Source organism: Eptesicus fuscus, chromosome 1, assembly GCF_027574615.1.
Source record: "Eptesicus fuscus isolate TK198812 chromosome 1, DD_ASM_mEF_20220401, whole genome shotgun sequence".
Classification (NCBI taxonomy): domain Eukaryota; kingdom Metazoa; phylum Chordata; class Mammalia; order Chiroptera; family Vespertilionidae; genus Eptesicus; species Eptesicus fuscus.
Window position 1 is genome coordinate 38,115,245 of NC_072473.1, and position 72,089 is coordinate 38,187,333.

The 72,089-nt window shown below is 40.2% G+C and overlaps 1 protein-coding gene across 1 annotated transcript; it reads left to right on the plus strand.

Moving 5' to 3' along the window:
- The first annotated feature begins 25,566 nt into the window (after positions 1–25,566).
- CYSLTR1 (cysteinyl leukotriene receptor 1) lies at positions 25,567–30,765 on the plus strand. Its single transcript, XM_054721073.1, has 2 exons — positions 25,567–25,592; positions 28,836–30,765. Exon 2 carries the CDS (start codon positions 28,863–28,865, stop codon positions 29,877–29,879), a length of 1,017 nt encoding a protein of 338 aa, XP_054577048.1. The 5' UTR covers positions 25,567–25,592; positions 28,836–28,862; the 3' UTR covers positions 29,880–30,765.
- Positions 30,766–72,089: the final 41,324 nt, after the last annotated feature.

Here is a 72,089-nt window from a genome sequence, read left to right on the forward strand (position 1 = left end):
AAAGAAAAATCAATAAATATTTGGAAAAAATTAAGGAAGGACCCTGCTAGAAAATAGGGGGAAAGAGGCAAAACAGAAAAATAAACATAGACCCTTGAACACTTAAACAGAGTTAGATTTCCTTTTGATGAATAAAATGTAATTATCTTATTTATTTAGAGTTTTTATTGAATCAATATATCCCAGACTTTTGAGCGCCTACTGAAATGTGGCTGATGGAAAAAGAAAAAGGAGCTGAGATCTAAACTTGGCATATTCAGGCTTTCTTTAATTTTCCATCAACCACTTTTCCCTAAAAAGGAAAAAATCCAGTTTGGAATCACATTTTGAGATGTCTAACATATAGAACTTAAGATTTTTCATCTATTTCATATTAACAGCTTCTGTTTTTACATAGTGTTGTCTTTCTATTGTCATGGATTCAACATGATTCATGGAATAAAGTTAACAGTAACAGCATTCAAACATCTTTGACACATCTTAGGTACTTATTCCGAAATTCCTATGAAGTTCAGGCCTCAGAAGATATCAAAAGCTTATTTTTATTCAAAATTTGTTGCCCTTTATGTTTAACCTAAATTTTAATTCTTGTTTAAGACAAAAGCCTTCAATAAAAGCAATCTCTTAGAGAATAATTATTTTGCTTCCAAGATCCAGGCATCTAAATACCAAGAAGTTAGGGACAGGCCTCAGAGTCAGCTATGAGCAATGGCCTCAGAACTTACAAGGATTCCAGGTTTCTAGTATTTAACTAGAGACTTATTCAGGTATCCATGGAAGAGGGTAGGCCCTCTAGTTAGTGCTCTACCACAATTGCAGACATATATAAGCTATATATCTATAACATATTTATATCACTCGGACTAAGGATAGACCTCTTCTTCCACTGTGCATTCCCACCCACACTCATACACTCCTCAAGATACCTATTGCTGTTTTGTGATTTGCATTGCCCTTCAAGTTTCTTCTTATACATCACTTTATTCTGATGATCAACAATAAACATTTCTGTCACAGTACTATATATTGGGCACACTGTGTTATTAGCTCTGAATGCCATAGTCCAAGTCTTTTTTGGACTTGGCATTGTCCTGTGTTTTGAATCCAACTGACAACAGAGTAGCCCAATTTGATGAGTGTGATGTTCTCCCCTTAAGGAGGAATAAGCTACTAGAGAGGAAGCATCTTGGAACTGTCAGCAGTGCACTATCAACTCCCCTGTAGTTTTTAGTACCAATGAGGATGCTGCTAAGCATATCCTTGAAAAAGCCAAGTGAAAAAAAACTACTTATTATGATAATAAGGCTACAGTGAGGGTCTTTCTACTCCTTTTCCCTCAATTTTTTAAATATATTTTATTGATTTTTTACAGAGAGGAAGGAAGAGGGGTAGAGAGTTAGAAACATCGATCAGCTGCCTCCTGCACACCCCCCACCGGGGATGTGCCCGCAACCAAGGTACATACCCTTGACCAGAACCGAACCCAGGACCCTTTAGTCAGCAGGCCGATGCTCTATCCACTGAACCAAACCGATAAGGGCTCCCTCAATCTTTTATTACATGGAGGAAAGCCATCGGGATCATTAGTACAAGCCTGGTTGTTTATAGATTCAAACCCCATAGAAGATGTATAGCTCTGCTGCAGTCATTCAATAACCAATCACTCAATTAACATTTATTGCACATTTTTCTATGTGTGAAACATTATAATAGGCTAGGCTTTGGATCCACAGAGCTAAAGAAAAAAAAAGCTGGACTGTTTCTTTTTGTCCTGGGGTAGTTCACAGTCTACTTAGGGAGACAAGATTCCTACACGTGGGAAGATATAATACAAGGTATTAGAATGCTGACTGCCATATTATTGGTACAAACTATAAACACAATACAAGTTCAAAAATAGAGATAGAAATGTAGAATGGGGTGATCAAAGTTGGTGTCAGGAAGTGAAACCTGAGCTCAGCCCAGTATGAGCAGGAAAGAGAAACAAAACAATTTGCATTTTTATAGTGCTTTGTTTGCAAAATACTCTTCTTTGGTGAGTCTCCATGCATGTATCCATCCAACAAATACCTGCGTATCAAAAAATTAATAAAATATTGTCCCAGTTAATCAACTTGGATATAACCCCTTCATAATGTAGATATCTGTCAAATCATTATATTGTACACTTTAAATATCTTACAATTTTATTCATCAATTATACCTCAATAAATCTAGGGGCAAGGGGTATCGTCCCTCACCTTCCTGAGCTTAGCCTTTTGGGCTGAACAGCACAACTTTTTCATTTGACAATAATAGGATACATAAAGAATAGGAAAAGGAGGCACTGGGGAGTTGACCAAATAAAAGTAGGGCCCCATGAGCTGTACCCTCATGATAACCAAGTTTCCTACATCTTGCCACTGCTCAGCAAAAGTGGAAGAAGTATCTGCCTTAGAAAGCTGAGCCTTGAGTTGCAACCTCCCCCACTTCCTCTTCTGCTTTGGCCCTGCCTTCATCACCCCCCTCCTGTTGGCAGTCCTCCAATACATGCAGACCATCCGGTGCATGCTAACATTTACTAGAAAAGTAAAGGAAGTCTTGGGGAGTCATTCAATTTAATAGCATCATAAAAATACATCTGAATACTGATTTAATCTTTCAGTCTCTCCTGATGACTGAATTAAAAAACACCCATCATTAGTTTTACCCAGAACTTATTGTCACGGTCTTCAGATTCTCATCAATCTCTGGCTTAGGCTACTTTTGAACTCTCTTTCAGCCCCACTAGAACACTTTTGCCTTTCTTTGTTTTAAGCTCTTTGCCTTCTATTTCTTTCTAAATGTGTGGATTCATCTGCCTACCCCCATTCCTTTCTTCTCCAGTGATTTATAAAATGTCCATTCACAAGTCATGGTCTCCTATACTCTTTTAGATTTTACAGGGTTTTTTAAATAGACTCTACCCTCTTAGAGGTGTCCACATTTCGCTTCTACTTTAAACCATTATCTAGATTCTTGCACAATAACATCTGCATTTCCACACACAAAAACATACTTCTCTCTAGACCTCGTAGATCCCACCATGGGGAGTTAAATACTCTATTACTCAAAAGCACTTAATACCAGGGAGTTACTTTTCCAAAGTTGCTCAATTAGGAGAGGAAGAGAGCAAAAATTAATAAAGCAGACTCACTATCATTAATGAGCTTACCATCTAAATGGGTATGACAGATTTGTAAGCAAAACGATTAATTGGTAAGCACTGTAAAAAGATAATAGAACCATGAACAATGGAGCATTTATAGAGAATGATAACTTCAACTTGAATCTTGAATTATAAGTAGAAAATTGCCAAGTTCACCTCTTTGACCTTTCATGTAAGGGTGAAAAAAGATGCATAGTTCAAGTATCTTCACTTAGCCAAGGGATCATATAATAAGAATCCTGAACTGATTTGGTGGAAGAGCGAGAATCAGTTGATACTACAATAAAGGAATGAACAGAACTTGGAATTTGCATGTGAGAGATGATATCAGGTTGGAGTGGCATCAAATATGACTACCAGGTTCTGTGCCTGAGTGACTGGAAGACTATTCATGTCCATGAAAAAAGAAAGGAAAAATCAGTGGGAGAAGTTGATTTTGGGGGAAAAAACATATACTTGTCTATAAACATTTGAAAAGGAGAACAAGGCATGTGATACAAGAAAAGCAATCTAATAGGCAGTTGAAAATGAGAGACTAATGTTAGAGTATTTTGTAGCTGAGACAGATTTTTAAAAAAATATTTTTTATTGGTTTTGAGAGAGACAGAGAGAGAGAGAGAGATCGCTGTGAAAGTGAAACATCAGGTGGGTGCCTCCTGCACGGCCCCTACTGGGGATTGAGACCACAACCCAGGTATGTGCCCTGACCAGGAATCAAACCAGATACTTCTTGATGTACAGGACAACATTCAACCAACTGAGCCACACTGGCGAGGGTGGGAGATTTTGAGTTATCCACATGAAAGCAATCATTTTATGCCATGGAAGTTGATAAATTCTTAAAGGGAAAGAGAAGCAAAACCTAACACCATACATTTGCATGTCACAGATTTTGCTTGCACTCTGACAACCTCAATTGACTATATAGGAAGTCTGACATTGATGAAGGGAAATAAAAAGGAAGAGCTGGTATTGGGGCAGCAGACTGATGACTGTAATGCCTGGATTCTAGTTCCTGCCCTGTTACTAGCTATGTGCTCTTGAGCAAGTCATGACCATTCTACTATCATCCTCAGGATTCAGTTTTTCACATGTAAAAAATCATTGGAACAGGATCACAAAGACTACTTCTGGCTCAAACTGACACCTATTCTTGGAATAAGAAGGAGCATATTTTACTGACATGGTTCAATAATATTTTCTTAAAAGAGAGTAGCATAGAACTTCACTAGCCGTCCATTATGTTCCTGCTAGTCAAAGCACTATGCTAACCACTCTAGAAGAAACATGGAGAAGTATAAGGGGAAGTAAAATAGGAAAAAGAAAACATGAATATATAACCACTCAAGGAACTTGAAATATAGTTGAACCTACTGGACCTACTTTTATCTGACCCACAGTAAATCATAATTCTGCTGTCAGACTTGCATGTCACTTTAGTTGGATGAGGAACAAGCAGCTTAAATTTAGTTTCATACAACGTTGTACTTGTTTGCTTTGGTAATATGTTCTGGGGGGGGGAGGGGAATTACTGTTTTTAAAGTTACACCAAAGGGCCCAACTGGCATGGCTCAGTGTTTGAGTGTGACCTATGAAGCAGGAGGTCATGGTTTGGTTCCTGGTCAGGGCATATGCCAGGTTGGGGGTTCGATCCTCAGTAGCAGGCGTGCAGGAGGTGGCTTCTCATCATTATTGATGTTTCTATCTCTCCCCCCCCCTCTTTCTCTCTGAAATCAATAAAAATATATTTTTTAAAAGTTACACCAAAACAATAAGAAATTAATATAACAATAGATCGAATGTGCCTCAATAAAGCAATTTTGAAATGAGTTAGTCTGATTTAACATATTCATTGGGCACCAACTGTAATGCTCCTTGATAGATTCTACAGAAAGTATTCATATTAATTATACCCAGTTTTTGTCCTCAAAAACTCTATAATCTAGTAGTAGAGATTAGACAAAGAAATGAGCTAACAAAAAGTAAAAAGAAGTAGAAACATGAAGTAACTAAAAACAGAAAACTGAATCTTGTAGTTGAACCATCGACTTCTGTGGTCCACTGCTTTCTAAGGTTCTAACATCCTGAGAATAACCTGTACTTCCTCCCTCCTAATTCTTCCTTCCACATCTAACATTTCTACTAACCCTTTTCCCACTTTGCCCTCTGGAACTCCATTATAAGTGCTCCTACATCCTAAATCTCTTCAAACAATTCTCCCTACCCCAAGAGAAACTTTGTCCTCACCATCAAAAGTAAACCGTTTACAACAAACTGATGGTTGCCAGGTGGGAGGGGTTTTGGGGTTAGTAAAAAAGGTGAGAGATTAAGAAATACAAATTGGCAGTTACAAAATTCACAGCCCTGGTCAGTGTGACTCAGTTGGTTGAGCATGGTCCCATGCACTGAAAGTAGAGTGGTTTGTTTTCTGGTCAGGGCAAATGTCCAGGTTGGAGATTCAGTCCCTGGTCCAGGTGAATATGGGAGGCAAATGATTGATTTTTCTCTCTCACATCAATGTTTATTTCTCTCTCTCCCTTTCCCTTTCTCTTTCTCTAAAAAAATAAATAAAAACATATTTTTTTAAAAGTAGTCACAGGATGCCCTAACCGGTTTGGCTCAGTGGATAGAGCGTCGACCTGCAGACTGCAAGGTCCCAGGTTCAATTCCAGTCAAGGGAATGTACCTTGGTTGCAGGCACATCCTCAGTAGGGGGTGTGCAGGAGGCAGCTGATCGATGTTTCTCTCTCATCGATGTTTCTAACTCTCTATCCCTCTCCCTTCCTCTCTGTAAAAAATCAATTATATATATATATATATATATATATATATATATATATATATATTTAAAAAGTAGTCACAGGAACATAAAGTATAGCAAAGGAAATATAGAAAATAATACTGTAATAAATATATATGGTATCAAGGGGGTTCTAGATTTTTGGGAAGATCACTTCATAAGTTATATAAATGTCTAACCACTATGCTGTGCACCTAAAACTAATGTAATATCGAATGTCAATTGTAACTGAAAAAAATGTTTGTTAACACAGCCAAAATAGTAAGCTGCTTATTTTTCTATATCCCATGTACTATGAGACCTAGAGCATCCATTATATATCTCCTGGCTCCCTGGTGCCACTTTATATAATTTGTTATTTGTTTTTTAACCATTTTATATTTTTCAATTACAGTTGGCATACAATATTATATTAGTTTCAGTCATAAACCCCAGTTATTAAACATTATATAATTTACTAAGTGGTCATCCTGATAAATCTCACACCCATCTGACACCATACTTCGTTATTAGAATACTAGAGGCCTGGTGCATGAAAATTCATGCACTGGAGGGGGGGTCCCTCAGCCTGGCCTGCCCCCTCTCACAGTCCGGGAGCCCTCAGGGGCAGGAGGTGACCTGGTGATCAGGGGAAGGCAATGCCCCATCACACCTCTGTTACTGCCACTGATGGCAGCGCAAGCCTCAGCCGGCCCTGGTTACCTGAGCCTCAGGTGGCCCTGGGAGGCTGGACAGCTGCCATCTAAGGCTTGCCTGCACCTTGGGCCAGCCCTGGGCAGCTGGGAAGCTGACATCTGAGGCTTGCCTGCGCCTTGGGCGTCAATTGGGCAGCCACCATCCAAAGCTTGCCTGCGCCTTGGGCCAGCCCTGGGTGGCTGGGGGGCTGAGGGAACTGGGGGACTCCAGAGGCAGGCATGCCTGCTGCCCCAGCGGGGCTGAGGGGACTGGGAACCACCATCTTGTGGCTGTGGGCACCGCCATCTTTGAGGGCGGGGTGGTCAATTAACATACCCCCTTCTTATTGACTGTGGGCGCCATCATCTTTGCAATGGCGTGAGGATCAATTAGCATATTCCCTCTTTATTAGATAGGATTATAGACTATATTCCCTATGCTATACTTTACATGTCCATAACTATTCTGTAACAACCAATTTTTACTTCATAATTCCTTCACCTTTTTCACTTATGTCCCCAAACCTCCTCCTACCTAGCAACCATCAAAAATGTTCTCTGCGCCAAAACCGGTTTGGCTCAGTGGATAGAGCGTCGGCCTGCGGACTGAAAGGTCCCAGGTTCGATTCCGGTCAAGGGCATGTACCTTGGTTGCGGGCACATCCCCAGTAGGGGGTGTGCAAGAGGCAGCTGATCGATGTTTCTCTCTCATCGATGTTTCTAACTCTCTATCCCTCTCTCTTCCTCTCTGTAAAAAATCAATAAAATATATTTAAAAAAAAAAAAAAAAAAATGTTCTCTGTATCTATGAGTCTGTTTCTGTTCTGCTTGTTCATCTATTTTGTTTTTAGATTCATTTCTTGATAGATATGTACTTATTGCTATTTTATTTTTCATATTTTTTTCTTTTCTTTTTTTCTTCTTCTTCTTAAAGAAGACCCTTTAACATTTCATGTAATACCAATTTGGTGATAATGAACTCCTTTAGCTTTTTCTTATCTGGGAAGCTCTTTATATGTTCTTTGATTCTAAATGATAGCTTTTCTGGATAGAGTAATCTTGGTTGTAGGTCCTTGCTTTTCATCACTTTGAATATTTCTTGCTAATCCCTTCTGGTCTGCAAAGTTTCTGTTGAGAAATCAACTGACAGTCATATGGGTGCTGCCTTGTAGGTAACTAACTGCTTTTCTCTTGCACTTTTAAGATTCTCTGTTTGTCTTTAACCTTTGGCATTTTAATTATGATGTTTCTTGATGTGGGCCTCTTTGGGTTTATCTTGTTTGGGACTCTCTGCACTTCCTGGACTTGTATGTCTATTTCCTTCACCAAGTTAAGGAAGTTTTTGGTCATTATTTTTTCAGATAGGTTTTAATTTCTTACTCTCTCTCTTCTTCTGGCACCCCCATGATACAAATGCTGGTATGCTTGAAGTTGTTGTCCCAGAAGCTCCTTAAACTATGTTTATTTTTTATTTTTGCTGTTCTGATTGGGTGTTTTCTGCTTCCTTATATTCCAAATCATTGATTTGATTCTCTGCTTCATTTATTCTACGCTTAATTTCCCCTAATGTATTATTCATTTCAGTTAGTGTATCCTTCATTTCTGAATGTTTCTTTTTTATGATTTCTAGGTCCTTTTTTCATGCTGTTGAAGTTTACACTAAGTTCCTTGAGCATCCTTATAACTATTGTTTTGAACTCTGTATCTAGTAGTTTGTTTGCCTCTGTTTCATTTAGTTTTTTTTCTGGAGATTTCACCTTTCATTCATTTGTTACCTCTTTCTTTGTCTCCACATTTTGGCTGCTTCCCTATGTATATTTGTATGTATTTGGTAGAGCTGATATGTCTCCCAGACTTGATAGAGTGGCCTTATGTAGTAGGTGTCCTGTAGGGTCCAGTGGTACAGCCTTCCCAGTCACATGAACTGAGTGCTCCAGGTGCACCCCTATATGACATGTGTGTACTGTCCTGATATAGTTGAGCCCTGATTGGTGTGGGGATCACTGAGAGGGATTGACCCCTAGGTCAATCAGTTGCTAGGACCAGCTGTGACTACAGTGAAGGATCTGCTGTTCAGGAGTCAACCCTATGGAACAGAACTTCCTTCAGTGGGGCTTTGGTGCTCACCAAGTTCACCCCTTGACTGTGTTGCTCATGGAGATGGTAGGGTTGCAATCTGGCATGGTCTGAAGCTGTCCACTGGGTACACTGGCTCTGGGGCCTCATAGAAGGTTCAGATATAGCCAATGTTTGTGCCCTGCCTGGAGTCACCTGGCATGAGTTACAGAGAAATCTGCAGATTTCTGCTACTTGTGTTGGGCCTAAAGGTGCCCAGGAGAGGCCACGCTGTGAATCAAGGCCAGCTGCCAATAGTGCCAGGCCTGGGGCCACTTAGCAAGAGGTACACAAATGCAGTGGCCAGATGTTGCTTGCTTGATAGAAAAGTCCAAAGCATGAGGCAAGAGAGGTCATTTTTATGGAAAAGCCACTGGAAATGGCTTGGGTGGGCCTGCAAGTTGTGGGGTTGGGTTTCAGGGAATCACCAAGGTAGGGCAAACAGTATGGAGACTCAGATATGGCACCTGCCTGCTGGCTCTGTGGTGGTGGTGGTGGTGGTGCGGGTCTCAGAAAAGGAACAATGGCCTCTGCCAGCACTTTTATCTGGCAGAAAACTTTCCCCATCCAAGCTCTTGCCCTGATGCTAGACAATTCAGTTCCTCCCTGTATTTCTCCAGTTCCTTTCAAGCTGCTGAGGCAGAAACTGAAACTCAAAAAGAATGAGTCCAAATAAGTCCATGTGCAGGCCCTTTAAGAGGAATTCCTGAGGCTCCAGCATCCTCACACAGTGCACAAGCCATTCATCTATGCTACCCTCTAATCCTCCTTATTAATGTCATCATCGATTGACTTCAGACTTCTTTTTCTATAATTCACTGAATATTTTGGTATTTGGCTTGCAATCTTCCTTTCTACCCTAAATCCTGGTAACTTCATCTTTCATGTAAACAACCAACCCAGCAAATTGAATTAAAATTTTCTTGATCACCTCTTGTGGAAAAACATTCATTCACATTCCACCTTGGTTATTCATTCCATGATCATACTTAGGGCCTTATTTATTAGCACACAACTGAAATCTTAAACTTCAGTGTACATTCTCTGACTATAATCTCCAATATTTTCAGTTGTTTCATTCCTTATTGCTACTACACCAGTTATTAAAGCTCAATGAATCTTCCAGTCTCCTGGTCCATCCATCTTTCCCAAATCTCCTAAACTTCTTCATGGTTTTACTTTTAACCATTCTTTAGGTAGCATTCTTAACTTCCTTTACCCCATTTTCCTTCCATAACATTTGTTCTAGGAGCCCTCTAATATTACATCAATTTAAGCATTTGCATTTTTTATCTTTTACACCCAGGCTGCTGAACACTATTTTAATAAATCATAAACCATAGAAAGTCACTCTGTAAGGTTATGATAAAATATTATTGTAGTCTTGAATGATGCTTTGAGTTCAACTTAATAGGTCACTGGAGTCCTTTGAAAGGAAAGTGATAGGATCACAACTGCTTTAACATTAATAATTTGGCATAAATTATAAGGACTCAAAAGATTAGAAACAATAAAATTAAAAAGAAAGCTGTGCCCTTGCCTGTGTGGCTCAAATGGTTGGAACATTGTGCCACGCACCAAAGGGTCATGAGTTCAATCCCCATCTGGGGCACGTACAGGAGGCAACTGTTTGATGTTTCTCTCTCCCTCTTTCTTCCTCTCTCTCTCTAAAATCAATGAAAACATATCCTCAGGTGAGGATAAAAATTTTTTAAAGACATCTGTAATTTCTAATAGTCAATAAACAGTATCCCCATATTATAACCAAAGAAAGAACAAAGAAGTGCACCAACCCTTGGCTTATTGTGTAGTCCTTTACATAACAGTTTTTTCAAATGCCATGATTTGTACCAGTATATGAGTATGTCTTATGTCAGTGTTTAGTGACAGGTCTTGTAGAATCTGAAACTTAATAGTGTGGTGTAATGAAAATAGCACTGGACTGTGAGTCAGGCATCCCGACTCTGTCACTAATTCTGTTTGTATCTTTCTGGGTCATGAAGAAAGTTTGGTTGGATTTGATGTTTTCTAAATTCTCTTCTGGCGCTAACATTCTATAAAACTAAGTCATTCAATCCCAAACAGAGATTTTACAGCCACTTTTTTTTAAATATATTTTATTGATTTTTTACAGAGAGGAAGGGAGAGGGACAGAGAGCTAGAAACATCGATGAGAGAGAAACAAAGACCAGCTGCCTCCTGCACACCCCCCACCGGGGATGTGCCCGCAACCAAGGTACATGCCCTTCACCGGAATCGAACCCGGGACCCTTCAGTCCACAGGCTGACGCTCTATCCACTGAGCCAAACCGGCTTCGGCTACAGCCACTTCTTAAAGCTTCCTTCAACAGAGTACCACTATTTAAGAACTGTTTTCAGTATCCTGACACATACTTCCTTTTAACTGACTTCTTCACCTAACAGTTGTGTAAGAACATAACTCTCTCCCTTCTCATATGACTCACTCAGTGATCATATCTGGTCTCAAATTCTCATGAAAACCTGAAAACCAGGACACTGCTAAATTACTTTTTGTCCTACCAATTTATGTTGTAAAGAGTGCCCAGATTATCACTGGTATAATTTGTAAAATTGAATATGCCTCAGAGAATCAAGTTTGATATTATGCCAATAATTTACAGTAATAGAAGGGACTCAAAGAAGTAATTTAGTACAGTCTAGTGTGATGAAATTTACATTTTCTCCTATAGGTATGATCAAGGCAGTGTTCAGTCAGGACTACCTCTTCACTGCTGATTTATAAACAAGTTGAAACTTGTTTCTATGCTTAGACCTAGTTTATTTGTTCTTTATTTCCTTCCTTTCTCCCTTTGCCTCTCTCTCTCTCTCTCTCTCTCTCTCTCTCTCTCTCTCTCTCTCTTTCTCTCATCTTTTTTCCTTTCTCTTTAGCTCTACTTACAACAAAAGAGTACATTTCTTGACTGGTATTTAACAAACTTGCTGAGCGTTCATCTTAGTTACATCTCCCAATTCATTAAATTTCTCAAAGTTATTCAGAATTGTAACCCCCACCCACCTGATTTGGTAACATCTGCATAAAATAATGATTCTGTTTTCTTACCTATTATCAATGACATTAATAAGAGTGGTAGACCCAGGCCAACCCAGTGAAATACAGCTATATCAGTAGAAGACCAACACAGATCAGTTATCATTCTCAAGTATAAGCTTATCCAATTCAATGTCAGTCAGTAACACCTTTGAGGGCTTACCATGTCTCAAGCTCCTAGCTAAGCTTGCTGAGAACACAAAAGTTAGTGAAACAGTCTGCCTGTCCTAAGGAGCTTCACATAAGAAGAGTTAAGCCCAATAGATAAATAGAAATAATAGAGGCCTAGAAAATATTTTTAATAAATGACTATAATATAATATTAGGCATAAAATATTAAGTTCTATAGTTATACCATCTTTTTTGCTTTATTTTTGAGTATGTTATGAAATGTAGATTTAAAGTTTTAAATAAGGCTGATGGCCTCTTCTCCCAACAAAACTAACTTAATTTCTTCTTATAATTCTTAGTATTTAATATAAACTGATATTGCAATTTTACCAATATCTTTCTAGATATAGATGTTAAACTTAGCAATTAGGTTTTTCAGCCTTATCCTTTAAAATTATCAGTTTTAACCTCAGTAAGTTTAGCTCATCATTTAATACATTGAGGTAATTTAGACAAGACAGCAGACATTTCATTTTATTCTATTTGTGACAAAATAATAAGCCATTAATCATGTAATAAAAACCAGAAGAGATTTGTTCAATTAAATTAATTTTTAAATATATATATTTTATTTCAGAGAAGAAGGAAGAGTAAGAGAGAGATAGAAACATCAATGATGAGAGAGAATCATTGATGGACTGCCTCCTGCATGCCCCACAATGGGGATCGAGCCCACAACCCCCAAATCACGACCTCCTGGTTCATAAGTTGATGCTCAACCACTGAACCACGCCGGCCAGGCTTAAATTAACTTTTAATATGCTATTTACATGCATTGTCAAAGACTACTCCTAATTCACTACATTTATTAAGAATAGATACCTGAGGAGGTTCTTGTCAATGTCTCAAAACTGTATGTATTCCTGAGAAGAATGTCACTGCATTAATATTTTCTGAAAAACTCAAGGAAATAAGGTACCATCTACTGCTCCACACTAAAGGGCATTTGGATGGTCTTCCATTTCCCCATAGGGTCTTTCTTCAGTGGCATATGTGCCTATTTTAAGAGCCTCTTTCAACATTGCAAAACTCTGCCTTTATCTAGAAATCTTCAGCTGTATTCCCAACCTTCGTTATAATTTATCCAGGAGATTTCATCTGGACTCAAGGCAAAGATTTCTGACAAACCCTTTTTGTTGGAGCATTTATGTGCAGAATATAGTGTTTCACTCCTACCTTTCCAGGAAAAAAATAGGTGTCTCAGATGAAATGAACATCCACCTGAAGCATCTTAACCAATTATTCTTACTTTTCTATTTATAAGTCCACACTTCCATGGCTACCACATTTTTGCAGATTTTTCTAGCTTGACTTTGGACCACATTTCCTCCCTAGAAAATCCCTTCTAGACATTTCTTCTTTGGTAAGTGGAATTCAAAGATGGCTCTCAGGATTCCTACCCCTTATGTACAGCTCTGTATAATCTCCTCCCCTGGAGTGTAGGGTTGGGGCCTATGAATATAAAGGGATTTCATTCTTGTGTTAGGGTACGAATAAGTTGGTTTTCAGTTAACTGAAAAGGAGATTATCCTGGGTGGGACTATTTAATAGGGTGAACCCTTTAAAAGAAGGTATAGAAGTCAGAAATATTTGAAGAGAAAAATCTTCGTCCTGGTGTCCTGTAAGAAAGGAAACAACCATGTTGAGAGAGAAGGGGATCATGCATCAAGGGCTGAGGGTGACCTCTAGTAGCTAAGAGTGGTTATTGGCCAACAGTCATTAAGAAAATAAGAACTCATCATACAGAAACAAGTAATGAATTCTTCTAACAACCAGTGATCTTGAAATAGGATCCCTAATCTCAAATGTGATCACAGTTCTGACTAACTTGATTGCAGCCCTGTGAGACCCTAAACACAGGACTCAGCTAACTTGTACCTGAACTCCTGACCCATGGAAACTGTGAAAAAAATAAGAGGGTGCTATTTTAAGTTTGTGATAATTTGTTACGCGACAGTAGAAAATTAATATACCTTCATTCATCCTTTTTCTCTTCTTGTTTATGATAACTGTTTAATGGAGACCAAAAAGTCTGATTAAAAGTTTTAACCCTTGTATTTTTGTTTTAAACTCAATGCTTTATTGAAAATATTTTCTCCAAGGTCACCACTGGCTTCCTAATTACTAAATCAAATTGCCATTTTTTTAACTTCATTCTCTTTGGTCTTTTGGAAAATTTTGAAATCAGTGACCATATTCCTTCTCTAAACTGTCCTTTTGACTTGTACAATATTAGATATTATTTTTTGTTTTCTTCTTTTCTCTCTTTGGTATTATTTTCCTGTCTCTTATCTTTTATTACCTTCATTTTACAGATAAGAAAACGAAGTATCAGCAATGTTAAATAACACCCAAGATCAAACAGCTAGTAAGTGGAGATTAAAGTCTATTGGGTTTCTGCTGCCATGTCCACATTGACATTTTCTCAGTAGAAAATTAAGCAGAGTTTTTTTCCCTTTATTGAAGGAGGAGTGGTTTAGTATAATCAAAATGTCAGTGAGTGTTGACTACTTGCCAATACCTGCCTACATAGATCTCTTAGATTGAAAATTTCAGTAGTGCCCAGTCGACATGGCTCAGTGGTTGAGTGTCAACCTATGAACCAGGATATCAAGGTTTGATTCTGGTCAGGACACATGCCCAGGTTGTGGGCTCAATCCCCAGAGGGGAGAGTGTAAGAGGCAGCTGATCAATGATTCTCTCTCATCATTGATGTTTCTATATCTCTCTCCCTCTCCCATACTCTCTGAAATCAATACAAATACGTTAAAAATAAAATTTCAGTACTTTTCAAGAATTATGAGCAAGGGAAAGACACAGGAAACTACAAATCACTAGTCAATAAACAGGGCAAGAAACAAGCTCTCTGTCTCTTTGCAACTATTTCAGAAGCAATTTGACCTAACATACAATATGTCCTCTGTAACTTATGTGGGTCTCATTTCTATTTTAAAAATGTAAACTAAGGCCTGAGCCAGTTTGGCTCAGTTGATAGAACATCCACTGAGAGTCCCAGGTTCAATTCCAGTCAAGGGTTCGTACTTTGGTTGCAGGCTCCTCCCCGGCCAGGGCCCTGGTTAGGGCTCATGCAGGAGGCAACCGATCAATGTGTTTCTCTCACATTAATGTTTATCTCTGTCTTTCCCTCTGTCATCCACTCTCCCTAAAAATTAATGGAAAAATATCCTTAGGTGGGGATTTAAAAAAAAAAAAAAAGCTTAAATTAAGGGTTTTCTATTTGGACATTTTTTTTTTCAATTACTAAACTTTAAAATAACAAAAGTTTATAATCTCAGCCAGAAGACACGAATAGACACTTCTCCAAAGAGAGCATACAGATGGCCAATATACATATGAAAACATGCTCATAGTCACTAATCATCAGAGAAATGAAAATTAAAACCACAGTGTGGTATCACTTCACACATGCCAGAATGGCTCTCATCAATAAATTCACAAACAAGTGCTGGCGAGGATATGGAGAAAAGGAAACCCTTGTGTGTTCTTGGTAGGAATGCAGATTGGTGCAGCCACTATGGAAAACAGTATTAAGTTTCCTCAAAAAATTAAAAATGGACCTGCCTTATGACCCAGCAATTCCGCTGCAACTATACCTGAAGAAACCCAAAACACTAATGCTAAATAATATATGCACTCCTATGTTCATTGCATTACAGTAGCCAAGATATGGAAGTAACCCAAGTGGCCATCAATAGACAAGTGAATAAAAACGCTGAGGTACATCTATACAGTGGAATATTACTTATCCATGAAAAAGAATGAAATCGTATGATTTGCAACAGCATGGATGGACCTGGAGGGTATTATGCTAAGTGAAATAAGTCAGTCAGAGAAAGACAAATACCACAGGATTTTACTTACAAGTGGAATCTAAAGAACAAAATGAGTAAACAAACAAAATTGAAACAGACTCACAGATGCAGGGAGCAGACTGGTGATTACCAGAGGGGAAGAAGCTTAGGGGACTGGATGAAAGAGGTGAAGAGATTAAGAAGTACAATTGGTAGTTAACAAAGTAGTCCCAGGAATGTAAAGTACAGCATAGGAAATCTATCCAACCTAATAAAATAACCATCACTCCGCTACAGCCACGATTGGGCCGGCGGGAGACTGGGGGGCAGGACTCAGGGTGGCCTAGCTGGCTGTTGAGAGGCACAGGGGGCGGGCCTATCCGGCCATTGAGAGGCGCCGGAAGCTTTTGGCCTGGTGCACGAGCAGACACCCAGCTCCCCTGCCATTGAAAGCGGGGAGTTGGGTGTCTGCTCGTGCACCAGGCCAAAAGCCTCCAGCACCTCTCAATGGCTGGATAGGCCCACCCGGGGTTTTTGGCCTGGTGTACCAGCGGACCCCCTGCCATCGATTGCAGGGAGCTGGGGGTTTCTTCGGCCTGGTACACCAGTGGACCCCCTGCGATTAATCACCTGGGCAGGGAGCTGGGGGTCTGCTTTCAGCCTGGGCAGGAGCAAACCCCCTGCGATTGGTTGTAGGGAGCTGGCGGTCCGCTCCTGCCCAAGAGGCTTTTGGTCTGGGCAGGCCTGGGCAGGGGCTGAGCTGGTGATCAGAGGGAGCTGGAGAGGCCTGCCCAGGCCTAAAGCTTCGGCCCAGCCCTCCATTGGTGTGAACTATAGAGGAAACACCTTTTCTGACTGCACATTGACTAAGCTTCCTGTATGCCATTGGTAATATTCTTAGTAACTTGGGTAATAAGAATCCAAAAAGATGATCTAGGGTTTTTCCACCACACTTCTGGAGAAAAAAAATGAAGGTCCTCTGCTGGAAAGCTAAGAAATGTCATATCCTGCCCTAGGCGGTTTGACTCAGTGGATAATGCCTCAGCCTGCAGACAGCAGGGTCTGGGTTTGATTCTGATCAAAGGCTTGTACCTAGGTTGCAGGCTCCTCCCTGGCTGGGGCCCAGATCAGGGCTCATGCAGGAGGCAACCAATCAAAGTGTTTCTCTCTGTCTTTCCCTTTCTCTTCCACATTCTCTAAAAGTCAATGGAAACATACCCTCAGGTGAGGATAAAAATAAATAAATAAATCCATATCCTATAAAAGACACATCTTGAAAATGCCTAAAGAAAGTTGTCATTTTTTCTTGGTGAAGGGATTAGAGTCCATGTTGATGAAAACACCTTGGTGGCTATGGTGACTGACAGTGGCTGCAGCAGTGGGGTGATGGGGCTGGTGCCTTCCCCTGACCAGCCCGGTTGCCTCCCACAAAGGGAGGCCAGACTGAGGCTTAGGTACACTCCCTGTGGGGCGTGGGCCTAAGCCGTCAGTAGGACATCCCCTGAGGGCTCTAGTATGTGAGAGAGGGCAGGTTGGGCTGAGGGACCCCCGACCCCCAGTGCATGAATTTCGTGCACCAGGCCCCTAGTATATATATAAAAGTCTAAGTGACTGACCGTACATACATCCAACTGTCCAACCAACCAACCAGCCGGTATATATGACACGCACTGTCAATTTAAAAATAAACGTTGACTCGTGCATGCACGATATATATAAAGCTCTCGCTGGCTCCATTCATATGCATGTATTAATTTTATAATACTATATTATATATACTATTTTGACATGTAATTTTTTGCAGTAACATAATTACCGCACGAATCTTCTAATTAATTTCCTTTCAAGGTGCATGAATCCGTGCACCGGGTCACTAGTATAGTCAATAATATTGCAATGACTGTGTAAGGTGCCAGGTGGGTACTAGAAATATCAGGGAAAATCTTTGTAATGTGTATGATTGTCTAACCACTATGTGTACACCTGAAACTAATAGAAAATAACATTGAATGTAAACTGTTGAAAAAAATATTTTTGTTTATGATCTCACTGTAAAATTTTGTGTGTTTTAAACATCTTTAGCCCTCTTGCTTTCCCATAATGTGAACAGAAGAGATTTCCTGCCACCCCCTCAACACTGTCTACCTTTCAAAAAGTTACATTTTGTAAAACCAACAAACTGACCTTTAAAAAAAATGCTTTAAAGAAAAGAAAAACAAAAAAAGAAAAAAACAAAAAATAACATGCTTTTTCTCTAATTTTGAATTTTTCCATAATCTTCTTATATTTTAGAGAACAAAGAAGGCTCAGTGTAAATTTTCACTTATCTTCTTGACCCTTATAGAAAGTATAGCTTTCCTTTAAAAATACTTTGGTTTCTTGTACCTTTAATAACCCACATAAGTGAGTCCTTTTTCCCAAGTATTTATAATTTATTTTACTCCAACAAAGTGCAATCAGTAAGGTAAAGTCCCCAAATTTAGACTAATACAGCTGCTTTTATTTGTTCATTTTCAGGAGTTTTCTCACAGTCTTCTGGGAACCAACTTCCAAAATTAAGGTCATCTCCTAAGATTATTTTAGAGTTCAAATGTTAGAAAGCAAACAAATTTCCATCTCTCATTCTGCTGATCAAACTTGGTCCTGGCATCTCCCCTGATTAGGGTTGTTGGATACAGCAAGTATACTTGACTACTTCCCAAGAGCTTACTTTTAAAGGAACAAAAATGTTTGTGATTTGTTTAGATTGGATAAACAATGTTAAAATAGATGTTTCATTATTCAAAAGACTTGAGGCCCAGTGCACGAAAATTCATGCATGGGGGAGGGGGTCCCTCAGCCTGGCCTGCCTTCCCTCACAGTCTGGGAGCCCTCACAGTATGTCCTACTGACAGCTCAGGCCCGCTCCCGGAGAGGCAACAGGCCAATCAGGTATATAGATACTTTCTGGAGGCAGCACCGACTCCTTCCTTATTTCTTTCCTCTGTGGTTGAGAACAGGGGACTAAAAGGCGGAGACAGAACTGTGGCTGGGCCCGGGGCTTTTATAGGCAATGGAAAGAGGGAGAGGGCTGGGGAAAGTCTAGACACGTTTCCTTCAATTGTCCTCCCTTCCTCCGGGTCCCTACCTCCGTTTTTTCCTTCTCGTGGTGGATGCTCGGGCCTCGGACTGACTAGAGCGCAGGCGACGGTGGGGTTCAGCCCCCTCACTTCTCAGCTGAACATACAGCTGCCTCACATTCCAAGTGAGGCTGTTTTCAAGTGACTAAAGCGCTGGGAATCCACAGCTCCCACCTCTCCCCTCTTGGTTTCCTACTTGGGTCGGTTGCAAAGTTCACTGAGACGGCAAAGCAGCTCTGCCCTGATAGTTCTGCACTGGCTCCCGCCCAGGCCCCGCTGGGCACTCTTCCTCTAGTCTCCGGGCCCACAGTCTCCCAGCGCTCCTTCCCCTGGGCAGGTGGGGCAGGGGGGTTGGCTTGGAGAGCTGGAGGAAGATGGCAGAGTAACAGTTGACATGAACCAGCGCCTGCTCAGCCAAACTTCCTAAGCTCCCCACCAGGCCCAGGCCAGGCCCCTTCCCTGCGCCGGGAGGACCCTGGCTGAGGTCCCCTCCCTGCACCCAGCGCCCTCATCCCTGTTCCACCAACAGGGGCGGGAGCAGCTGGCCCGGGACACTCTGGTCCCTGCCATCCAGGCAGGCAGCGGAGCAGGTGGTGTGGCCTACGGCACCAGCAGCCGTGAGCCTCCTCTCCCTGCCTGAAGCACAGGGTGGGGTCCATGGCGAGCCTCAGAGGCAGGTGTGGGGCCAGGGCAGGGCTGGGCGGGGCGTGCGCGGCAGTCTGTGCACACCCACTCCAGCTCCAGGCCACCGGGCTCCTGCCAAGCAGCAGCAGTGACGCAGCAAGGCCCCGCGCCCCTCGCAGCTACCCCTGGATGCCATGCATGGAGATACCGCCTGCCACTGAGCCACTATCCGGCCGGGGACCTGCAGGGGCTAGGGTGGCCTCAGGCTTCCCACCAGTCGAGAGCGGCCTCTGCCTCCAGGCAGCATGTAGTTAAAGCTGGGCAGGCCTGTGCGAGCCTGCACAGGGGGCAGAAGTCCCCACCCCCACCCCCACTCACCAGCTCCTGCCCGGTGGTGACTTGGACACTGCAACAAATTAGCATATTACCTCTTTACATGTATAGATGATTCAAGTGGGGCAAGGCTGGAAGTGGGCCCAGGGTGGGGGATATATTGGGTGGAAACCACACATACCTTTAAATGATGACAGGATAAAATAAAAAGAAGTTAAACTTTGGTACTGTAAGACTGTAAGAGCAAGGATATTAGCCAACTTTAAGGAGTCACTATATTTCACTCGAGGGATATGCATGTCAAGACTATGAGAATTCTAAACTAGAATATCAGGGTAACCATGTCCCTGAACCAAATTTTCCTAAGAGTCACTATTCCAATAATTAAGCTGTCACTTTCATTCCACAGCATATCTTAGCAATAACTGCACATCCAAAAATATGCTACAGATTGTGTCAAAGCTCTCTTTCTGAGAGCCCTAAACTCTCTTTAGTACTTACTAGTGGATTTCTTCTTTCTTCAGGTAGCAAAACTTATTTGGCCTCTTCCATTAACACTTTTCTCTGTGAAACCGAAGGTTGGATAAGGAGGCTAGGGCTAGTTTGTGGAGAGGGTTGCCTGAAATACAGAGTTGGGACTTGATTATAGGCATTTGTTAACTCTTTTTTCCCTAAGCTCTTTATTTTTTTATTATTTTTATATTAAATTTTATTGGGGTAACATTAGTCAACATGAACATATAGGTTTCATGTGTGGATTACTAAATTACAAAATCTGTATATAGGACCATATGTCCACCACCCAAAGTCAAATATTCTCTCTGTCACTTTATATTAGGACCCTTTTCTCTCCCATCCCCCTCCCTCTGGCAACCACAACACTACTGTTTGTGTTCATAATTTTCAGTTTTATATTCCACATATGAGTGAAATAATATGGTTCCTAGCTTTTTCTGTGTGACTTATTTCACTTAGCATAATGTTCTCAAGGTTCACCCATGTTGTGGTAAATGACGTTATTTCATCCTTTCTTATGGCTGAGTAGTACTCCATTGTGTATAGCTGCTACATCTTCTTTATCCAGTCTTCTATCGCAGGGCACTTGGGCTGTTTCCAAGTCTTGGCCACCATGAATAATGCTGCAATAAACATAGGGGTGCATATATCTGTGCATATAAAATATTTAGAGTGGCATTTGTTAACTGTTGAGAAACAAAAAGACAGGGTAAAAACCAAGAGGAGATTATATATATATAAAGAGCCAGGGTCCGTAACGTCCAAAACGACCAAAGGCTGGACCAAACATCAAAACTCAGTCCTGTAGTCAGTGCTGCAGACACCTCAGTGACTCAGCACTGACTGCCGAGGGGGCTGCGATCAGGCCCAGAGAGAAAAGCAGGGTCTGATTGCAGCACCCGTGGCAGTCATTGCTGGGTCGACGTGGCGGAAGTCAGTCCTGGTGACCCAGCACTGACTGCCATGCTGCAGACACCTCAGCAACCCAGCACTGACTGCAGAGGGGGCTGCGATCAGGCCTGGACAGAGGCCAGCAGAAAAAACAGGGTCTGACCACAGCCCCCATGGCAGTCAGTGCTGGGTCGGCATGGCAGAAGTCAGTCCTGCAGTCGTGAACATAGGGTCAATTAATATTAAGTGAACATAAGGTCAATTAATATCTCTTTGAGAGGAGTTGAGAATATAAAGTACAGTGTAGAGCAATTACTTATATCATTTCACATAAAACTCTTTTCAACTAAGATATTTTCTTTTATTTAAAATGTATCTTTACTGTTGAAAGTATTACAGATGTCCCTTTGTTTTAGTTTTTTCCCCATTGATCTCCTCCACCCTGCACCCGCCCCTTTCAGGCCTTCACCAGACTATTGTCTATGTCCATGGGCTATTCCTATTTAATACATAAAAATCTAGAAAGATTTAGAGAAAAGAAAAGAAAAGATATGCCAGGGAAATATTTAACAGAAGAGATGAAGTTGCTGCATGAATACTGGTTACAGCCTTGCAGCCAAAACACAACTCATGAGATAAAGTTAGTCATTGTAATATAATAAAAGGTTCCTTTCACTAAAGAGATAAGATGGTACCCAATACTTATACACATAATAGAACAGTGTGGGGGTTCAGAATGAGCCTCAGCAGTATGCATATTTTTGAGCTAAGGGCAATTTTAGCTTCAGGCTCAAGTGAAAAGTCTGCCCCTCCCTTTAACTACCTAAAAAAATTGAATTAGAGGCCTTGCCCATAATAAGACATTATCCGATATAATAAAAGGCTAATATGCAAATTGTCCCCTTGACCAGGAGTTCGACCAGTAAGCAGGCTGGCCAACCGCCCATGTCCCCTCCCCCTGGCCAGGCTGGCCAGACCCCACCCATGCACGAATTCATGCACCAGGCCTCTATAATATATATATATATATATATATATATATATATATATATATATATACACACACACACACACACACACACACACACACACACACACACACACACACTGAGTGGCCAGATTATTATGCATTGATATCATAATAATCTGGCCACTCAATAAAATATCTGAGCAACTCCTGAATTAAATAATTGAAATCAAATTGTGCTAAAGCTGTTGTCAGAGACAAGAGTCCTCAAGGAAACTGAAAAGGGAAAGGAGGAAAGTAGGTAAAGTATTAAGTGCTTGCTAGGTGCAAAGCTCAAAATTACTAAAGGAAGCATACAAGACACCTCAGGACCTCAGGATCCCAAACTTGAGGAAACATTACACTGTTACCCAGACAATGCCACATTTGCTCACATGCATGTAGTGAGTGGGCCAAATTATAATTGCACAGCTACCATGAAAATTGTTAACTAGTATATTAGCCTGGTAATATTAAAATTTTCATAGATGGGTCCCCTTTCTCTTTCCACACTAGGGAGAAATAAAAGTTTTATCTAAACACAAAATTGTAAAAAAGTCAAAAGTTAATTTTCTCCATATATAAAATGAGTGGAATCTCATAATTTCAAGACTATAAAGGATTTTTTTTTTCATTTAGCATTCAGTTAGTATATCTGTATTGATTACAGAGACCTAGGATGAGTTAAACAAAAAATATATATATATTACTGCCTGAATAACAAAATATTAAAGCCAACTTTATTTCCCACCTGTAACTCATAGTTCACCCAGACTGCTAGCTATTGGCTAGCTATGCTAATTCAGAGAGGGAAAAGAAATTGAAGAAGATCATAACAATAATTATTGAAGGATAAGGTAGACTCAAACAGCAATATTGTAACAGTAGATTCAGGTCCCTATTTTTATAACCTATCTGTTTTATATTTTTGCATTTCCTTTATTTTCCTTTTGATTTCCTTTTTTTTTTTCAGTAGAATTCTTTTGGAAAGTTCCAGCCTATTTATAATTACAAAGAATAAACTGGAGGAAGATGTTTATTTTGTTGTCACTTAAACCGCAGATAAATGAAAAGTGCCAAGTCTCTGGGGTCCTTGCAAACAAGGATGAAAGTTGCTGTCAGGCAACATATTGTAAATTTAAAATAAAAGTGTTCAAGTTGCTACTGTTCAAAGAAAGCCCTTCTTTGCTCATTTCTTGAGGTTTTGTTATACTGTTAGATTTTATGATATAGTTTCATTGAAGAGAAGAGACATACACTCACTAAAAGTTAACTATACAAACTACAAAACAGTTTATCTCCAAAGGTATATAATATGTGCCAAATTAATGATATAAACAATAACTGCTATTATGAGTTTTTAAGGAGAATGGTCCAAGGTTCAAGCCATCCTTCCTTCAGGGAAAACTGTCCGTTGGACATCTCAGACAGATATACTTGATATTTTTTGTTCTAAGTCTTATTCCTAAAAAACTAGATCCTAGACAGATACATGCAGAAAAATGAAACTAGACCACTAACTTACACCATACACAAAATATAAACTCAAAATGGATACAGGACTTAAACATTAGATGGGAAACCATAAAAATACTAGAGGAATCCACAGGCAGAGAAATCTCAGACATATGCCAAAGCAATTTCTTCACCGATACTGCTTCTAGGGCAATGGAAACTAAAGAGAAAATAAACAAATGGAACTACATCAAAATAAAAAGCTTTTGCACAGCGAAAGAAACCATCAACAAAACAACAAGAAAGCCCACTGTATGGGAGAACATATTTGCAAATGTTATCACTGATAAAGGTTTAATCTCCAACATCTACAGGCAACTTATACAACTTAATAAAAGGAAGATAAATGATCCAATAAAAAAGAGGTCAATGGACCTAAATAGAATCTTTTCGAAAGAAGACAGAAGGAAGGCCAAGAGACATATGAAAACATGCTCAAAGTCACTAATTATCCGAGAGATGCAAATCAAAACGACAATGCGGTACCATCTCACACCTGTCAGAATGGCAATCATTAACAAATCAACAAACAACAAGTGCTGGCCAGGATGCATAGAAAAAGGAACTCTTTTGCACTGCTGGTGGGAATGCAGACTAGTGCAGCCACTGTGGAGAACAGTATGGAGTTTCCTCAAAAAACTAAAAATGGAACTCCCATTTGACCCAGTAATCCCACTTCTAGGAGTATATCCCAAGAAGCTAGAAACACTAATCAGAAAGGATATATGCATCCCTATGTTCATAGCAGCACAAATCACCATAGCTAAGATTTGGAAACAGCCCAAATGTTCATCAGCAAATGAGTGGGTTAGAAAACTATAGTACATCTACACAATGGAATACCAAGCTGTTATAAAAAGAAAGAATTCTTACCATTTGCAGCAGCATGGATGGACCTGGAGAGCATTATGTTAAGTGAAATAAGCCAGGCAATGAAAGAAAAATACCACATGATCTCACTCATTTATGGAAAATAAAGAACATTATAACCTAATAAACAAAAAGACAGATACAGAGGCAGTAAAGCACCGAACAGACTGTCAAATTACAGTGGGAAAGCAGGGAGGATTGGGGAGGGGGGGAGAGTTCAACCAAAGGACTTGTATGCATGCATATAAGCACAACAAATGGACACAAGACACTGGGGGGGTGGAATGAGGGCATGCAACGGGGGGGTAGGGGAGGCTGGGGGAAGGTCAAGGGGGAAAAAAAGGAGATATATGTACTACTACATGTAATACTTTAAACAATAAAAAAAATAATAATAATTGGGGGAAAAAACTAGATCCTTGGATATGAACTCCTAAATTATTTCCCCTTTGAACTTTATAACAAACTGTTTAGAAGAGAAAATAGGGTAAATACCATGGCTTCATAGCAAAAAGAGTATTTATAATACTGTATTCATCTTTAGATACAGATGTTACGTGTACACAGAAGCAAACATCAATAATCAGCCCTGGTCTCTATCCCAAGTTTTGATCCTGGGGATATAAAAATGAATGGAGAGAAAAGAATGAGGCATGGAATTCAATAACTAGTCCTAAATCTGTCAGTAGAGCTTTGATGTCCCATCACACACCCTGGATCTGTGTTTAAGGCTGCTAAGCTCCCATGACCCTTCTGCACTGCTTCTAATGTCTTTAACTTCCTTTTCAGCATTTTGATTTCAGTTTAGGCTTCATCTGATACTATATCATAAGAGGCACTGATCAGAAACCAGGAACATTTTTGAAGAGAATTGCAGTGCTACAAAGAGGTATGGTTCCATTTTCTAAATGACTCTGTTTCTTTAACTTGCAAAGTATCTTAACAAAGTAACTTCCTTCATCATTTGCACTAAAATTAAGTTCACTTATGTTTATTGCTTGTTTATATTAATCAATTAATAACCATTTTTGTGCTATGATAACTCTTTCATACTGCATTGTAATCTCTCTACACTCTGAGCCATCACTCTTTGCCCTCATAATCCTATGAGCTTCTTAAAGGCAGAGATGGGATATTAGGCATCTCAGTATCCACAAAGCATGGGTCTCATTAATGGGGAATCACAGTAATTCCATAAATATGAATTAAATGTTGTTGAAGGCAAGCAAAGCCTTCATCTGTATAATGAGTGGTTTGGACTAAATGATCCCTACCCCTTTTAGGATTTATTATTAGTTTGAGAATTTTACAGTCTTTTTTAATGGCCTACTTTAAGTCAGTTGACTTGATTTTAAAAATAAACAATTGAACCTAAATATAGAAATTACTAGGAAAGCTTATTTTGGTCTGCAAGGACTGGGAAGTTTCTTAAAGGAAATAAAGATCATCTGTTTCTTTGTCTGTTTCTATTAATTTCTTTATCAGTTTTATTTGGCATATTTTATTTAAAGATATGGGAGTTTCAAATGTATTTATACTATTTAACAGACAAATAAATAATTACTCTGTATCAAGATATGGGTGTTTTTTAATCTTACAGTTCCTTTATGATTTAATGCCTTCCTTAATAATTTAGGAAGCAACTTTACTTAACAGAGCCACTTTGGACTCTGAGACTAGAAAGATTTTTTTTTTAATTTCTTTATTGATTAAGGTATTACATATGGGTCCTTAACCCCCCATTACCCCCCTTTCCCCGACTTGGAAAGATTTTTTAAGTAAATTAGAATGAAAATGTAACACTAAGTGATTATGAATGATAAATAATCCTTTCAAATGCCAAACTTGTTCCATCATTAACTTATTCATTCAATTAACACTTACTGAGCACTTATGGGCAAGGTACATATGTGTTAGCCCTGTGTGTGGTGCTTCTTATATATCATCCAGAAAGTCTGTGAGGGAAGATAACACATGCATACAAATCATTGATCTGCAAGCTAGATTAAAAGTACCTCAGCAGGGAAAATATAGAAATTACTTTGGATAGAGGTTGAGAAAAGGTTTGGTTAAGAAGGTGTAATTTGAGCTGAAGGATGAGTAGTTTTTGCACATAGAAGGAGGAAAGGGCATTTCAAGAAGAAGAAATTCATGAAAAAAGATAGGCAGGTGGGAAAACATGTGAAAAAGTGTTCCTGGTATATAGCTAAATAGTTTTTCCACTGAATTTTAGGATCTGCAAAGGGGAGAAGTAAGAAAGAAGCTAGGAAAGTTTCATTGCAACCAGACTGTAGAAAGCTTTAATCCAGCCAAGGAATCTGGATTTTATTCTGAAGTTTCTCAGGAGCCATTGAAGGTTTTAGAGCAAGAACATAACATAATTGGAAGCTATCATGTATAAAAAGTATTCCAGAAAGAGTTTGTGGCAGGGTATAGTGGGGGTCAATAGTGGAAGGACAGATGGTAATTACCTAGTACCCTTAAAGTATACTTCTTAAAACAAAGGCTATGTAAAAAATTTCAACAGCACCATCTAGTGATTCACAACATAACACTGCTCTATTTAGGAGAAACTCAATACAAGGCTAACAAACAAAAGACTAGATTAAGTTTAGGCAATTTCCCTCTCTTCCACAATTACACCTGAGTTCAGAGGACAAATGGTGAAAGAGAACTAATTTTTCTCTATCATTTTAAGATATACAGCCTCAGAATGATTCATCTTCAATTTTTTTATCATATACCAACAGTTCTTAGTGAAAATAATGACTTTTTTTAATGAAAGGAAAAAACAGAACTTGGATGGATGGTTGGATGGATGGTTGGATGGATGGATGGATGGATGGATGGATGGATGGATGGATGGATGACATATCTTCGCAGAAGATATAATTGCTAGCAGTAGTAAGCGTGGCGAGTTATATCCCACCCACAACCACTATCATAGCTGTCTGTTTCTGTGTCCTTATGCAGAGACAAGATCAGTTCCCTCTATTGCTGGCAGTTCTTTCATGTTCAAGCAGTCCTCTCACCTTACAAACCCCAACTCCTCTCTTACCATGGAGCAAGAGCTGTGTAAAAGGCCAACAAATTAGGCTTCAATCAAATATTATCTACCATTATTTATTGATGAGTTGCTCCCACCTTCTTATAAAGAATAAAGGAAAATAATGTAGAGGAACATTAAAGAAATCACTACCTTATCCCCATTTTTATCTGATCAGTTTGCCCCTGATTAACTGCTCTGATATATTGAACTAAGCTACACCAAGTAACAACTTCTTGTTATGAAAGAAATTAACATGTATTTTTCAACAGTTAAGGCTTTGAGTGTGAGTCTAGGAAGAGAACAAGGATGAACAGGTACAATATCTTCAGCCAGAAAGTATATTCCAATGAGTTATGCTAGTCTTTCCTCAGAGCCCAAACTTTTGGTACAGATTTTAGAAATGCATTTCACCTCTTTGTATTTTCCTCATTAAAATAATTAGATGGCTTCTAAAATGTCTCTAGCCTTGGTGTTCTGTGGTTCTAAATAGAGGTAACCATATTCTAGAATAAAATTATTCCCCAGGGGAATTAGTTACATTAATAGAAAATCCAATTATTTTTCCTAGGTTGGAACATCACCTAGCAGATGTTACCTAGGAAGCCCTCTTCTTAGGGCAACCACGAATTTTCACCCACATTTTATTCTCCAAGAGAATTCAGTGCTTTTCCAATAAATATATGACAAGTGATTAAAACAATTGATAGATAACTAGATAAATAGATTCATATTTATGATACCACTCTCTTTAGAGCTTTTCTCTAATTGAAAAACAAACTCACTTTAAAGGAAGATTTACAGAATAGTACTAGAGTAATAAGACAAAATAAAGCAGAGCTGTTTTAGGTTGTTCTTGAAGATTAAGAGGAAGTCTATCAAGCAAACACAGGTGGAAAAGGAGGTAAGAAAGAGTGTTTCTCCTGGGTTCTAAGTGCAGTTGAATTCCTCCTCATTGTCCTACTAGCCTTGCTTCCTGCCAAGGTCAAAATGCATACATAGTGACACCATAAAGTGAAAGCTTACTAACTACTGTTTTTTATGGTCTGATAAAAATTGACAAGATTTTATATATATATATTGTAGGCAACAAGCTGACATTCCTAGAGAAACATGGATGGAGCTGGAAATCTGACAATATCTTCTGCCAGTAATATTACTTGCAATGACACTATTGATGACTTCCGCAATCAAGTGTATTCTACCTTGTACTCTATGATCTCTGTTGTGGGCTTCTTTGGCAACGGCTTTGTGCTCTATGTCCTCATAAAAACATATCATGAGAAATCAGCCTTCCAAATATACATGATTAATTTAGCGGTATCAGATCTACTGTGTGTGTGTACACTGCCTCTCCGCGTGGTCTATTATGTTCACAAAGGCATTTGGTTCTTTGGTGACTTTTTGTGCCGCCTCAGCACCTATGCCTTGTATGTCAACCTCTATTGTAGCATCTTCTTTATGACAGCCATGAGCTTTTTCCGGTGCATTGCAATTGTTTTCCCAGTCCAAAACATTAATTTGGTTACACAGAAAAAAGCCAGATTTGTATGTGTTAGCATTTGGATTTTTGTGATTTTGACCAGTTCTCCATTTTTAATGTCCACACCTTACAAAGATGAGAAAAACAATACCAAGTGCTTTGAGCCTCCACAGGATAATCAAGCTAAAAATCATATTTTGGTCTTGCATTATGTGTCATTGTTTATTGGATTTATAATTCCTTTTATTATTATAATCATCTGTTACACAATGATCATTTTGACCTTACTAAAAAATTCAATGAAGAAAAACCTATCAAGTCGTAAAAAGGCTATAGGAATGATTATAATCGTAACAGCTGCCTTTTTGATCAGCTTCATGCCATATCATATCCAACGTACCATCCACCTTCACTTTTTACACAATGAAACTAAACCTTGTGATTCTGTCCTTAGAATGCAAAAGTCAGTGGTCATAACCTTGTCTCTGGCTGCATCAAATTGTTGTTTTGACCCTCTCCTATATTTCTTTTCAGGGGGGAACTTTAGGAGAAGGCTGTCTACATTTAGAAAGCATTCTTTGTCCAGCATGACTTATGTACCCAAGAAGAAGGCCTCATTGCCAGAAAAAGGAGATGAAATATGTTAAGAATAGTGTAAACCCATCTCCAATGCAAATCAATGAAAAAGAGATTCTCGAGCAAGTATTTTCTTAAATAATTTATAATAAAAATAACAATTTCCATTAATAATTTACAAGTAATTAAATGTGTGCCTATAAATCTCTCTCATTTATGCATCCACATTATTAGAGGTCCAAAAAGAATTTTAAGTGTTAAAGTTATAGTCCACAACTATTAACTAAATTATGTATTTGATCATTTGCCAAAAGATGAAGAATATTTGTGTATTGGCACTCAAAAAATGGGTCCAAGATCAAGGTTTTCTGCCTCAATTAAAAGGTAAGAACTAGCCTTTTAAAATATAAAATTAGCAAATAGTTCTCAATCATACTAACATATCTCTTTGCATGTATGCCATCAAATGAGAACTAAAATGACCCATCAGCTAAATAAAATGTACTACCACCTTCTTCCTTTGTAGTATTGACTGGATAGGCAAAGTAAGGCTATTTACTCCATAAAAGAGAATGTGCAAGTGCTAGAACAGCCTAGTAGTCAGCCAAAAGCTCCTAAAGGCTCTATGCAATGTACAGTCTGTAAACTGAAGAAAATAAACCTGGTCAAAGTCCAGGTTGTATCCAATTTTCTTCTGCTGCTTACTCAGGCCATCAAAAGAGAATGATGGAGTTTTTGTTAATTTTTGAGGTTCTTATAGGGAATTATCTCCCTACATGACACACAGACCTTCCTTAAGAAACCAGACAACTGGCATTCCTATATTTGAACAGAAGTAATTAAAAATCTATCTAAAGAAGATGGAAAGGGGTCTACTTTCTACATGCTTATTACTGGGATCAAATTTAACTAAAATGGGTTTTAAGTAAAAATTTACAAGTTTATATTATAAATTGTTTTAAGGAATACTTATATTTATGCATATGTGTATAACTATGTAAGAGATTTTGCTTTGTTATTTACATTTATAAGTGAAAGTTAATTATAAGCTTTATTATTGTTTCATACTTTTTACTTTTTTATTGGCATGTTGAAAAAAATATCAAGGATATGTTTACAGTGGTTTTACTACTACAGTGGAAGCTTTGTTCTTTAAACAGCAAAAACAACTTGATTGTGGCTGAAATATAATATTCATTCAAGCTTTTGTCATAGTGTGGTCTGTTCCTTAATTCTGTGTTTCAAAAGGCACATTACCCCAGAAGAAATAAATAGTGGTGAAGAAAAAGTAAAGTTATGAAAGGAGAAGTTCTTTCTAAATGTATATGTTATTTCTATTTCACATCTAATGTCACAAACGCATAGGGAATAAAACTCAAAACATAAAAAAGAGATCTAAAAGGCATAGTAGGTTGGGAAGGAAGATGGCTGCCGACGGGAAGGCAGACTGCAAGATAGTGTGTGAGTGAGAAAACAAAGGGAGAGTGTCTGGTCACACGGGGAGTGTTTGTTGGTGAGTTAAAGGACAGCTATACTCCAGGAAACTGTGGGGGACTGCTGGACGGGGCTCCCCTGACCGGGCAGCCCCCACTGCTGCTGGGTTCCCTCCCAGAGCGACCGGCTTGGACACGGAGACCATGCCATCTTGAAGGGGAAAGTGGATGTTATCGGAAGCCTGAAAAGCAGGGGAATCTACAACTACAGCACCCACCGAACAGCTGCGAACCAGAGAACAATGGTCCCCAAGTGGCACAAGCACGCGGATTCAGAGGAGCTCTACATTCCCTCTCAGAAAGGTCAGATTTCACCTGGGATAAGGTGAGGTCTGTGGTCCTGGCAGGAGAGAGAAATGGTCGCATGGCAGGAGCTGGAGACATGGGGAAGCCTGCGCCTAGAAAAATCCATAGCTGTTGGGGCTGGTGTGATCTGTGAATGTGGAAGGGGGTCATCAAAGCTGCTAACAGAAGGGAACTCTAAAAAGCAACCCATTTTGATCTGGGCACAAAAGGACAGCCTAAAAATTTAAAAAGGGTGCCGGCTGCTTAGACCCAAGGGGAAAAAATGACTGCACAGATTTGTGCGCAGCCCCAAAGTTCGCACACTTACTCTGGCTCTTTTGTTTTTCCTCTTTAAATCCTTGCTTTTGATTACTAAGCCCAATACATAGGACCACCCAATTGGGGACACTCTAAGAGACTGCAGGGGAAAGGTGTTTTTGTGGAACCTGGGGATCAGAGCGGGGAATAACCATCAGAGAACCAACTCTGGGGCAACCCACTCCCCAAACCGGTATTAAGTGCCACAGGGAAAACAAAATTTAAACACTAGCTAGAGGGGACCTATAGACCCAAACGTCAATCCAGAAACACTGCCACTCAGGGGTTGAATCACAAATTGACTCTTGTGTAAACACAAATAAAGGAATATAAGAAATAAAGATGTACTGCCTGCTTAAAAATCAGGACTGGCTTACAACACTGAGGAGCAGTGGAACGAAGGAAACTTCAGTACTGTCCTGACTAGGAAACAGGCGTACCAACAGAACAGTAGAGGAAGTGAATGAACTTCACTACTGAACATTTTTATTTTTATTTTTTTCATCTTTTACTTAAGAAACTAAATTTTTTTTCTTTTTTCCTCACTTTATTTTACCTTTTTAATTATTACATTTTTATTTTCAATCAGTATTATTACTACTATTATTTTAACTTTTTTTTTTTAAAGTGTCATTTTATTTTCTCTTTATTTTACTTTGGAATTAGTGTTCTACATTCTATTTTCATCTTTCCTTTAGCATCATTTTACTCTATCTCAACTTTACCTTTATGCCATCACTCTCTTCCTCACTTTTCCCCTTTTGTTGTCCTGTTTCTCTTACCCTAATCCTGCTTAAGATTTTCCTTATTCCTTCTTTTTATCCCCTGTTAAAATTTCACCCTAGTTATATATATAATTTACAATCCCCTGCTCCAAGTCCATGCACACCTCTCTCTTCTCTTTCTTCCTATCCAAATTTTTTTTCTCCCTGTCCTTTTGTTGTTGTTTGCTTGATTGTTGATTATATCGGTTTTTTTATGCTTGTTTGTGAGATTGTTTTGCTTTTTTGTTTGTTTTTTTGTTTTGTTTTGTTTTTGTTTGTTTTTTGCTTCTGTTTTCCCTCACCTCATTTAATATTAGTTGTGGTTTGTAGTTTGCATTAATTTCCAGGTACTTGTTGCAGGCATGTGTTGGGAATAGTGGCTGTTCAATTGGATTTTTATCCCCATATATATAGTTTTTTCCCCTCTTCTTTCTTATTCTCTTTCTTTTCTCTCTTACTTTTTTTTCCTTTTCCCAATTTCATTTTTGGACTCCATTTTTTTCTCTCCTCCTTTCTCTCCTATCCTCTAATTCACATTTCTCTGGTGGTTACCTTTATTTGGGGTTATTAATATCATGAATACATTTGTGTTCAGTGCCTTGTGCATTGTACTTTGTTATGCTGTATTTTGTGCCTTTAAATCAACGCAGGAGAGAGAGAACTACATAATCAGACACCCGGAGAAGAGAGACCATGGGGAGACAAAGAAACAGCCCACATATGAAAGAAAAGCAGGCATAACCAGAAAAGGAAGTAAATGAAATGGGGGCAAGAAACCTGTCAGAGAAAGAATTCAGAGAAATGGTCATAAGGTGGATGAAAAGAATGGAAGACAAACTCGACAATATGTGTAAGAACCAAGAGGAAATGAAGAAGAACCAAGAAGAAATGAAAAACGACATCGCTGCTGTAAAGAACTCAATAGAAAGCATCAACAGTAGACTAGAAGAAGCAGAGGACTGCATCAGTGAGCTAGAAGACAAGGTGGGAAAAAATACCCAAGTAGAGCAGCTTCTAGAAGAAAATTACAAAGCAGGAGGAGAGCCTAAGGGAACTTTGAGACAACACGAAACAAAACCACATTCACATAATAGGGCTTCCAGAAGGAGAGGAAACTGAGCAAGGAATAGAAAATCTGTTTGAAGAAATAATGACAGAAAACTTCCCTGATATAGGGAAGACAAAACCCACACAAATCCAAGAAGCTCACAGAGTCCCAAGCAAAATGAACCCCAAAAGACTGACACCAAGGCACATTATAATTAAATTGGCAAACACCAACAATACAGTAAGAATCTTTTATATATATATATATATATATATATATATATATATATATATATCTTATTTTTTTACAGAGAGGAAGGGAGAGGGATAGAGAGTTAGAAACATCGATGAGAGAGAAACACCGATCAGCTGCCTCCTGCACACTCCCCACTGGGGATGTGCCTGCAACCAAGGTACATGCCCTTGACCAGAATCGAACCTGGGACCCTTCAGTCCTCAGGCTGACGCTCTATCCACTGAGCTAAACCAGTTAGGGCAAGAATCTTAAAAGTGGCCAGAGAAAGACAGAAAGTTACCTACAAAGGATCCCCTATCAGAGTAGCGACTGATTTCTCAATAGAAACACATCAGGCCAGAAGGGAATGGAATGAAATATACAAAGTCATGCAAAGGAAGGGTCTGAATCCAAGAATACTGTACCCAGCAAGGCTAGCAATCAAAATTGAGGGGGAAATCAGGAGCTTCACAGACAAAAAAGGACTAAGGGAGTTTATTACCACCAAACCAGCAATACAAGAAATGCTAAAGGGTCTGCTGTAAAAAAATAAAAATAAAAAATAAAAAAACAGAAATAGGAAGCAAAAAAGGAACACAGGGGTAAAGAATAAAAATGGCGACAAACAAGTAGCTGTCAATAATAACTTTAAATGTAAATGGATTAAATGCCCCAATCAAAAGACATAAGGTAACGGACTGGGTAAGAAAACATGACCCATATATCTGCTGTCTACAAGAAACCCACCTCAGAAAAAAAGATGCACACAGACTGAGGGTGAAGGGATGGAAAAAGGTTTTTCAGGCGAATAGCAATGAAAAAAAGCTGGGGTAGCAATACTTATATCTGACAAATTAGATCTCAAAGTGATAGACATAACAAGAAATAAGGAAGGCCACTTTATAATATTAAAGGGAGCAATCCAATAAGAAGAAATAACTCTGGCAAAGATATACGCACCCAATACAGGAGCACCCAAATACATTTTAAAAAAAACTCCTGGAGGATATCAAGGGAGAGATTGACAGCAATACATTCATAGTAAGAGACTTTAATACCCCACTAGCACCATTGAACAAATCCTCTAAACAAAAAATCAGCAAAAAACAGCAATCCTAAATGACTCACTAGACCAGATGGAATTAATTGACATCGTCAGAACACTTCAACGCAAGGCCAAAGAATATACATTCTTCTCAAGTGCACATAGGTCATTTTATTTTTTTTTATTTCTTTATTGATTAAGGTGTCACATATTTCTCCTTATCCCCACATTCCCATCCCACACCCCTCCCCACAGATGTCCCCACTCCCTTGTTGTCCTTAACCATTGGTTAGGTTCGTATGCATGCACACAAGTCCTTTGGTTGATCTCTCCCCCCTACCCGCACCACATAGGTCATTTTAAAAGATACACCATATATTGGGTTACAGGCAAAGTCACCTCAAATTCAAGAAGATAGAAATCATATCAAGCATCTCCTCAGATCACAGTGGCATAAAACAGGAAATCAACCACAATAAAAACAATCCAAAAAAATCAAACACATGGAGACTAAATAACATGCTATTAAACAATGACTGGGTTACCAGAGAGATCTAAGAAGAAATAAAAAATATCATGGCAACAAACGACAATGAAAACACAACAATCCAAAATCTATGGGACACAGTGAAAGCAGTCTTGAGAGTGAAGTTCATAGCTCTACAAGCCTACTGCCAAAAACAAGAAACAATAGTAATAAATTACCTAACCCTACAACTCAAAGAGTTAGAAAGAGAGCAACAAGAAAAGCCCAGTGTAAGCAGAAGGAAGGAAATAATAAAGATCAGAGTGAAGATAAATGAAATAGAGACCAAAAAAGAAATACAAAGGATCAACAAAACCAAGAGCTGGTTCTTTGAAAGGATACACAAGATTGATGAACCTCTAGCCAGGCTCACCAAGAATCAAAGAGAGAGGACCCAAGAAACAAATCACAAATGAAAGAGGAGAAATAATTGCAGACCCCACCGAAATACAAAGGATTGTTAAAAAATACTATTAAATCTATTCCAACAAACTGGACAATGTGGAGGAAATGGACATATTCCTAGAAAAATACAACCTTCCAAAACTCAATCAGGAAGAATCTAAACATCTCAATAGGCCAATAACTATGGAAGAAATTGAAGCAGTCATCAAAAAGCTTCCAGCAAACAAAAGCCTGGGGCCAGACAGCTTCACAGGGGAGTTTTACCAAACATTCAAGGAAGAACTAAAACCTATCCTCCTCAGACTATTCTAAAAAATTCAAGAGGAAGGAACACTTCCAAGATCATTCTATGAAGCCAGCATCACCCTAATACCAAAACCAGATAAAGAAAACACAATGAAAGAGAATTAAAGGCCAATATCCCTCATGAACATAGATGCCAAAATCCTCAACAAAATTCTAGCAAATCAGAAGCAGCAGTACATCAGAAAGATCAGACACCATGACCAAGTAGGATTTATCCCAGGGATGCAAGGATGGTACAATATCCGCAAATCAATAAACGAGATACATCACATAAACAAATTGAGAGATAAAAATCACATAGTAATATCAATTGATGCAGAAAAAGCATTTGACAAAATCCAACACCCATTTTTGATAAAAACTCTCAGCAAGGTGTGAATAGAAAGATCATACCTCAACATCATAAAAGCCATATATGATAAACCCACAGCCAACATCATACTCAATGGGCAAAAACTAAAACCGTTTCCCCTAAGAACAGGAACAAGACAGGGATGCCCATGCACACCACTCCTATTCGACATAGTACTGGAAGTACTAGCCATTGCAATCAGACAAGAAGAAGAAATAAAAGGCATCCAAATTGGAAAAGGAGAAGTAAAGCTGTCCTTATTTGCAGATGACATGATATTGTACATAAAACCCCAAAGGAGTCCATCAAAAAATTATTAGACTTAATAAATGGATTCAGCAATGTAGCAGGATACAAAATTAATGCCAAGAAATCTATGGCATTTCTATACACCAATAGTGAACTTACAGAAAGAGAGACTAAAAAAGCAATCCCATTTACCATCGCACCAAAAAAATTAAGATACCCAGGAATAAAGTTAACTAAGGAGGTAAAAGACCTATGCACGGAAAACTATAGGACACTGAAAAAAGAGATAGAGGAAGATGTAAACAGATGGAAGAACATACCATGTTCATGGATTGGTAGAATCAACATCATTAAAATGTCCATACTACCCAAAGCAATCTACAGATTCAATGCAATCCCCATTAAAATACCAATGGCATATTTCACAAACCTAGAAAGAACTCTCCAAAAATTCATCTGGAATAAAAAAAGACCCCAAATAGCCACATCCATCTTGAGAAAGAAGAATAAAGTAGGTGGGATCTCAATACCAGATTTCAAGCTGTATTACAAAGCCACTGTTCTCAAAATAGCCTGCTACTGGCACAAGAACAGACATATAGACCAATGGAATAGAATAGAGAATCCAGATATAGACCCAAACCACTATGCTCAATTAAAATTTGACAAAGGAGGCATGAACATACAATGGAGTCAAGACGGTCTCATCAACAAAGGGTGTTGGGAAAATTGGACAGATACATGCAAAAAAATGTAACTAGACCACAAACTTACACCATACACAACAATAAACTCAAAATGGATACAGGACTTAAACATAAGACGGGAAACCATAAAAATACTAGAGGAATCCACAGGCAGAGAAATCTCAGACATATGCCAAAAGAACTTCTTCACTGATACTGCTCCTAGAGCAATGGAAGCTAAAGATAAAATAAACAAATGGGACTACACCAAATTAAAAAGCTTTTGCACAGCAAAAGAAACCATCAACAAAACAACAAGAAAGCCCACTGTGTGGGAGAACATATTTGTAAATGTTATCACTGATAAAGGTTTAATCTCCAACATCCTCAGGCAACTTATACAACTTAATAAAAGGAAGATAAATTATCCACAAAAAAAAGGGCAACGGACCTAAATAGAATCTTTTTGAAAGAAGACAGAAGGAAGGACAAGAGACACATGAAAACATGCTCTAAGTCACTAATTATCCAAGAGATGCAAATCAAAATGACAATGCGGTACCATCTCACACCTGTCAGAATGGCTATCATCAACAATTCAACAAATGACAAGTGTTGGAGAGGATGCAGAGAAAAAGGAACCCTCATGCACTGCTGGTGGGAATGCAGACTGGTGCAGCCACTGTGGAGAACAGTATGGAATTTCCTCAAAAAACTGAAAATGGAACTCTCATTTGACCCAGCAATCCCACTCCTAGGAATATATCCTAAGAAACTAGACAGACCAATCAGAAAGGATATATGCACCCCTATGTTCATAGCAGCACAATTTACAATAGCTAAGATTTGGAAACAGCCTAGTTGCCAGTCAGCAGATGACTGGATCAGAAAACTATGGTACATCTACACAATAGAATACTATGCTGCCATAAGAAGAAGGAATTCTTACCATTTGCAGCAACCTGGATGGAACTGGAGAGCATTATGCTAAGTGACATAAGCCAGTCAATGAAAGAAAAATACCACATGATCTCACTCATTTATGGATAATAAAGAACATTATAAACTGCTGAAAAAAACATAGATACAGAGGCAGTAAAGCATCAAACAGACTGTCAAATTACAGCGGGAAGGTTAGGGAGAGGTGAGGGAGATATAAGATCAACCGAAGGACTTGTATGCATTCATATAAGCATAACCAATGGACGCAAAACCCTGGGGGGTGAGGGCATGTATGGGAGTGAGGTGGGGGGTGCAATGGGAAGATGTACCGATGTAACACCTTAATAAAACAATGGGGGGAAAAACAAAACTCAATCAGGAAGAATCTAAACATCTCAATAGGCCAACAACTATGGAAGAAATTGAAGAAGTCATCAAAAAGCTTCCAGCAAACAAAAGCCCGGGGCCAGATGACTTCACAGGAGAGTTTTACCAAACTTTCAAGGAAGAACTAAAACCTATCCTCCTCAGACTATTCCAAAAAAATTCAAGAGGAAGGAACACTTCCAAGCTCATTCTATGAAGCCTGCATCACCCTAATACCAAAACCAGATAAAGACAACACAATGAAAGAGAAATACATGCCAATATCCCTCATGAACATAGATGCCAAAATCCTCAACAAAATTCTAGCAAATCGGATCCAACAATACATCAGAAAGGTCAGACACCATGACCAAGTAGGATTTATCCCAGGGATGCAAGGATGGTACAATATCCGCAAATCAATAAACGAGATACATCACATAAACAAATTGAGAGATAAAAATCACATAGTAATATCAATTGATGCAGAAAAAGCATTTGACAAAATCCAACACCCATTTTTGATAAAAACTCTCAGCAAGGTGTGAATAGAAAGATCATACTTCAACATCATAAAAGCCATATATGACAAACCCACAGCCAACATCACACTCAATGGACAAAAAACTAAAACCATTTACCCTAAGAACAGGAGCAAGATAGGGATGCCCACTCTCACCACTCCTGTTCGACATAGTAGTGGAAGTACTAGCCATTGCAATCAGACAAGAAGAAGAAATAAAAGGCATCCAAATTGGAAAAGAAGAAGTAAAACTGTCCTTATTCGCAGATGACAGGATATTATATATATAAAAAAAACCTAAAGACTTCATCAAAAAATTATTAGACTTAGTAAATGAATTTGGCAATGCAGCAGGATACAAAATTAATGCCAAGAAATCTATGGCATTTCTATACACCAATAGTGAACTTACAGAAAGAGAGACTAAAAAAGCAATCCCATTTACCATCACACCAAAAAAATTAAGATACCTAAGAATAAAATTAACTAAGGAGGTAAAAGACCTATACACGGAAAACTATAGGACACTGAAAAAAGAGATAGAGGAAGATGTAAAAAGATGGAAGAACATACCATGTTCATGGATTGGTAGAATCAACATCATCAAAATGTCCATACTACCCAAAGCAATCTATAGATTCAATGCAATCCCCATTAAAATACCAATGGCATATTTCACAGACCTAGAATGAACTCTCCAAAAATTCATCTGGAATAAAAATAAAACACCTGAATAGCTGCAGTAATTCTGAGAAAGAAGAACAAAGTAGGTGGGATCTCAATACCAGATATCAAGCTGTATTACAAGGCCACTGTTCTCAAAACAGCCTGGTACTGGCACAAGAACAGACATATAGAGCAATAGGATAGAATAGAAAACCCAGAAATCGACCCACACCACTAAGACAAATTAATATTTGACAAAGGAGGCATGAACATACAATGGAGTCAAGACAGTCTCTTCAATAAATGGTGTTGGGAATATTGAACAGATACATGCAAAAAAAATGAAACTAGAATACCAACTTACACCATACACAAAAATAAACTCAAAATGGATAAAGGACTTAAACATAAGATGGGAAACCATAGAAATACTAGAGGAATCCACAGGCAGCAAAATCTCAGACATATGCCAAAGCAATTTCTTCACCGATACCGCTCCTAGGGCAATGGAAACTAAAGAGAAAATAAACAAATGGGACTACATCAAAATAAAAAGCTTTTGCACAGCAAAGGAAACCATCAATAAATCAACAAGAAAGCCCCCTGCATGGGCGAACATATTTGCCAATGTTATCACCGATAAGGGCTTAATCTCCAACATTTACAGGGAACTCATACAACTTAACAAAAGGAAGATAAACAATCCAATCAAAAAATGAGCAACACCCCTGAGTCCGTGCCCCTGGGTCCGGCCGAGACCAAACCAGAGGGAGTCGGACCTGCATTACCACCATTTGTCCACCATCCAGAGCTGAGGGGTCAGTGCCGACATGTACACATAAGGAACTGGTGGACATTGATATTGGGTCTCAAAAGAATTGTTGGTCCAGAAAGAAACTCACTACTACAGACTGATTCCTTTGCCTGTCAGCATAACTATTATTGCTCGTCTCACATTCAGTTCTTATAAGTATATCTCTAGTGACACATGATCTCGCTCATCTAGGGGAAATGATGAACAACATAGACTGATGAACAAGAACAGACCCAGAAACAAGGAGGCATCGATCGGACTATTGGGTCTCAGAGGGAGGATAGGGGAGGGTTGGGGGAGGGGGGAGAGATCAACCAAAGGACTTGTGTGCATGCATACGAGCCTAACCAATGGTTAAGTTCAACAGGGGGTTGGGGCATCCGTGGGGAGGGGTGTGGGATGGGAATGGGGGGATGAGGACAAATATGTGACACCTTAATCAATAAAGAAATTTAAAAAAAAAAAAAGCTAGGTTCAGTTGTAGAGAAAAAAAAAAAGGTTCAGTTGTAGAGAAAAAAAAAAGGACTTTGCAGTCCGGTTGGGAAGACAAGTAAGTAATTTCTATCTATAACATTTAATATAATATATAAATGTTTTAGATGTCTAAATATGACATGCAATATATATGATACATATTAATATACAGATATTACTATGGTTTTCTAGATACATAATAAAAATACATGACAAAAATTATAATTCATTGAGATGAATGTCACAGTAAGGGTTTGTGTCAGGAGCCCGGGAAGCACCGAGAAGAGTGTCTAACTCCTGGGTAGAACAGAAATATGATCAAAGCCCATCCAAGGCTTCCTCTTGACCTTCACTTTCACCTGAGCACATATGTACACACATTTAGAAGAAAGGCTGATTTACCCCAGACTTCACACTTTTCTGCCTTCTGCAGTATACAACACACAAGGACATTTCCTTTTTGCAGGGAAGTTTGGCCTTTAATGCTCTTACAATGACTTACCTGTAAAGATAAAAAGGTTTGCTTAAAAAAAAAAAAAAGAAGTGTTAGGGGTATGATGTTTTGTGTGAGGGAGAAGAATCTGATGGGTAGAGCAGGAATGACAGAGAGAGAGTGTTGACTGGAGGGTGAAAAGGCCTGGACTTAGGGAATCTCTCGCTGTTTTCCATAGGAGATACCAATGATCATAATATTATAAAATATCTACACTGCTAAGAAAACAAATTAGCACTGAAAAAAAGAAGAGGGACCAAGTCTGGACATCCTTTGCTCTAAAAAGAAAAGCAACACCTTTTCCCCCATGTTTCATAACATCTCCTGGAAGTGTAAACATGGGAATGATTCTGGAAACAGCAAAAATGAGCACAGACGACTTGGTGCCTTCTGCTGAAACAAAAAACTTTAAGCTACTCCTCTTATCAGAGGCACAGAAAATGTCCCAGATTGAGGATATCAAATATACCTGCTTTGCTGATACTCTGCCTGCAGGTCACCTTAAACTTTCCTTAGATCATTATCCTCTGAACAGCAATGGCTTCCTGGTGTTTTAACCAGAAAACTACCCTAGACATGCACAGGAATCACTCTACTTACAGAAAACCCATGATGGGTACAACTGTGCAAATTACCAGAACTATCAACTTGGAGGAACTCAAAAGTTTCAAAAGGACAACCTAGGTGCCGGTCAGCAGATGACTGGATCAGAAAACTATGGTATATCTACACAATGGAATACTATGCTGCCATAAAAAAGAAGGAATTCTTACCATTTGCAGCAATCTGGATGAAATTGGAGAACATTATGCTAAGTGAAATAAACCAGTCAATGAAAGGAAAAAAAAAATGGGCAACGGACCTAAATAAAAACTTTTTGAAAAAAGACAGATGGAAGGCCAAGAAACATATGAAAACATGCTCAAAGTCACTATTTATCCGAGAGATGCAAATCAAAATGACAATGCAGTATCATCTCACACCTGTCAGAATGGCTATCATCAACAAATCAACAAACGACAAGTGTTGCCAACAATGCAGAGAAAAAGGAATCCTCGTGCACTGCTGCTGGGAATGTAGACTGGTGCAGCCACTGTGGAGAACAGTATGGAGTTTCCTCAAAAAACTAAAATGATCCCGGGTCCAGGTGAGGCCACGCCCCTGGCTCCGGGAAAGGCCACGCGCCCCTGGGTCCAGGTGAGGCCACGCGCCCCTGGGTCTGGGTGTAGCTGAATCCCGGGTCCGGGTGAGGCCGTGTGCCCCTGGATCCGAGTGAAGTTGGGTCCCGGGTCTGGGTGAGGCCGCATGCCCCCAGGTCCGGGCAAGGCCGCACGCCCCTGGGTCCGGGTGAAGCTGGATCCCAGGTCCGGGTGAGGCCATGTACCCCTGGGTCTGGGTGAGGCTGGATCCTAGGACCGGGTGAGGCCACGCACACCTGGGTCCAGGTGAGGCTGTGCGCACCTGGATCCAGGTGAGGCTGGGTCCCATGTCCGGGTGAGGCCGTGCCCCTGGGTCCGGGCGAGACCAAACCAGAGGGAATCGGACCTCCATTACCACCATTTGTCCACCACCCAGAGCTGAAAAGTCAGTGCCAACATGTGCACATAAGGAACTGGTGGACATTGAAATTGGGTCTCAAAAGAACTGTTGGTCCAGAAAGAAACTCACTATAGACTGATTCATTTGCCTGTCAGCATAACTATTATTGCTTGTCTCACATTCGGTTCTTATAACTATATTTCTAGTAACACATGATCTCACTCATCTAGGGGAAATGATGAACAACATAGACTGATGAACAAGAACAGACCCAGAAACAAGGAGGCATTGATCGGACTGTCGGGCCTCAGAGGGAGGGGAGGGGAGGATGGGGGTAGGGGGGAGAGATCAACCAAAGGACTTGTGTGCATGCATACAAGCCTAACCAATGGTTAAGGACAACAGGGGGGTGGGGGCATCCGTGGGGAGGGGTGGGGGATGGGAATGGGGGGATGAGGACAAATATGTGACACCTTAATCAATAAAGAAATTAAAAAAAAAAAACTAAAATGGAACTCCCATTTGACCCAGCAATCCCACTTCTAGGAATATATCCCAAGAAACTAAAACCACCAATTAGAAAGGACATATGTACCCCTATGTTCATAGCAGCACAATTTACAATAGCTAAGATCTGGAAACAGCCTAAATGCCCCATCAGCAGACGAGTGGATTAAAAACCTGTAGTACATCTGCACAATGGAATACTATGATGCAGTGAAAAAGAAGGAGTTCTTACCATTTGCAACAGCATAGATGGAACTGGAGAGCATTATGCTAAGTGAAATAAGCCAGGCAGAGAAAGATAAATATCACATGATCTCACTCATTTATGGGATATAATGAACAACATAAACTGATGAACAAAAATAAATCCAGAGACAGAGAAACATAGATCAGACCGTCAAACCTCAGAGGGAAGGTAGGGAAGGGTGGGGGTAAGGGCGAGAGATCAACCAAAGGACTTGTATGCATGCATATAAGCCTAACCAATGGACACAGACAACAGGGGGGTGAAGGCATGAGTTGGAGGGATGGAGGGGAGGTAATGGGTGAATAAGGACACATATGTAACACCATAATCAATAAAGAAATTAAAAAAAAAAAACAGATCCAGAGACAGAGAAGCATCAATCAGACTATCAAACCTCAGAGAAAAAGTAGAGGAGGGTGGGGATAAGGGAGAGAGATCAACCAAGGGACTTGTATGCATGCATATAAGCGTGGCCAGTGGACACAGACAACAGGGAGGTGAGGGCATGAGTGGGGGGTTTGGGGGGTAATGGGGGGATGAGGACTCATATGTAATACCTTAATAAAGAAATTAAAATAAATTAATTAAAATAAAATTTATATTTCTAAATTAACCTTTAAACCTTCTTTCTATGTCCTTTAAAAATGAATAACTAGCCGAAACCGGTTTGGCTCAGTGGATAGAGTGTCGGCCTGCGGACTGAAGGGTCCCAGGTTCGATTCCGGTCAGGGGCATGTACATCGGTTGCGGGCACATCCCCGGTAGGGGGTGTGCAGGAGGCAGCTGGTCGATGTTTCTCTATCATCGATGTTTCTAGCTCTCTATCCCTCTCCCTTCCTCTCTGTAAAAAATCAATAAAATATATTTTAAAAAAATTAATAACTATGCCTCAGACCTTCCATTAAGTACTTTTACTTTAATATTCTTTCTTTTTGTTATATCTTCAGTAACTTATACTGGCCTTTTCTTGCTTTTTTCTTTAAAATGTATTAGAATTCCTTATTCTTAGAAACTTCAATGATTACTAAAAAGTCAACAGTCAGCATTTCTTAGATTAACATTTATGATCACACTTTAAATATACTTTTGCTTTCAAGAAAATATGCCTTTAACAAAGTACAAGAGACCTTCTGTGATAAAACTAAGAGCAGGCAAATTAAAACATGTAGCATTATGTTAGTTTTCTGTTTTTGCCTTTCTTAATTTTATGTACATAGATTTTCTGAGCCTCTTTTAATAGCTTTATTTAGGTTCTGAGTCCCACTGGGGCTCCCGGGCTTTGGAAATCTTATATCTGCTTGGAGAACACCCGGGCCAGCTAGGTGCTCCCTTTCCCAGATAGCTATAACTGATTTTCAAATTACTCCCCCTTCTTTTAGTCTAGCTCAGTGGTCGGCAAATTGCGGCTCGCGAGCCACATGCGGCTCTTTGGCCCCTTGAGTGTGGCTCTTCCACAAAATACCACGGCCTGGGCGAGTCTATTTTGAAGAAGTGGCGTTAGAAGAAGTTTAAGTTTAAAAAATGTGGCTCTCAAAAGAAATTTCAATCATTGTACTGTTGATATTTGGCTCTGTTGACTGATGAGTTTGCCGACCACTGGTGTAGCTAGTCAGCTGAGCCACGAGGGTCTTCTAGCAGAGTTTTTAATTCTTTTTTACTGCTTTATCTCCTTTCGCAGCCTAGAAAAGCTGGCTTCTGATGGTGCAGTGGCCTTATGGCGGTTGAGACCTTATTAAGATAGCTCTCCTCCTGAGGGGGGAGGCTGGGATTGTAAATTGCTATCTTGGCTGTTCCCTTCGATCATTTCTGAAAAGCTTTATTTAAATTCTTTATTATACCTTAATAACTTTGAAATTTGGTCTTGACTATAGAATTAATCCTTTTCTAGTCAGGCCAATAAAATATCATATCTTAAAATTCCTTTGCTGAACATTCTGACGTAGCCCAAGAAATACCCAGTAACCCTGCCCTGCCAGGCTTGGAGACAGAAACCTTTTTAATCTGGCTGGACAATGAGATTTTCTCTTTGTGTACTGGAAGGGTTAAAGAGAATAAAACGGGGCAGAGAAAGATTTATTATGCTTTGCAGAAAGCTTGTGGCCTTGAGCCCAGCATAGCTCAGATAAGACACCTGGTAAGAAACCAAAGACAGACTAGACCCCCCAGAAAATCAACAAAATCTTATCTCTCGCTGCTCTCCCCACTCACCCCCACCCCCACACCCCGCTTTCTGCATTAACCATTTACTCTGTCCTTAGTAGGGGAAACAAGGTAAGTGGTCTGAGATCCTGTATATCCAGGTTTTTTACACTTAAGGACACCTTCTCTCTGTAACAGCTGCTCTCCCTCCCAGATTTTTCCTTCTTTACTCTAAGCCCCCAGAGGATCTCAAATACTCCTCCTCCTTTACCACTTTTGATCTCTCTGACCACCCCCCTGTCCTCCAGCCTAGGGCTCCTTCATCTCAGCAGGCTGAGATCCTACTACCCTACCCATCGAATCCTACTGCCACCACCCCATCTCACACCCACTCCGGAGCAGTTTTTGGCTCTCTTCCTCCCCCAGTCAGAGCAGATGCTGTCCCTAACAGAGAGCCACTGTAAATCTATCAGGAAGGGCAGGCAGGTCACAGGTCTTGGGACCACATGATTCTCTGCTTGCTAGAAGGGCTGAAAAAGGCAGCCCACAAAGCAGTTAATTATGAAAAGTTAGCAGAAATCACCCAGGAAAGTCATAAAAGTCTGGCAGTCTTTCTCTCTTGCCTTACACAGGCCATGAGAAAATGTACTAATCTTAACCCAACAAGCCTTAACAGGGGAGAAAGGGTAGTGGTCTAGCCTTTGTTTAAACTTCTCTGGGTTGCAACCTTTACAAATTTTACACTTTTAAATTAACCTTAGAATTTTAAAATTTCAACCCAACATAACAAAATCATAAATCAGGGAATAGAAAATTAAAGTCTCTACTGTACAAACATAGACAGAAATTTCATTAGCTAAGTGGGCTAATTCCCTCCGAGATAGAGAGCAAGAATGACCTTGAGAAAAGAATTCTTAGCAGTTGCTTAGGAAAGCTGCAGGCTGTCACAGTGTTCAGCCTCACCATACACAATTAGGCTTCCCCCTAAAGCGGGGTTTGCCCTATCTTTAAACAAATTAAATAACAGAAAGAGATAACAAATACTCTCATGTGTACAGCCAGATGGCACAAAGTAGCTTTTGCTTCACACAGGCTCTCACAATTACATTCATACACCAGACAGTTCAAGTTTTGACTTTCACCCACAGAAAGTCCCTGAGGCAAATATTTTGCCTAAGTAGTGTTCAGCTACATTTTCTGCCCCTAAAGGCATGCCTGAACTTGGACTGCACTTTAGTAGACACTCACTCAGAGTTTAAACAGTCCACCCGATTCCTGACTGATTTACCTGAGGAAGTCATATGACTTCTGGGGCGGTGATCAAGCTCCCCCTTCCACTCACTCAGAGTAGGCCTGACTGACTGGGGCCCCTACCTTACCGTTTCTGTAAACAGGTCCAGAAGTGTCCGCCCACTTTCTCCAGATTCTGGCTGGGTCCTAGGATGAGGTCCGGGAGCACCCGAAGTTTCCTGGTTCAATTCTCCTAAATCACCAGAGCGGCGCCTCTGGGAGGCCTATCCGGCACCCCCAAGCCCCAAACCCGGCCCACTCACCAGAGGCCAAAAGGAACGCGTTATTGGGCTTCCCAGTTCAGGGAAACAGATGTTACAGAAGACCAGAGAAAACCCAAGCAATGCTTAAAGAAATAGAGTTACACTTTATTATTATTACGCCAGCAGGCTCAGAGATAAAAATTTCGTTCAAATTCTGAGCAACAACATGGAGGAAGCTGTCTCTTTTTATATCTTTCCCAGTCTTTGTCTCCCAAATATGGGGTTTTCCGGTCCCTTTTGCAAGTTCTTAAAGAGCCCCATGTGCTGGGGCTTTGAGACCTCAACCAAAGGCCTGGCCTGGCACCAGCACTGATAACTTCGTCTGGGGATGGTTTCTAGCCTCTCTAAAATGGGAGTAAACACCAGTGTGGGGTGTGCAGGAGGCAGCTGATCGATGTTTCTAACTCTCTCTTCTCTCCCTCTCCCTTCCTCTCTGTAAAAAATAAATGAAATATATTTAAAAAAATAATAATAAAATGGGAGTAAACAGGTCTTGCAGGACCAGACAATTAAAGGGGCAGTGACTAGATTCAGATTGCTAGCCCCCCAAAATGTCTCTTTTCCCCATCATACCCAGTGTTGGGGAGCACAAGAGACTTGGCTGGAAAGTTGTAAGGAGGACTTTCTGAGAAAAGAGAAGTGTGTGGAAGGCTGTCTGCCCTGTTTATCAGAACTCTGACATAAGGGGATTTAGGGGAATGTCGAAGATGGCACCCCTAATTATTCCTTGACCTTTCCAAACAAGTCTGTGCACGTGCAGACCCCCGGGTGTTTACTGGAATCCTTATGCTTAGCCCTAGATGCCCTTGCCTAGAGAACAATGTAAAGACATGTGTCCTCCCAAGATTATTCACCCTATTGATTGTATCTTAAAGATAAACTTTATCTCAAACTGCTGTTACAATAAAAGTCTAACGAGGCAGGCAATTGAGGTTGCTTGGATCCTTGAGCGAGGTAACCCCTTAGCCCTCTCTTTTACAGTGAAACTGTGTCAGAGTAATCCATTCATCCATCATTCAGGGGTTACTGGTCAGCCCAGGCAAGGTGGTGCCCCCATGTGAGGGCCAAGGAATGCAACAAGACACAGCAGAGCCCTCCAAAACAAAGAGGAAGGAAATGAAAGTAACTGCACAGTAAGTCATTGGAGCCACCTTGGGATTTCCAAGTTCGAGGGAATTGTTTTTCAGCTGAGGTTTCACAATAGGACAGCAACTGTCCACTGAGTAACAGATTTCTTTGTTAGTTAAAAAGTTATTAAAAGCAAATGGTGTCTATAATTTATAATCCTTGGTTCCCTGATGATGGAACATTAGATGTTGATCTCTGGGAACAAGTAGGCAGGAATTTAAAGAGAAATCAGGCTCAGGGAAAACGAGTGCCTTTGTCATCTTTAACTATGTGGCCTCTTGTTTGAGCTGCACTATGCACACTTCATATTGAGGATCAAAAGCCTGCAGAATGCCAGGAGAATTTACCACCGCCCCCTCCCCCTCAAGTAGAGCCTATAATACCTAAGGCCCCCAATCCTCTGTCTCCGCTGTGGGAAAGCTCATCAAATAGAGAAAATGGGGCTAACAGTCTGTTTACAAAAGGACTCCTTAATGCTTTTTCTAAAAATTACCATATGATGCCTTGGGATTGGCAGATTTGGCCAAAACAACTCTGGATGCCATTAAATATTTGCCATGGAGAGCAGAATATGATAAGATCTGTGAACAACAGGCTTTTTGTAGGTGTTCACTGGTGACCCCACCTGGGAGCCCTCTGGGCTGCAATCTGGCTGAAAGTCCTGGGCACTTTAAGACATCTTCTGAAAGATCCATGAAAAGAACTCTGATTTATTAAGTATTGTCTGTGTGTTATGTGCACCTGTAAACATCGTATATATGAGTGTCTGTTGATTGTTGTTCTATGTATCTTTGTTGTTTGGTTTAATTTTAGGATGAGGCATATTTCACTTTGCTGAGGGGCCCAGCTACTTGTAGCAGGCTGAACACATGGCAGGGATTGCAGGAACTTCCCAGCAGCTGCCAAGAACTCTTAATCTTGGGGATCCTTCCTGCTCTCTCTCTCTCAAGTCATTAGCTACTGGAAACTCATGGCTAGTGAAAGTTCTTGTCTGTCTATAATGTAACTTGGTTGCTGATTGATGTTCTTTGCTTGCTTTCTTACCTTTGTGGGACTTAGTTTGAAAATTCTAAGGCTAATGTCCCAGACCACCCTTTTATGAGTACTCATTTATTTACTGTAGGGGTTTTTCTGTTTCTGTTTTTAAGATCTCTTCTTATATATAAGATATCATGTTGTTAGTTTACTCAGAAAGAAAAAATATGGGAAATAATCATTTAACCCCCCCCCAAGTCTTTTTCCTAGGAGGATTAGACCTGTAAAAGTGCCTTCCAGCAGGCTGCAGAAATAGCAGTGGGGGGGGGGGGGGGCCACTCCCATTTTTGTAAAAAAAAATTATTTTAACATTAAAGCAGTGGTTCTCAACCTTTCTAATTCCGTGACCCTTTAATGCAGTTCCTCATGTTGTGGTGACCTCCAACCATAAAATTATTTTCGTTGCTACTTCATAACTGTAATTTTGCTACTGTTAATGAATCATAATGTAAATATCTGTGTTTTCCAATGGTCTTAGGCTCTACAGCAGTGGTTCCCAACCTGTGGGGAGACCCACAGGTTGAGAACCGCTAGCAGGGTCGAGGCATTAGAAAGGTTGAGAACCACTGCATTAAAGCCACTGAAAGCCAGTGAGTTATCTCTGTTACAAAATTTGCCAAGGAAAATGCCTTGAGTAATAATAATTGACATTAAAATCTCAAAGTTGTTAAGGCAAAATAAGTTTAACTAAAATGAAGGGTATATGATAAAGCTTTTCCAGTGGTAATCATATATGCCTAAACATAGTTTTCCAAAGTGTTTGGTAACTTAAAACTTTGGAGTTTGCTGAATTAAATAGTAAAAATTATTAAATATCTAGGTATTTTGAAATAACAGGATACTGAAATATTAATTAACCTGAGTTTGCCTTGTATGGAGAATCCAGAGGATGGATTTGAATCTCTTGTATTTCATTTGAAATATCTCTTAAAATGTGAATGTATTGCTAATCTGAGAAATGTTCATTACTTATATTTCACCTAAAAATTAAGGCTTCTAATGGCTAAGAATTCTAACTAATTAGAAAGAAATTATGGTTTTGATGTAATGGAAAGCATGAGGCATGGAGATTCATTTTGAAGGAAAAAGAAAGTGGATTCTAAAGCTGGTTAGTTCTGAAAATTGTAAGATTTCTGATGAAAAATTTGTGAAAGTTGTAGAAAGTTTGTAGAAGTTGTGGAATTTTGCGAAGAGAAGTATTGAAAGGAAATTATATAAGTGACACAGCCAGAACAAAGTAGAAATGGAAAACTGAGATGATTAAACAGCAATTTGGAGCTCTAGTAAATCTTATCTTCCCTAAACCAAGGACACTAAAAAGTAAATGATTTGCATTTTGCCTCCCTAACCAGAGGGTATAACCAGAGGGTAAATGGCTTATATCAATGTACTCAGGGAGACAGCAGAAATCCAATTAATGTCATTTGCTAACCACTCCCAAGGACAAATGAAGTTAGAGAATAAACCTTATTTTGGGTAATCCTTCTCTCGTCTGTTAATAGGGAAGAGATCTTTCTTGTTTTTCTACCAAGGAAGCAAAAGTTTTATAAATAATTAAAATGGTTATATTTCATATTAATCAGGTGTGTTTTACAAAAAGGCCATCTTTTAATTGTAGGAACTGAACTTTACTAGCCTGTCTGTGTCTAATATACTTTGATATATTATCTTTTGGCAAAATAAATTTGACAATCCTCCCAGGGTTTGAATTTTACGAAACCTTTTCTTGACTTAGAATTGGCTTTAGATCACTCCAATAGGCTCTGGAATGCCTCAAGTATTTGTTTGCTTTCTCATGAAGGAAAGTTTTCTACTTAAGGGTATGAGTGTTCTCTCTGCCACAACCAGCACAGCTAGAGAGCGGACGAGTACTGAGTAGGGGTGACGGGGGATTGATAAAAATAAAAAGACAGACACAGAGACAGTAGGTAAAGCTGGGACCAGATGAAGAGATCTGGTCACTGTTCTCGGATGAAGAGACAGTGACCCAGAGCTAGTGCAGCACGTTTATTATATATAGCATGATACCAGGAAGTTTTACCAGAGTTTAAGACAAAGGAAATTATGTGAAGTCATGCTTAAAGATCAAGCTGCAATTCTTCATTCTTGTGGCTTCTCATAATCTCCAGGCCTAACTGGACCCTAATTGCATCTGCCCCTGGTGCCTAGCTGAACTCAGATAATTACACCCACTCCCTGGCTCCTGAGTTAAAGGTCAGGACTGACAACATCCCTGCCTTTGGTGAGGTATGTTTCCAGGACATGGCTTTGCCGACGCCGCTGGACTCAGCCGACGACTCTTTGCTCAGGTGCACCCTACACATGGGAAGCTTTGTCAAATAATAATAACCATACTAGAGGCCTTGTGCACAAAATTTGTGCACTCTGGGGGTTCCTCAGCCCAGCCTGCACCCTCTTGCAGTCTGGGAGCCCTTGGGGGATGTCCAACTGACAGCTTAGGCTCGTTCCCTACCACTGCCACTGTGCTCACCAGCCATGAGCCTGGCTTCTGGCTGAGCAGCGCTCCCCCTGTGGGAGCACACTGATCACCAGGGGGCAGCTCCTGCATTAAGCATCTGCACCCTGGTGGTCAGTGCACATCATAGCAACCGGTTGTTCTGCTGTTGGGCCAAAACTGGCTCTCAGACATCCCCTGAGGGATCCTGGATTGTGAGAGGACTCAGGCCAGGTCGAGGGGCCCCACTGGTGCACGATCAGGGCCGGGGAGGGATGCGGGAGGTTGGCCAGCCGGGGAGGGACAATGGGAGGGCTCCAGAGCATGTCCAGCCTGTCTCAGTCCTGATTGGCCAGACACCAGCAGCAAGCTAAACTACTGGTCGAAGTGTCTTCCCCCTGGTTGTCAGTGCACATCATAGCGACTGGTCAACTGGTTGACTGTCTGCCCTTGGTGGTCAGTGCACGTCATAGTGAGTGGTTGAGCGGCCTTAGCATATCGTTAGCATATTACGCTTTGATTGGTTGAATGGCCGACCAAACGACCAGACACTTAGTATGCTAAACTTTTATTATATAGGATTATGTTTTCACTTAGAGATCTAATTGTTATTCCAGAATATTGTGTTCTGCACAAAGGACAAGATTCCATGTCATTTGCAAGTATTGTTGATTCTTAAACTTTTTGTTTTTCAGATATAAGGAAACATTTTTAAAGCAATTTGATAAATTATATATTTCTCTTCCTACCTGTCCCTCCAGTATTTGGCAATTCTTTTTTTTAAATATATTTTATTGATTTTTTTACAGAGAGGAAGGGAGAGGGATAGAGAGTTAGAAACATTGATCAGCTGCCTCCTGCACACCCCCTACTTGGGGATGTGCCTGCAAGCAAGGCACATGCCCTTGACTGGAATCAAACCCGGGACCCTTCAGTCCACAGGCCAACACTCTATCTACTGAGCCAAACCGGTCAGGGCAGGCAATTCTTAATAAGTGGTAATATGTTTCTTAGCATGAATTCAATAAAACCTATTTCCAATTGTAGCTATATTAACCAAGATAAAAACTGATAATGGGTCTGCTTATAGCAGAACTTTTGCAGAAACTTGATCCATCCAGCATTCTACGGGAGCCCCTTACAATCCAAAAGGGCAGGCCATCGTTGAACGTGCCCATGCTACCCTGAAGGATATGCTAGTAAAACAAAAAAGGGGGACTATGGGACTCAAGGACCCTGCTATAATACCAAAACACTCTTTAACCTTAATTTTTTGAATCTGAATGATCATTTTCAATCCTCAATAACCCCACCTCAGAAACCACAAGTCTTGTGGAAAGATGTGGACACTAATAACTGGATAGGACCCAATGAATTAACATGGGGGAGAGGATATGCCTGTTTCTACCCCCACAGGGCCACTATTGGTTCCAGCTCGCCAGATTAAACCCTATCATAGCATGGCATGGGACCGATCCTCTTCCAAAAATGAAAAATTAGAACATGGGGACTCTACAGGCCCAAATGATGCACCTTCCCTGGACCCAGATGGCCCCCAGAATAACTTGCAGAATGATGAAGAAGCTGATGGCAGAAGCTGAGCAATTATTGGAGTACACTCTAAGCACTCCAGATAACTAACCATTGCTCTTTTTGTTTTTCTTATAGTCTGTAAAATCAGAACTGGAGCAGTAAATGCACTTCACGGACCCTCACATTCTAAAGCAGAAAGTTCACCACCTTTGTCTTCTACATTCAGCAAAACAAAAAAGGGGGAGATGTTGGGGAGCACACAAGACTTGGTTGGAAAGTTTGTAAGGAGGACATTCTGAGAAAGGAAAGTGTGTGGAAGGCTGTATGCCCTGTTTATCAGAATTATGACTTAAGGGAGACTTAGGGGAGTGTTGAAGGTGGCACCCCTAATTATTCCTTGACCTTTCCAAACAAGTCTGTGTACGTGCAGACCCCCGGGTGTTTACTGGAATCCTTATGCTTAGCCCTAGATGCCCTTGCCTAGAGGACAATGTAAAGACATGTGTCCTCCCAAGATTATTCACCCTATTGATTGTATCTTAAAGATAAACTTTATCTCAAACTGCTGTTACAATAAAAGTCTAACGAGGCAGGCAATTGAGGTTGCTTGGATCCTTGAGCGAGGTAACCCCTTAGCCCTCTCTTTTACAGTGAAGCTGTGTCAGAGTAATCTGTTCATCCGTTGTTCAGGGGCTGCTGGTCAGCCCCAACAACCCAGAAGAACAACAAAGTCCAAAGGGAGTAGAAGGAGGGAATAATAAAGATCTGAGAAGAAATAAATGAAACAAAATCTGAAAAAGTGATAATCATAAAACCAAAATCTAGTTCTTTGAAAAGATAAACAAGATTTATAAACCTTTATCAAGATTCATAAAAAAGACAGAAGACCCACATAGATATAACCAGAAATGAAACAGGAGATGTGAAAACTTACACCACAGAAATACAAAGGATCAAGTGAAAATACTGTTATATGCCAATAATTAGATAATTTGGAAAAAAAATGGAAAAATTCATAGAAACATACAATCTTCCAAGATTGAATCAAGAAGAAACAAAAAACCTTAACACAAAGGATACTACCTAAGAAACCTAATTAGTAATAAAAAAAATCCCATTGAAAACAAAGTCCTAAACCAGATGGTTTCACAGGTAAATTTTACCAAACATTCAAATATAATTAATATCTATCCTTCTCAAACAATTCCAAAAATCTGAACAGGAAGGAAGGCTCCCAAACCCATTTTATGAGTTTATGCTGATACCAAAACCAGGATAAGACACTACAAAATAAGAAAATTATACAAAACTATCTCTGATAAACATAGAATAAAAAAATCTTCAACAAAATATTAGCAAACCAAATTCAGCAGAACACTAAAAAGTTCGTACGCTGTGACAAAGTGGGATTTACTCTTGGGATGCAAGATTTTTTAAATTTTTTTAAAGATTTTTTTATTGATTATTTAAAGATTTTTTTATTCAGAGGAAGAGAGAGGGTGAGAGAAACATTGATGTGAGAGTGAAACATCAATTGGCTGCCTCCTGCACATCCCGCATCGGGGATCCAACCCACAACCGAGGCATGTGCCCTGACCAGGAATCAACCAGCAACCTTTCGGTGCATGAAATGATGACCAACCAAATGAGCCACACCAGCCAGGGCTGCAAGGCTTTTTTAATACCCACAAGTCAATTAATGAGATACATCACATAAACAAAATGAAGAATAAAAATCATATGATCATGTCAGTAGATGCAGAAAATACATTAGACAAAATCTGATGTCCATTGGATAAAACCTCTGAGTAAAATGTGATTAGAAGGAACATACCACAACATAACAAAGGTCATATATGACAAACAGCTAACATCATTCCAAATGGGGGAAAGCTAAAAGGATTTTCCTTTTTTTAAAAAAAAAACAACATTTTTTTACTTTTCAATTGAAGTTGACATACAATATTACGTTAGTTTCAGGTGTATAACCCAGTGATTGGAAATCATATAATCTGCTAAGATATCACCCCAATAAATCCAGCACTCATCTGTCACTGTATATAGTTACCACAATATTATTGACTATGTTCCCTAGTGTTTTCTTTAATATCAGAAACCAGACAGGGTCATGCACCTCACGACTTTTACTCAACATCATATTTTAAGTCCCAGCCACAGCAATCAGACAAGAAAAAGAAATAAAAGGCATCTAAATTTTAAAGGAAAAAGTGAAATTATCATTATTTGCAGATGACATGACACTATGTAGAGAGAACCCTAACGACTCCACCAAAAAAAACTACTACAACTGGTAAATGAATTCAGCAAAGTAGCAGAATACAAAATAAATATTCAGAAATAAGTTGCATTTTTATCCTAATACAGTGATGGGCAACCTTTTGAGCTTGGTGTGTCAAACTTCGCCAAAAAACTGAGCATAACTTGAGTAGTGTGTCACTTTGAGGAAAAAACATTATTTCGCAAATGTTTCATCCTCGGGAGCAGCAAATGTTTCATCCTCGGCATGCGGCTGCCTCAGCGGCCGCGTGTCATCAGAAATGGCTACACGTGTCAGTGTTGACACACGTGTCATACGTTCGCCATCACTGTCCTAATATATAAAAACCCTGGGTCCATCACATCCGCAATGACCGGGAGGCTCGATCAACCGGAAGTCAGTCCTGCAGTCAGCGCTGGATTGCCGTGGTGACTCAGCACTAACTGCTATGGCTGCAGGCACAGTGACCCAGCACTGACTGCTGAGGGTGCTGCAAATTAGGCCCAGAGAGAGGCCTAAAGAGAGAATCAAGGTCTGATCCCTAGCCTCTGTGGCAGCTGTTGATCATCACTTGCCTCTCTCTTTAACTCTGGGCTTGGTCAGCAGCCTTGCCTCCATTTCTCTCCAGGCCTCCACCAGGACTGCTGATCAGCCCCACCTTTCTGATCAGGCCCCATTGATAGGCCCAGAGATGCTGACTGGCATAAAAACCAACCAATCAGAACCAAATCTGGGTCAACTGTGAGGAGCTAATGGCTGCCTAGGAGGCGGAGCTTTTGACACTGACTGTTATAGAAATTGACCAATCAGAACCAAATTGGAGGAGGACCAAGATGGTGGCATAGGGCGGACGCCTGATTGTTGCCTACCACAACAATTTTGAAACTACAACTGGAAAACAGAGCAGACACCATTCAGAACCACCGGAGGGCTGGCTGAGCGGATGCTCTACAAGTAGAATAAAAGAGAGGGGGATGTGGGATGATGCTGATGCCGGTGAGCCAAAGATCACACTTTAAGAACTACGGCTCTGGCGACACAAAGGCGGCCTGGAACGTGAGTGGTCTCTGGCTGAGGGGATGGCTCCACTCGCTGCCGAGCACAGACAGACGAGCCCCTGGAGCACATGGGGTGGGAGAGTCCGCGCTTACTGACCTCCGAGTCCTTTGAGAATCTCTGCACCCCGGAAGCGGCCAGGTGAACATGCCCGGTGACCAGCCACTGCTGCAGACCCGAGCGCCGTCGCAGCGACCTCGGACCAGCCTGCCACCGCGCACCAGGCGCACCGGAGCTTCGCCGAGCCCGCTGCCCGGCGAGTTCCGCAGCAGCCTCCCCAGAGCTTTGAGAAAATGGCTGGAGGAATTGCTGAGAAGGAATTGACCAATGGGAGTTGGGATCGGGAAGATGAGGCCCCGCTGGGTCCCGGATCCAGGAGCGCTCACCCGGTGACCAGCCGCCCCCGCAGACCCAAGTGCCGTCACAGTGACCTCGGACCAGCCCGCCATCGCGCACCAGGCACACCGGAGCCTCGCCGAGCCTGCCGCCTAGCGAGTTCTGCAGCAGCCACCCCGGAGCTTTGAGAAAATGGCCGACGGAATTGCTGAGAGGGAATTGACTGACAGGAATTGGGATCAAGAAGATGAAGCCCCGCTGGGTCCTGGGTCTGGGTGAGGCCGCACCCCTGGGTCCAGGTGAGGCTGGATCCTGGGTCCGGGTGAGGCCGCACGCCCCCGGGTCCAGGTGAGGCCGCGCACCCCTGGCTCCAGGTGAGGCTGGGTCCTGGGCCCGGGTGAGGCCACGCACCCCTGGATCCGGGAGAGGCCACACACCCAGCATCCGGGTGAGGCTGGGTCCCGGGCCCAAGTGAGGCCGCACTCCCCCGGGTCCAGGTGAGGCTGCGCATCCCTAGGTCCGGGTGAGGCCGCGCGCCCCTGGGTCCGGGTTAGGCTGGATCCCGGGTCCTGGTAAGGCCGCGCACCCCTGGGTCTGGGTGAGGCTGGATCCCGGGTCCTGGTGAGACCGCATGCACCTGGGTCTGGGCGAGACCAAACCAGAGGGAGTCAGACTTGCATTACCACCATTTGTCCACCATCCAGAACTGAAAAGTCAGTGCCGATATGTACACATAAGGAACTGGTGGACATTGAAATTGGATCTCAAAAGAACTGTTGGTCCAGAAAGAAACTCACTACAGACTGATTCATTTGCCTGTCAGCATAACTATTATTGCTCGTCTCACGTTTGGTTCTTATAAGTATATTTCTAGTAACACATGATCTCACTCATCTAGGGGAAATGATGAACAACATAGACTGATGAACAAGAACAGACCCAGAAACATGGAGGCATCGATCGGACTGTCGAGTCTTGGAGGGAGGGGAGGGGAGGGTGGAGGTAGGGGGGAGAGATCAACCAAAGGACTTGTGTGCATGCATACAAGCCTAACCAATGGTTAAGGACAACAGGGGGGTGGGGGCATCCGTGGGGAGGGGTGTGGGATGGGAATGAGGGGATGAGGACAAATATGTGACACCTTAATCAATAAAGAAATTTTTTAAAAAATCAGAACCAAATTGGCCTGCAGAGGAGGGCAGTTGGGGGCAAGATCAGGCCTGCAAGGGAGGGCAGTTGGGGGTGAGATCAGGCCAGCAGGGGAGGGCAGTTGGGAGCAACCAGGCCAGCAGGGGAGGGCAGTTGGGGGCAATCGGGCCGGCAGGGGAACAGTTAGGTGTTAATCAGGTCGGCAGGGGAGTGGTTAGGGGGCAATCAAGCAGGCAGGCAGGCGAGCAGTTGGGAGCCAGCAGTCCCAGATTGTTAGAAGAATGTCCGACTGCCAGTTTAGGCCTGATCCCACTATGGGGTCCCAGATTGGAGAGGGTGCAGGCTGGGCTGAGGGACACCCCCCCCCCCCAGTGCACTAATTTCATGCACTGGGCCTCTAGTAAACCAATAAAGAAGGGCAACTAAGAAAACAATCCCATTTATAATTGCATCAAAATATTAATAAAATACCTAGGAATAAACTGAACCAAAAAGGTGTAATACCTGCTCTCAACAAATTATAATACAGTGAAAAAATAAATTAGAGATAAATAAATGGAAGAATATATCATGCTTATGGATAGGAAAAATTAATATCATTAAAATGTCCATAATACCCAAAGAAATCTATGGATTCAATGCAATCCCTATCAAAATACCAATGTCATTTTTCAGAGGACTACAACAAATCATCTTAAAATTTATATGAACCACCAAAGAAGAACTTGAGTATCTATGGAAATCTTGACAAAAAAGAACAAAGTTAGAAGTATCATCCTACCTGACATCAAAATACACTACAAGGCTATAGTAATCAAAACAGCATGGTGCTGGCATAAAAACAAACATATAGATCAATGGAACAGAATAAAAATCCCATAAATAAACCCAAGGCTATATAATCAATTAATATATAACAAAGGAGGCAAGTACATACAATGGGGTAAAGATGGTCTATTTTCCATATTTTAACTTAATAAAACTCCAAGTTTTCAAATTACCAAAATATTTTGGGAAACTGTTTTTAAATACATGTACATGAAACAATTATTATTGAAAAGTTTCACCAGAAAAAATTTTTATTTTATTTATATCTCTTTAATTTATTAATTCTAAATAATTATACTTAGATTCTTCATATAAATTTTATAAGACTTTAGGCAAAGTCAATTATTATCCTAAGCTATGTTCTTGTTGACAAACACTGTAACAGAGATAACATAAACTTATATTTTGTAAACCCAGATAAAATAAAAATATACTAAATGTTTTTCTCTTCTCGTCCCAAAGAACTTATATACTTACTAGTGGCGTGGTACATGGATTCGTGCACATTGAAAGGAAATTAGTTAGAAGAAAGATTCGTGCAGTAATTACATTACTGCAAAAAATTACATGTCAAAATAGCATATATAATATAGTATTATAAAATCAAAATACAAAATATTTTAATATCGCTATTTGCCCTTTCTCTATAATAAAAGTATCAGAGATGAAAGAAAATTAGTAAAATGTATATGAAAATAATATATAAATTGCATAATAAACAATATTCTGTCAACGACATTGCTTTCTTTCAGCTTCAGAGGTATATTGTGCCAATAGTTGGTCTTCAGATACATTCTGGCATCACGTGCAATTGGCGCCAGCAAGAGCTTTATTTATACGTATCATGCATGCACAAGTCAACATTTATTTTTAAATTGCCAGTGCGTGTCATATGTACCAGCTGGTTGGTCAGTCAGACAGTCAGATGGACAGATGATTGGTCACTTAGCTTTTTATATATATAGATATGCATAGCCCATGGACACAGGAAATAGGGTAGTGAAGACCTGGGGGGAAAGTAGGGGTTAGGAGGAGGGGGCTGGAGGTAAATGGGAGATATCTGTAATACTATCAACAATAAAAACATATATTAAAAATATATCTATACTAAACGTTGATAATATTATAGATATGTCTGTTTTAATTAAACCAAATTTTAAACAGTTTTAATCTACACTAATAAAAGAGTAAGATGCAAATTGACCATACCTTTGTGACACCCTCCAGCCAATCAGGAGTGGGTATGCAAATTAACCCAACAAAGATGGTGGGTTAATTTGCATATGCAGGCGCAGAGCGACCAGGGGCAGGGCGGGCCGGGATGCTTGTGTTATCACCATGGCAACGACGCAGGCATTCCGCACCTCCCCAGCTGCTCCGGGCCTCTGGGCAGGATGGGAAGGTGGAAAGGCAGCTCTGGCCAGAGCGAAGGTGGTGCCAGCAGCCAGGGGAAGGAAGGCCCATTCTTGTACGAATCTTCATGCATCGGGCCTCTATATTAAATAATTTCCAAGACCACATGATACAGAAAAACATTTGACTTAGCGTCTATTTCTTGATTTATATAAGATTCCTTTAAGTCAATTAAACAGAGTTCTTTATATAAGCCAATTCTAATAATTTCCTCTAGAGTTAGATACACATACATATATATAGATAGACATAACCAGAGACTTGAAAGTTTCACTTTAAAATTTTAGCCATGAGACAGGTACAGCAAAGAAAACCATTAATTTGTAACAGTTGAAATAAGTTAAGTTTATTCATTCAGATGGCTAAGAATTTAAGATTTGTTATTTATCCTTGATAAGCAATTTTTAAGGAGACAAAGAGGCTTAGGCAGGGAATCTTTTCAGACACTTATGTTGTTTTTTTTAAAAAAAAGGGTGGGTGCTATTCTTCTTCCATTTTTCCCCTTTGGTTTGTTTAGTTGTAGGCAGTTTGAGCTATTTACATTTCTGGTTATCAGTAGAAAAACCCTGAAAGCTATTGAGGGTTAAAGCATCTATAAGATTTCTAATTTTGCCAAATTTCTGAACACAGAATTGTAGTAGGCAGTAAGATAGACGTGAGCAGAGTAGGAATAATAGGCCAGATATGGAATACCACCAGGGCAGAAAGCCCCCAGGGTGACCTTTCCTCCCCTAGCATATCACTGATCATGGGGTTTTATAACCCCTTAGAGGAGGAAAAAGGTAGAATAGTCTCATACCACTTCCATACAAGCCCTTGTATGACCACTCCCTTAAGCATTAAGCCCTTAGGACAATGAGGTTCTGGCCCACATCAAGTAATCTTAGGAACAAAGCCTTGGGTCTGTCGACCACAGAGACAGAGTTTTGGTCAAACTAGAGATAACATCAAGGCCTCAGTTGTGATTCAGCTCCAGGCCCAGAAAAGCATCAAGGCCAGGCAGGGCAACAACATGGCTGACCTCAGGACCAACTATGATGACTAACGACCCCCCTGCCCTGGCTCCAACCAATCAATAGAAACCACCACCCTGAAAGGACACAACTGAAAAATTGATGAATGTTCTATCGAGATCCTCTCCTGGGACCTCCCCTAAAATCCCTGCCTTTAAAGAGGAGATAAAAACCCACAGGACAGAGGACCCAGTGAGGTGTTCCCTCTCTTGAGAACTCCCAGGAATTTTTCCAATCCCTTCTTTCCCCAGGATGTGCTTTCTCTCTCTCTGGAGCATGCCTGTGCCTTTCCCCTTCACTTTCCCCCAGGTGTGTTACTTCTGCTTTCCTTCTCCTAAGCTCCAAGAAGCCTTCTTTTGCCTCCATAACTTGTTCCCTGAGCCCATGCAGCCCAGCTGGTTCACTTCTTTCTACCTCTGTGACTTTCCAAATAAACTTTCTCTTATAATTTGAATCTTGACTCTGAAAATCTTTCTTAACGAGAACTCAAGTACTGAGGTTGCTGAACCAAGGTCTGATCACCAGTAATATTCTGGTGCTATTTCCCCATTAACAGAGTTATTAAAATCTTTGAAATATCTTGTCAGGTTTTGGACAGGACAAACAGCAAGATATTTTAAAGTACCTGCCCAAAAAAAATAAATAAATAAATAAATAAAATAAAAAAATAAAGTACCTGCCCAGATGGACAAATTTTCTTTAGGCTTTATTAAGAAGTTATTTTGTATGGCATTTCTATACACCAATAGTGAACTTACAGAAAGAGAGACTAAAAAAGCAATCCCATTTACCATCACACCAAAAAAACTAAGATACCTAGGAATAAACTTAACTAAGGAGGTAAAGGACCTATACACGGAAAACTATATGACATTGAAAAAAGAGATAGAGGAAGACGTAAACAGATGGAAGAACATACCATGTTCATGGATTGGTAGAATCAACATCATCAAAATGTCCATACTACCCAAAGCAATCTGCAGATTCAATGCACTCCCCATTAAAATACCAACAGCATATTTCACAGACCTAGAAAGAACTCTCCAAAAATTCATCTGGAATAAAAAAAGACCCTCAGCAATCCTGAGAAAGAAGAATAAAGTAGGAGGGATCTCAATACCAGACCTCAAGCTGTATTACAAAGCCACTGTTCTCAAAATAGCATGGTACTGGCACAAGAACAGACATATAGATCAATGGAACAGAATAGAGAATCCAAATATTGACCCAAACCACTATGCTCAATTAAATTTTTACAAAGGAGGCATGAACATGCAATGGAGTCAAGACAGTCTCTTCAATAAATGGTGTTGGGAAAATTGGACAGATACATGCAAAAAATTGAAACTAGATCACCAACTTACACCATACACAAAAATAAACTCAAAATGGATACAGGACTTAAACATAAGATGGGAAACCAGAAAAATACTAGAGGAATCCACAGGCAACAAAATCTCAGACATATGCCAAAAAAACTTCTTCACTGACACTGCCCCTAGGGCAATGGAAGCTAAAGAGAAAATTAACAAATGGGACTACATCAAAATAAAAAGCTTTTGCACAGCAAAAGAAACCATCAACAAAACAAGAATGCCGCCGAAACCGGTTTGGCTCAGTGGATAGAGCGTCGGTCTGCGGACTGGAAGGTCCCAGGTTCGATTCCGGTCGAGGGCATATACATTGGTTGCGGGCACATCCCCGGTAGGGGGCGTGCAGGAGGCAGCTGGTCGATGTTTCTCTCTCATCGATGTTTCTAGCTCTCTATCCCTCTCCCTTCCCTTCCTCTCTGTGAAAAATCAATAAAATATATTAAAAAAAAACAAACAAGAATGCCCACTCTATGGGAGAACATATTTGCAAGTGCTATCACTGATAAAGGTTTAATCTCCAACATCTACAGGCAGCTTATGCAACTTAATAAAAGGAAGGTAAATGATCCAATTAAAAAATGGGCAAAGGACCTAAACAGAGTCTTTTCAAAAGAAGACAGAAGGAAGGCCAAGAGACACATGAAAACATGCTCTAAGTCACTAATTATCTGAGAGATGCAAATCAAAACGACAATGCGTTATCATCTCACACCTGTCAGAATGGTTATCATCAACAAATCAACAAACGACAAGTGTTGGCAAGGATGCGGAGAAAAAGAAACCCTCATGCACTGCTGGTGGAAATGTAGACTGGTGCAGCCACTGTGGAGAACAGTGTGGAGTTTCCTCAAAAAACTGGAAATGGAACTCCCATTTGACCCAGTAATGCCACTCCTGGGAATATATCCGAAGAAACTAGACAGACCAATCAGAAAGGATATATGTACCCCTATGTTCATAGCAGCACAATTTACAATAGCTAAGATTTGGAAACAGCCTAGGTGCCCGTCAGCAGATGACTGGATCAGAAAACTGTGGTACATCTACACAATGGAATACTATGCTGCCATAAAAAAGAAGGAATTTTCATCATTTGCAGCAACCTGGATGGAATTGGAGAATATTATGCTAAGTGAAATAAACCAGTCAATGAAAGAAAAATATCACATGATCTCACTCATTTATGGATAATAAAGAACATTAAAAACTGATGAACAAAAAGATAGATACAGAGGCAGTAAAGCATCAAACAGTCTGTCAAATTGCAGCAGGAAGGTTAGGGAGAGGTGGGGAAGATAAGAGATCAACCAAAGGACTTGTATGCATGCATATAAGCATAATCAATGGACGCAAAACTCGGGGGGGGGTGAGGGCATGTATGGGAATGGGGTGGGGGAGACAATGGTAAGATATGTACACATATAATACCTTAATAAAAAAATTAAAAAAAAGAAGTTATTTTGTGTTTTAGAAACTTCTGTTCATCAATTAAAGAATGCATTTTATTGTCCCTGAGAGGTTTGGATTCATCTCCTTATAAAACCTTTTTTCTTATGATAACAACATAATAGACAGAGAAAAGAAAAGGAAACAATGGAGCACAATCAAATGAGTACTTACTCATCAAGAAATGGCACCCTGTTGCTCCACTGGCATCCAACCACATGTGGGCACCTGGGGCAATTGCAACCCTTGAGGGAAAAACTCCTCCCAATCTCAAATAAAGGTATTTTACCTCTCCCAAACAAGAAGGGAGGTTCATGAACCTAAGAGGACTTCATAGTCAAGGAAAAACCATCCATGGACTCAGTAAGCATAAACTTTCTAGTAGATGATGGACAATGAAGGCGAGGCCACTTTACATTCTGTTTGACTAGGTCAGATATGTTAACCTAAAATAAAAGGCCTTTCAAAATGAGTGGCAGCAAGTGCTTACTATAAAATAATAAGAATAGCTATATGGGACTCATTGTTTCAGGCAGAAGTCCATATAGTGTTCCAATTTGGAGACAAAGCCAATGGGCATCCATGAGAAAGGCAAAGAGAATAATTACATCAATAGAAGGAACACATTTCTATTGGTGAGATAACATAACAAAGTAATGTTAATTCTAAACAATGTTTTTTAATTTTCCATCTAAGGAGCCATTAGTTCAGTAGTTCTAACTGCTTTCTTGATATCTTTGCCAACAGTTTTATGGGACAAATGTCCTAGGTCCAGTCCAAAGGTTATTTTGCCCTGTTTTAACATTGCAAGGATTTGAGGCATAACACATACAAGGCAGTTCCTCTGGCATTGCAGCTCCAGCTCCATTTTAAAGTGGCTCCATTTCTTTTATTTTTTGACACTTCAATGAGGGTGTTTTCAGTATACCAACTCCACATTCTACTTTTCTGAATTGTCTCAGTTTTTATGGTTCCCAGAGTTAGACTAAATTCTTTTAGTGATAAATCCCTGAGTTGCTTATCATTTGCCTGGCAAATATATTATCGGTCTCTGTGTGCATTATCAAAGTTATCCACAAAGAAATCTTGTTTAAGATCAAATATAAGCCTACCCTCAGTGACCAAAACAGCTTACAGAAAGCCCTTAAGCATATGCTCCAGTTTGATCTTACTATTTCTTGGGTCATTTTGAGGATACTACCCTGGAGATCATGTGAACAGGGTAAAAAACGTAAGACATGGTACTGCCCTTTGAGAAACAACTTTCCCTTTTTTCAATTGTAGCAAACCTCAAGTCTAGAACCTCTCTTAAACTAGGCAAAACTGTAGTGATGCAAAATGGCATGCAGACCTCTTTCACCTTAATTTTAAGGTGTGGATGGTGGAAAGTGGAGAATTGGGAGTCAGGAGACCAGTCTTGCCACTAAACAGTAAGTTCCTCACCTCAGTGGACTCACTTTTACCCTTAAATGAGATGTTTGGACAGCCCATGGTTCAAAGACTAAAACATTTGATCTCATAAGAAAGTTATAAGTACATCTGTCAGTATTCTTTATTTCATTTTTAATTGTGTTTCTGTTCCAGTCTCTTCCAGACCCTCCTTGTTTCTCCTCCAAATCAAAGTAATTGGCTCCTTCAGCAGTCTAAACTTTGGAGATTTGTTGACTTTCTTGTTAACTTTTTATTCCCAACTCCCACATTTCCATTTCAATGCTTTATCTGTGGCTCTTCCTGCAGTCTCTCTCTACATTGGTCTCACCTTGGTCTGTCCAGTATAGACTATTCCCCAGAGCCTTTTCTGCTTGCCTGATGTCTTCAGACCTTGCTGCCCCATAGGTACTGTCCAACCTCCCAAACTTTTTTACCAGGTTGCCTCAGTTTAGGTATTTGGGAACACATCATCTTTCCTAGAACTATTCCTCTCTCTCTGATGCAGGCATCAAATTCTCAATAAAGGCAGTTGGATTTCATTGAATGACTAAACTCCCCTCTGAGAATCACCATCCCCCAAACCTAGTTCCTGGTATTTGTCTCCTGTCAAACATTAGCATCCCTGTAACTCTTAAATAACAGGTGTGTGTGTTTTTTATTATGCTTGCCTCATTCAGGCTGGGGAGAGTCTCACATCAACTTATTGGAGAGCATGGGGGATTGGTGCGGAAGAAGGAGCCTGACCACACAGGTCATTGTGAGTTACGGTATTTTTTAAGTGCCTCTACCCCTCCCCTTCACAAATCCTTTGTTAGATAACATTTGTGTTCAATCCTATGATTCAGCAATTTTCTCTTTCATTCGGAGGCTGCAGCTGCTGCAGACCCTTAAGAAACAGAATTCACACAAGGTGGTCTGAAATTAAAACCTTTCAACTAAAAGCAGTTCATGGGAGGTACTCATGTCCTATGGCAGTTTTTTCCAAACAAAGGTCATTCATCACCTTAACTAAGTCCTTCTATTGTCTTTTTTAAAATATATTTTATTAGGAGAAACCAAGATGGTAACATAGGTAAACACCTAAACTGCTGCCTCACACAACAATTTCACAGCTACAACTAAAAGACAAAACGGACATCATCCAGAACTACAGGAAGGCTGGCTGAGTGGAAATTCTACAACCAGAAGGGAAGAGAAAAGCACACTGAGACTCAGAGGAGCTGCAGAAGGCAGAGGTACAGAGACGCGCACACAAAGAGGACTGGCAACTGAGTACGTGGCGGGCTTTCTCAAGCGGGAGGGAGACAAAAGTTCCTGACTGCTCTGAACTCCAGTTCCAGGCGAGACTCTGGGGACCCAGACTCATTTGGGGAGAAACTGGACTGTCTGGCAGCGGGCAAAACTCAAGGGCAGCTTTCTCTCAGAGGTGCTTGCAGCGATTACCACAGGACACTGAGACCCAGGGGCTTCTTAAGGCAGGGCTAATGGGAAGCCAATGCTGTCTGCTCTACCCTGAGATTCCGCCCCATCCAAGCTGAGCACAGAGGCTTCTGCAAGTCTTGTCTCATAAGGGTGTCTCCAGCACAGAAGTTCTCACAGCGTAGACACAGCTAATCCTCACAGCCAATTGGCCTGGAGGTCAATTCCTCCCAGTGATACTAACAACAATCAAGGCTTAACTACAACAAGACTGTGCACACAGCCCACAAAGGGGTGCACCAAGAGTGTCCACCTCAGGTAATTGGGGAGGCTGAGACACTGGGCCCTATAGGACACCTAGCACACAAAGCCACTCTATCAACTCAAGGAAGCAGCCAAAATGCGGAGACAAAGAAAGAGATCACAAATGAAAGAAATGGAGGAAAGCAAATGACTGGATATAGAGTTCAAAACCACGGTTATAAGGTTTTTCAAGAATTTTCTAGAAACCACCGATAAATTTAGTGAGACCCTTGAGGAAATGAAAAAGGACCAACTAGAAATTAAGCATACACTGACTGAAATAAAAAATAATATACAGAGATCCAACAGCAGATAAGAGGATCACAAGAATCAAGTCAAAGATTTGAAATACAAAGAAGCAAAAACCACCCAACTAGAAAATCAAAAAGAAAAAAGAATCCAAAAATATGAAGATAGTGTAAGAAGCCTCTGGGACAACTTCAAGCATACCAACATCCGAATTATGGGGGTGCCAGGAGAAGAGAGAGAGCAATATGCTGAAAACCTATTTGAAGAAATAATGACAGAAAACTTCCCCCACCTGGTGAAAGAAATAGACTTACAACTCCAGGAAGTGCACAGAACCCCAAACAAAAGGAATCCAAACAAAAGGAGGACCACACCAAGACACATCATAATTAAAATGTCAAGAGCAAAAGACAAAGAGAGAATATTAAAAGCAGCAAGAGAAAAAGTTAGTTACCTACAAGGGAGCACCCATACGATTGTCAGCTGGTTTCTCAACAGAAACTATGCAGGCCAGATGGGAGTGGCAAGAAATATTCAAAGTGATAAATAGCAAGAACCTACAACCAAGAGTACTCTACCCAGAAAAGCTATCATTCAGAATTGAAGGTCAGATAAAGAGCTTCACAGTTAAGAAAAAGCTAAAGGAGTTCATCACCGCCAAACCAGTATTATATGAAATGCTGAAAGGTATTCTTTAAGAAGAGGAAGAAGAAGAAAAAGGTAAAGATAAAAATTATGAACAACAAATACATATCTATCAACAAGTGAATCTAAAAATCAAGTGAATAAAAAATCTGATGAACAGAATAAACTGGTGAATATAATAGAATCAGGGGCATAGAAAGGGAGTGGACTGACAATTCTCAGGGAGAAAAGGGTGTGGGGGGTGCGGGAAGAGACTGGACAAAAATCGTACACCTATGGATGAGGACAGTGGGAGGGGTGGTAAGGGCAGAGGGTTGGGTAGGAACCGGGTGGAGGGGAGCTATGGGGGGAAAAAGGAACAATTGTAATAATCTGAACAATAAAGATTTATTAAATAAAAATCAATAAAATATATTTTATTGATTTTTACAGAGAAGAAGGGAGAGGGATAGTTAGAAATATCGATGAGAAACATCAATCAGCTGCCTCCTGCATGCCCCCTACTGGGAATTGAGCCTGCAACCAAGGTATATGTCCTTGACCAGAATCAAACCCAGGACCCTTCAGTCTGCAGACCATTGAGCCTGGTTAAGGCTCTATTGTAACATACCTGATAAACATGCCTTTGCAAAAACAAAGTAATTTTCCTTTTGCAGACCCTCAAAGCACAGGCACTGCACCAGAGCAGAGACCAAAATCCCCCATTGTTACTGTTGTCATGTTAATTGTTGCCTGTTAACTACATATATGTAAAAAAAAAAGTATGTATCTATCATTTCACTTTTTATACATTCCCAGAGGTTCCCCCACCCCCACCCAGCTTTGCTTTTTCCTGCTTCCCTAATCTGTCACTAATTGATTTCATGTAACCCACTTACATCTTCTCTTTTGATTGTAATGTATATGACTTATATACATTATGGTACTGTCATAAGGATAGACATATAGGTGAATGAAACAAAACAGAGAGTCCAAAAATAGATCCTTAACTTTATGGAAAATTGATGTTCAACAAAGATATCAAGGCAAATCAATAGGGGAAAAAATCTTTTTCAACAATTGGATATCCACATGCAACAAGATGAATTTAGACCCTTTCCTCACACCGTATACAAGTATACAAAATATAGACTTAAATATGAGCTAAAACTATAAAACTTTTATAAGAACACATTGTAGAAAATCTTCAAGACCATGGATTAGGCAAATACCCCTTAAGTATGTAACTAATACCAATGGCATACTTCAACGATCTAGAACAAACTCTTCAAAAATTCTTCTGGAATAAAAAAAAGACCCCGAATAGCCACAGCAATCCTGAGAAAGAAGAACAAAGTTGGAGGGATCACAATACCATATATCAAGCTATATTACCAAGCCACGGTTCTCAAAACTGCTTGGTACTGGCACAAGAACAGACAGATAGGCCAATGGAACAGAACAGAGAACCCAGAAATTGACCCAAGCTATGCTCAATTAATATTTGACAAAGGAGGCAAGAGCATACAATGGAGTCAAGACAGTCTCTTCAATAAATGATGTTGGGAAATTTGGTCAGATACATTAAAAAAAATGAAACTAGAATACCAACTTACACTATGCACAAAAATAAACTCAAGCCGAAACCGGTTTGGATCAGTGGATGGAGCGTCGGCCTGCGGACTCAAGGGTCCCAGGTTCGATTCCGGTCAGGGGCATGTACCTTGGTTGCGGGCACATCCCCAGTGGGGGGTGTGCAAGAGGCAGCTGATCGATGTTTCTCTATCATCGATGTTTCTAGCTCTCTATACCCTCTCTTCCTCTCTGTAAAAAATCAATAAAATATATTTTTTAAAAAAACAACTCAAAATGGCTAAAGGACTTATATGTAAGATGGGAAACCATAAAAATCCTACATGACTCCATAGGCAGCAAAATAGCAGACATATGTCGTAGCAATATCTTTACAGACACAGCTCCTAGGGCAATGGAGACTAAGGAGAAAAATAAACAAATGGGACTACATCAAAATAAAAAGCTTCTGCACAGCAAAAGAAACCATCAACAAAACAACAAGGAAGCCCACTGCATGGGAGAACATATTTGCCAATGATATTTCAGATAAGAGTTTAATCTCCAAAATTTACAAACAACTCACACAACTTAACAAAAGGAAGATAAATGATCCAATCAAAAAATGGGTAAAGGACCTAAATAGACACTTTTCGAAAGAGGACATACAGAAGGTCAAGAGACATATGAAAACATGCTCAAAGTCACTAATCATCCAAGAGATGCAAATCAAAACAACAATCAGATACCATCTCACATCTGTCAGAATGGCTATCATCAACAAATCAATAAACTACAAGTGTTGGCGAGGATGCGGAGAAAAAGGAACCCTCTTGCACTGCTGGTGGGAATGCAGACTGGTGCAGCCACTATGGAAGACAGTATGGAGTTTCCTCAAAAAGTTAAAAATGGAACTGCCATTTGACCCAGTAATCCTACTTCTAGGACTATATCCCAAGAAACCAGAAACGCCAATCAGAAAGGATATATGCACCCCTATGTTCATAGCAGCACAATTTACAATAGCAAAGATTTGGAAACAACCTAAGTGCCCATCAGCAGATAAGTGGATTAAAAAACTGTGGTACATCTACACAATGGAATACTACGCCGCCATAAAAAAGACGGAACTTTTACCATTTGCAACAGCATGGATGGAACTGGAGAGCATTATGCTAAGTGAAATAAGCCAGTCGGAGAAAGATAAATATCACATGAACTCACTCATATGTGGGATATAATGATCAACATAATTTGATGAACAAGAATAGATCCAGAGACAAATGGCAGGGGAGGGGTGGGGGTTAGAGACCAACCAAAGGACTTTTATGCATGCATATTAGCTAACCAATGGACACAGACACTGGGGCGGTGGGGCTTGCCCGGGGTGGGAATGGCTTGGGGAGCAGTGGGGATCAAACGGAGAAAAAGGATACATATGTAAAACTTTAGACAATAAAAAAAGTATGTAACCAAATGCACAGTCTATTTTATTAAGATGGCCTTGAGACACTAGCAACTGTCTATTTTAAAAATTGATAAATTAGACTTCCTCAAAAACATTTTTTAATGAAATTTAATAGACAACATAAGAAAAATGCAAACATGAGCTATAGACCAAGAGATAATATTTGCAAATCTGTTAAAGGACTTATATCCAGAATAC

Bases quoted from the DNA above. Each gene is read 5' to 3' on its own strand.
- CYSLTR1 (XM_054721073.1), top strand. From the start codon at position 28,863: ATGGATGGAGCTGGAAATCTGACAATATCTTCTGCCAGTAATATTACT.